The sequence below is a fragment of the Xenopus laevis genome, chromosome 7L (genome assembly GCF_017654675.1).
Source record: "Xenopus laevis strain J_2021 chromosome 7L, Xenopus_laevis_v10.1, whole genome shotgun sequence".
In the NCBI taxonomy this organism is placed as follows: domain Eukaryota; kingdom Metazoa; phylum Chordata; class Amphibia; order Anura; family Pipidae; genus Xenopus; species Xenopus laevis.
This window is the reverse complement of record NC_054383.1, coordinates 7,321,358-7,393,446: the sequence shown is the minus strand read 5'-3', so window position 1 is coordinate 7,393,446 and position 72,089 is coordinate 7,321,358. Positions and strand designations below refer to the sequence as shown.

At 37.3% G+C, this 72,089-nt stretch overlaps 6 protein-coding genes across 6 annotated transcripts; 5 read left to right on the top strand and 1 right to left on the bottom strand.

The window, feature by feature from the left end:
• The first annotated feature begins 2,932 nt into the window (after positions 1 to 2,932).
• Positions 2,933 to 3,898, top strand: LOC121395749 (olfactory receptor 1019-like). Its single transcript, XM_041570034.1, has one exon. The coding sequence runs from the start codon at positions 2,933 to 2,935 to the stop codon at positions 3,896 to 3,898; it is 966 nt and encodes a 321-aa protein (XP_041425968.1).
• Positions 3,899 to 17,025: 13,127 nt separating this feature from the next.
• On the top strand, positions 17,026 to 17,709 carry LOC108695736 (olfactory receptor 1019). Its single transcript, XM_018224707.1, has one exon. The coding sequence runs from the start codon at positions 17,026 to 17,028 to the stop codon at positions 17,707 to 17,709; it is 684 nt and encodes a 227-aa protein (XP_018080196.1).
• Positions 17,710 to 29,878: 12,169 nt separating this feature from the next.
• On the top strand, positions 29,879 to 30,889 carry LOC108695734 (olfactory receptor 1019). Its single transcript, XM_018224706.1, has one exon. It carries the CDS (start codon positions 29,879 to 29,881, stop codon positions 30,887 to 30,889), a length of 1,011 nt encoding a protein of 336 aa, XP_018080195.1.
• A 4,646-nt stretch (positions 30,890 to 35,535) lies between these two features.
• LOC108695733 (olfactory receptor 1019) lies at positions 35,536 to 36,546 on the top strand. The gene has a single exon (XM_018224705.1). The coding sequence runs from the start codon at positions 35,536 to 35,538 to the stop codon at positions 36,544 to 36,546; it is 1,011 nt and encodes a 336-aa protein (XP_018080194.1).
• A 7,409-nt stretch (positions 36,547 to 43,955) lies between these two features.
• Positions 43,956 to 44,945, top strand: LOC108695732 (olfactory receptor 1019). The gene has a single exon (XM_018224704.2). The coding sequence runs from the start codon at positions 43,956 to 43,958 to the stop codon at positions 44,943 to 44,945; it is 990 nt and encodes a 329-aa protein (XP_018080193.2).
• A 16,133-nt stretch (positions 44,946 to 61,078) lies between these two features.
• LOC108695731 (olfactory receptor 1019) lies at positions 61,079 to 62,068 on the bottom strand. The gene has a single exon (XM_018224703.1). The coding sequence runs from the start codon at positions 62,066 to 62,068 to the stop codon at positions 61,079 to 61,081; it is 990 nt and encodes a 329-aa protein (XP_018080192.1).
• Between the last annotated feature and the right edge of the window lie 10,021 nt (positions 62,069 to 72,089).

Below are 72,089 nucleotides of genomic sequence, written 5' to 3'. Positions count from 1 at the left end.
TTCAACCATTTGAGGGGCATGCCACATTTGCTTTAGGGTCTTCATTTTGCTTCCTAAGGCATTTATAATAATAAATGGCCGCTTCAAGCATTTACACCAGCATCTCTAATAAAGACATATATGCACCTATTACACGTTAGCGAAAGTTCACTATGAAATGCTCACGCTGACAAATTAACACTAGCGAAACTTCGCCAGCGTTCAGCTGCAGAGACGCAACTTTGCATTTTAGTGAATTATAGTAGTGGTAGCGAATTTGCACCTGGCGAAGTGGCGCGGAGTGTGGCAAAGCCTTCGCATGCAAAAATTCGCCCATTAGTGAATTTGACCCAATCACTTTTTACATAAATATATAGAATTTAAACCTCTAATGTGAAAATAATATAGAGCGTATGATGGGTCCACCACCCTCATGTCAACCGCTCCATCCTGACACGTTTCGCGCCACTGGGCGCTTCATCAGAGGAGTTAAATCGAATCTTCAAATTTTTTTTTGTAGTCAAAACTCACAAATTTGAATTTAAAAGCACCAACTCGAATGTAAATTTGAATGTGAGATTTATAACACCTCGACCATGGAAAAGGTTCTAAATTGAATATTCGCCACCTAAAACCTGCAGAATTCATGAACAAGTCAATGGAAGAGATCTGTTGAACCATTTGAAGATGTTAATAGCCTTCATGATGTTCGGGTTTCTTTCAGAGAGAAAAACTTTAAACGAGTTCCATTTAAATTCAATTTGAATGCGATTCAAGTTTTCGGGTCAGTAATATTTGTTCGAAAGTTTAGACTTTGGAGTTCTTTCTTAAAGAAGATAACTTTCGAGTTTTGGGTACATTCAAATTTATTAGAGTAAAAAAAAATCACATAACTTTGAAATTCAACCTTTGATAAATCTGCCCCTAAATCAATAACTTTGTCACAAATAGATGAACAGCCCTTGTAACATTATGCCCAGCCTGACCATAACACAACTCTGAACACCAGAGTCTTGAGGGTTTAATAAATATATTTGGTTGGCATTTTAATATATTCAGGAGAAACAGTTCCTTAAAGGGATACTGTCATGGGATCAGTTAATAGTGCTGCTCCAGCAGAATTCTGCACTGAAATCCATTTATCAAAAGAGCAAACAGATTTTTTTATATTCAATTTTGAAATCTGACATGGGGCTACACATATTGTCAATTTCCCAGCTGCCCCAAGTCAGCTACTGTATTCATTTTTAGAAGACTGAACAAAAGTGATGTAAGTAAATCTGGAGTTTGTACTGTATGTGAGCAGATTCTAAAAACATGACCAAACTTTAGAGGAAATACATTTTAAGAGGATTATTTGATGATTAAAAATTACATTTTGTAAATACATTATAAAATACACAAACACATTTTGCATAATGAAAGAAAATGCAATGTTAGGCAACTTTCCAATATATTTTTATTAAAATGTTTTCATATTTACTGACCATTGAATGTATATAGATATATATCAATTGAAACAATGTCTTCAATTCCCACAAAAGATTAATAATAGATAAATAAATAGTGATGGGCGAATTTATTTGGCAGGCTCGAATTCGTGACGAATTCCTGCAATTCGCGGCCGGCAAATAAATTCGCGAAACCGCCGGTGCATTTTCTCCAGCGAATTTGCGCCGGGGTAAAAAAAAATTTTTCACCGAATTTTTCGGTGAAGAGAAACTCCACCAATTCGCCCATCACTATAAATATAACATAAAGAAACTACACAACTAACAATATTCTTCAATGGGTTTTTTTTAGTTCACAATGAGGGGCCATCTGACCTATTTTTTCAACTTTTTTCTCTTCTATAGAAACCTACATATACAAAGCAAATGTTTAAGCCAAGGAGGGCTATATCAGGACCATTTTATTGCTTGTTTGTTGCTTAATTGGCTCTATGTTAGTACAGATGGATCTTCAGGGCCTAATAAATAATCACAGTAGGTAGAATAGATTTCCTATAGATGCTCATCTAGCCTTGATTATAAACTATCATGTTTATTTTCATTTAGCTACAATTGTTTAGAATACTAACAGAGGCACCACTCACGTTAAACATGGATCCATGTAAAATTCTCTTGTGAATTCGCTATAGAGGTTTGTACCAATAGAGCCAAAACACAGTGCAATTATTAGTGCCAAGGGAAATGCATTAAATGTTTAAATATCTGCGGATCTGCTAATATATGATTTCTCCTATCATGGAGCAGCCATTGCATCTGACATTTATTCTGGAAGGGACCCATTTAATTAAAAAAAATGCATCTCCATCCTAAAAGCAATAAAAGTAGATCTTGAATTAGTGAAGATATTGGGACTGGATGTGATAAGAATTCTGCAGCATTTTTAAAGCTTTGATAAAAATGAAAGAAAAAGGAAGGTAATTGTTTGACAAAGTAGGTATGCCTAAACATACTTTTCTTATTAAATTGTATTTCTGCGTGAATGGCCATGCAAAAAGTTATTTACTATTAGATATAGACTAGGGGCACCCCTAGCTACAAAGCAAGAACTATCTAGACAGGGAATGGAAGGAAAGACAACTGAAAATAAATCCTGATGACTTCAGAATTCACATACTATCTCCAAACAATAAAAGGACTGGATTGAATTATAAGATGATGCAGGATGTGCAGTCTACAGCCTTTAAAATAACAATAGTAATGATAGAAAATAATCTACCTTTGGGCCGCACTGGGTTATCATTTTTGATGTTGTTCTACTGGTAAGCCCTCATTTTCTGTAACAAACATTCTATTTTGTATAAATCTGGTTGCCGAGTCTCTATACTACAAGATTACAGACTGTATCAGCCCTAGAAAATAGCAAATTACCAAATTATTTCTTATTATTCCAGGATAATCAATATCAATATTGATAATTTTTATGTTTAGAATTTTCAGTGATCATGTCTGAGATTGTTCTTAATGGAAGCAGTTTTACGGAATTCATCATCCTGGGATTTTCTAATAATGAGAAGCAGAAGGTTCCAGTTGTCCTCTTGTTTCTATTGATGTATCTTTTCACCGTCTTGAGCAACACTCTCATCATTGTTCTAATCAGCCTGGACAGTAATTTGCATAAACCAATGTACTTCTTCCTCTGTAACATGTCCTTCCTGGATATATTCTTTACTTCTGTCACAGCTCCAACCCTGCTCCACATGCAGCTCTCAGAACACAAAAGAATTTCTTTTAGAGCTTGCATGACCCAACTCTACTTATTTAATTCTTTTGGTGCCATGGAGTATATGATGCTGACAGCCATGGCGTATGACCGTTACCAAGCTATCTGTAACCCATTAGGTTATCTTCAGTATATGAATAGAAACGTTTGTTGCATATTGGTTGCACTGGCTTGGGGAGGAGGTTTTATAGCTGCTGTTCCAATAAATATCCTAATTTCTGCTCTTTGTTATTGTTCTTCCAACCAGATCAACCACTTCTTCTGCGATATCACTCCATTGTTGAAGTTGGCTTGTGATGATACATCAGCCATTGAGTTCTTGATTTTTGCAGAGGGGGTTTTAATTGTTCTAAATTGTTTCATACTCACTGTAACTTCCTATGTCTTCATTGCTTTTGCCATTATTAGAATTAGTTCCAGTAAGGGCAGGTTCAAGGCTTTTTCTACATGTGCCTCTCACCTCACTGTGGTTATCCTTTTTTATTCCATGATTGTTTGCTTATATATGAAGCCTTCATCCTCTTATTCTCTTAATGATGGGAAAATTCTGTCTGTTTTCAGTGTGCATGTAGTTCCCATGCTAAATCCAGTTATATACACATTAAGAAACACAGATATAAAGGAAGCAGTGAAAAAATACATCATTTTATGTTGTCTTTATAATTTAGGAAACTACTGCATGTTATAACACCCTTTTATTTTATAAGAAACATCAGTTGTGACCACATCATCAATGTCTCCTCTGCATCAACTCTACAGTAATAACAGTTGGGTTATTCCATGTGTTCCGTGCCACAGCTCGATAGTACCTTTACTGTTAGGGGCTGATTCACTAACTTCGAGTGAAGGATTCGAAGTTAAAAAACTTCGAATTTCAAAGTTTTTTTTGGGCTACTTCGACCATCGAATGGGCTACTTCGACCTTCAACTTCGACTATCGAAGGATTCGAATTAAAACTCGTTCGACTATTCCACCATTCGATAGTCGAAGTACTGTCTCTTTAAAAAAAACTTCGACCCCCTAGTTCGCCATCTCAAAGCTACCGAAGTCAATGTTAGCCTATGGGGAAGGTCCCCAATGGCTTGGCTAACTTTTTTTGATCGAAGGATATTCCTTCGATCGTTGGATTTAAATCCTTTGAATCGTTCGATCGAACTATCTGTGCTAAATCCTTCGACTTCGATATTCGAAGTTGAAGGATTTTAGTTCCTAGTCGAATATCGAGGGTTAATTAACCCTCGATATTCGACCCTTAGTGAATCGGCCCCTTAATGTCAAGATGCAGCCAAAATTGTGTGAGATATTTTCCAGGGTCTCTGCCATAAAAAATGTCTTCACCATGCAGTCTTTTCTGCAATACTTTTCTGCTGAGGAAGGCAATGATTGCATTCTTTCATCTTCTAGCACTATACTCCGCTTTTTGTCCTGGATTCTTTTCTCAAAGAGTTGTATTTAATTTTTTTTACAATAAATTCAAAAATTACAAAAAGACTGTTGAAAAAAATGCTTATTTGAAATCAATACACAATAGCGACAGACAAGTAAAGAATTAAACAAACATAACAACAAAACTACACCCAATGAGTGAAATATGAAGAAGGAGATACAATAACAGAAAAGAGAAAGAACTATTGTTTTAAATATAATGGTTACATTAGAAAAACCTGTTATCCTGAATGCTCAGGAACTGGTGTTTTCTGGATAAGGGCTCTTTCCTTAATATGGATCAGCATACATGTAGGGGCCCATTTACTAACAATCAAACAATTTTCCATGAATCTCTAAAAATTCATGGTGTTTCCATTTTTTTGAAAAAGCTCTAAAAATTCGAGACTTATTAAGTATAAAAACCACAAAAACCTCTAATATATAACTTTGCCAAGTAAAAGTTGTTGAGATCCTTTAGAAGTCAGTGGGAGCAGCACTGATCTTATTGAACTGCTTTAAATTAATTTGGACTTTTAAAGGTTTACTAATTTTTTTTTTGCTAGGATTTTTCTGAAAAATTAGACTTTTTAGAGGTTTTAGAGCTATTTATATTTTTTTTCGGATCGTTCAACGTCATTTTCCAATCATACTTTATTGTTTTTTAGGATCTTTTAACAAATGTCATGACATTCATAGTTTTAGAGAAACTGAGTTTAGTCGTGGTTTCAAAAACATCTAAGACCACTAAAATCTGACCTTTGAAAATAGTCCGCCACATCTGCTAAAAATTATTTAAACATTAAATCCCCGATGGGATTGTTTTCCTACCAATAAGAATTAATTGTATCTTAGCTGTGATTAATTACAAGGCACTGTTTTATTATTAATGAGAAAAAAGAAATATGTTTTAAAACTTTTGAATTATTTGATTAAAATGAAGTCTATGGAAGATGACCTTCTAGTATCTTGAGTTTTCAGGATTATGGGGTTCCACATAACAGATGCTATACCTGTACCATTATTTTGGGGGCAGATTTATAAATGCCAGAGTCTCCAGGCTGCAAGCCAAGTTATTGGGATGTAGAAACCACATGTGAGTTTAGGAACTGAATGCCCGGGGGTCAAGCATTAATACATCGGCCCCACAAATTCGAAGCATGTTACAGATCTGTTGAGTCAATAACATTGACATAATATAGTAATAGTAATAACACAAATTTTTCATCACTTGTTTAGAATCCTGCCAATTCAACTGACTAAGGTAAGATAGGGTGCCTAAGGATTTGTGTAATGTATATTAGAAACAGTTTTTTAATTTATTTTTAATTATATTTAATTTAATTTATTAATTTTGTACTTTACTTCCACAGGATTATGTAATATCAGAAGCAAAGTTCGTTTCACCTCTTATCACTTTTAGCAACCAAGTAGTATATCCTGGTCACCTGCTTAAAAGGAAGCATCTAATTGGTTGCTATGGTGTACTGCTCCTGGGCAAACACCACAGGGATTGGATGGGTGAAGTTTGAACTTCCCCTCCAGTCTATCCAATCACCATGCAGACACCCAAGCTCCAGCCCTCCCTTCCAAAGTCTGCAGCTCCTAGACAGCAGGGGGGTAGCTAATCCATGTAAGTGCAGCACAGCTGGGTACCCCCTTAAGATCCATAACCCATAGCCTAGGGCAACAGTCACCCCCGATGGTGGCCCTGTTTTAACAGGTGCTTATAATTCAAAAACTTTTCTACCAAATACCAGACTCTTCTAATCTTAGAACAAGACCAAATAATGGAACAGGTGGATTAATATAAAGTGTCGAATCCTATAACACTCCGCTTGGATTGGCTCATTTAAATCCTGAATAGATTTAGCTAATAGGGTAGGGAGCACCAAATGATAGAAATAATTAAACCATTTTGCAGATACTGAAACTAATGGATGAATGTTGCTCTGAACTGTATACCAGAATTTACCAGATAATGGACCAGATTCAAAAGTAAGATCAGTAAGAAAAAGATTTATCACATAAAATTAAATTTGACATGCAATTCAATTCAGAAAAACTTGCTGCATGGTTTATCATGTGAAAACTCTACCGAAGTCTGTGGGAAAAATAAATGAATTAGGAGAAAAAAAAATTCTCCTTGAGTTGAATCTTGTCCATGACTTTTCATGTGATAAACTGTGTGATAATTTTTTTCTCACTGAATTGATTCTAGCCCTATAAATACATCTTTATATTATTTTGTTCTTCTATCAATTTTAAAATATAGTAGCCTCACTAAATAATGACCTGCAACTATAAAGTTGTTACTGGTTTGTAATGTTAATGATTTGCAGCCACACACCAAATAATATTTATCTTTTACCAGTAGTGATGGGCAAATCTGACCAGTTTAGCTTCACTGAAAAACATTGTAAAATTTGCCAAATGCATTGAAGTCAATGGACCACTTTTTCAATCATTGGAGTCTATGGGCATTTTTTTCAATGTGAAACCGGGCAAAAAAAAAAAAATAAATAAATAAAAAAAAAATAAATAAAATAAATATATATATATATATATATATATATATATATATATATATATATATATAGCACCATGGAAAGCCAGCACTCTCGAATAAGAAGTTAATATGCCTGGGTGCAGTATCAAAACTATTATCCACAGCCTTACGTTAGGCTGTAAGCTTTGTAATAAAATCTTTTTTTACGCATAAGACCTGTGAGTGCGGATCCTTTGGATTTCTATATATATATATATATATATATAAAATAAGTAACAAGACAAACAACTAAGAATACTTCTGATGGGTTTTTGGGGTCCATAGTGAGGTGTCATCTAATTTTTTTTTCTTTCAACAGGGCTCAACTGTAGAAACCTACGTATACCACTAAATATGGACTTTGCGGCACATTTACTTAGGGTCAAATATTGAGGGTTAATTAAACCTCGATATTTGACCGTCGAAGTTAAATCCTTCGACTTTGAATATTGAAGTCGAAGGATTTAGCGATATTCATTCGATCGAACAATCGAAGGAATAATCGTACGATTGAAGGATTTTAATCCATCGATCAAACGATTTTCCTTCGATCAGAAATTGGCTAGAATTCCTATGGGGACCTTCCCCATAGGCAAACATTGATGCTCGGCAGGTTTTAGGTGGCGAAGTAGGGGGGTCAAAGTTTTTTTTAAAGAGACAGTACTTCGACTATCGAATGGTCAAATAGTCGAAGGATTTTTAGTTCGAATCGTTCGATTCGAAGTCAAAGTCGTAGTCGAAGGTCAGTGTAGCCAATTCGATGGTCGAAGTAGCCAAAAAAATACTTCGAAATTCGTAGTATTTTTTATTCTATTCCTTCACTCGAGCTAAGAAATGTGCCCCAATGTGTTATACGAAGTAGGTATATGAATTAGGGACTGCTCATCCGGCCTTGGTTATAAAACAGTTTTTGTTAATTCATTTGGCTACAATTGTTCAGAATACCAAGAGAAACATGGAACTATGTGAATTTCTCTTGAGAATTCCCTCCAGGGAATATCTGTTCAAAAACACAGGGGAAACATGAACAGATATTAATATCTACAGAACCCATCATATGTGAATGCAAGAAGATTCCTCATATCAAGCAACATCCATTGTATCTTTTTCATTTATTCTGGAAAGAATCAATATTCTTCCAAAAGAAAAATATTTTTCTCTCCTATAGGTCTTGAATGAGTGACCATATTGCTGATCAGCAGAAAAAAATTGGCTAACTCAGGTTGAAGGAGAACAAAAATTAAAAGATTTAAGTAGGTATGTCTGAAAAATTCATATTAACAATTTTTACCAAATTGTGTCATTTCTGCACAACATCACAGATTAAGAAATGTCTAATACTCTGCAAGAGATACAAAAGAACGGGAAGGTCACACCAATGAAAAAAGTATTCTCCTGACATCATCATAAAGATGCTCTCTCCACACTTACAATAAAAGTACTGAAACTAGTAATAAGGTGTTTCATGGTGTGAAGCCTATAGATTTTAAAATATAATATTAGGGGCTGTTTTATTAAAATGTGAGACCATATTTTTATTGTGATTTATTTTTTTTTGAGATAAATGAAGGAAGGAATATTTTTCCCCGCTGAGGCAAATTGGAGAGGCTTCAAATGTTTTTTTTTTGCCTTCCTCTGGATCAACTGGCAGTTAGGCAGGTTATACATAGTGATGGGCGAATTTGTTCGTCAGGTGCGAAATTGCGAATTCCCGCGATTTTCCGGCGTAAAAAAAATGGACGCCGGCGCATTTTCGTCATCGAATTTGTGCCGGCATCAAAAATGAGACGCCGGAGCCGTTTCTCTAATTTTTCGTGCGAAATTCGTGAATTTTTCCGTGAATCGAAACGCCCTAAATTCCCTAGTTATACAGACTTAAGGTTGAACTTGATGACCGTGTGTCTTTTTTCAACCTAACTTACTATGTTACTTTGTAATGAATCAGACACCAGATTATTAGTATTGTAGGAACCACAGAGAAGCAGAGCAAACCAGTCAATTGCCTATCTATTAGCTTATAATGCTTGACTTTTTTCTATTGTTCATCCTTGATTTTCAGACATTCTACTTTATATTAAATGAATCTACAATATAATGTTACAGATGATGTGGTTCCCCAAATTGTTAAATGATCTCTTGTTTTCTAAATGGCGCTGTATAAAAACTCCAAGATGGTCAATTTGAAACAAAACTGATGGCAAAATCATTTGGAACTCTATAAAATTTCAATACACGTTTATGATTTTTTATGATCATGTCTAAAATTGTTCCCAATGAAAGCAGTTTTACTGAATTCCTCATACTGGGATTTTCTCATTCTGAGAAGGAGAAGGTTCCACTTTTCCTCTTGTTCCTACTGATTTATCTTTTCACTGTCTTGAGCAACATTGGCATCATTGGTCTAATCAGCCTGGATAGTAACTTGCACAAACCAATGTACTTCTTCCTCTGTAACATGTCCTTTCAGGATATATTTTTCACTTCTGTTACAGCTCCAAACTTGCTCATATTAGAATTATCAGAAGAAAAGAAAATTCCTTTTAGGGCTTGCATGACCCAACTCTACTTATTTAATTCTTTTTGTGGCGTGGAGTATATGATGTTGACGGCCATGGCATATGACCGTTACCAAGCTATCTGCAACCCATTAGGTTATCATCAGAATATGAATAAAAACATGTGTTGCATTTTAGCTGCAGTGGCTTGGGGTGGAGGTTTTATAGCTGCCCTGCCCATAAATATCTTAATTTCTGCTCTTTCTTATTGTTCTTCCAACCAAATCAACCACTTCTTCTGTGATCTCACTCCATTGTTGAAGTTGGCTTGTGATGATACATCAGTCATTGAGTTTTTGATTTTTGCAGAGGGGGTTTTAATTGTTCTAAATTCATTCCTGCTTACTATAATGTCATATGTCTTCATTGCTATTGCCATCATAAGAATCGGTTCCAGTAAGGGCAGGTTCAAGGCTTTTTCAACCTGTGCTTCACACCTCACTGTGGTCATCCTTTTTTATGCCATGATTGCTTGTTTATATATGAAGCCATCATCCTTGTTTTCACTTAATGATGGGAAAGTCTTGTCTGTCCTTAATGTGCATGTAATTCCTTTGCTAAATCCAGTTATATACACATTAAGAAACAGAGACATAATGGAAGCAGTTAAAAAAATATATAATTTCTGCTATGTTAAATGTCTGTCTTTATAATTTAGAATAATTATGTATGCTAGAGGGAGACACTTCTTTTTTATGAGAAAGTCATGTGTTTTGACATCAGTGCCACTTCCATGTCTTTCATTCTTGGTTATTCTTCCCACTAAATCTCATTTGCAGCTTCAGCATCTTCTAGGCTGAATCTTTTGATTTAAAAATAAAGTTCTCCATTAATCCTATGCACAGCTGTCATTACCTTCTGTAGATGTTTTTTAGGATATTGACAATAGAATCAGGAAACTCCTGCTCCTGGTCTATACTCCAGTATGTATTTTTCTACTGGCATCAAAATATATGGCAGAATTACGTGACACCAAGGGGCTGATTTACTAAAACTAAAATTTATCAAATTTTTTTCTGAAAACAAAGTCGACCTAACTCCCTTGCACAATTTTAACTCATTAATCAATACTTTTTCTCAAAGAATTGGAGCGACAAAACACCACAACAAAATTGAGCATCAATTTGTATTGTACAATTGTTGCCCGAAACCCAAATCAAAAAAACTTGACTTTTTTGGATTATTGGTCAAAAACACAGAATTTTCAGATTATCCAGCGCAGATCACGATGTCAAAAAACTGTAGGGACATCTGCCATTGACTTCTACATGACCTTGATAGGTTTGAGATGGATTGTTTTTGGATTCAGATTTTTAGCAGCTTTGGGGTATTATAAATCTCTAAAAATGTTAGGTTTTTTCCACCAAAAATTTGAGTTTTCCCCATAAAAGCCTGAACCAGAAAAAATCTAGGTTTAATAAATGGGCCCCTTAAACTAAAGGAAATTTGATGGGATTTGCTGAATGGAATACTGCCTAAGGAGGTCTGGGATCAGAGCAAAACACACACTTGGATATAACATGTATAGGTTGTCGAGATGATTTTAGTGCAGGATAGCTTTTAAAATGTCACAGCGGGACAAAAGCTATACTCTCATAATAAATCATCAACATAAAACAAGCAAGAACAGAACAAAACAAAAAAAAAAGTATATTCTACAAGGGAAAAAGAAAAAATGGAATATTAAAAAAAATATGCAGATATACACTCAGTAGTCCTCCTGGTAGACACTAATGTGGACGTTATTATGTTGTATGGAAAGCTTCTAGATTGTGTAATTACAGAGGAAGCAGACCCTGCTACAGGGGATGGGGGGGCAGGAGGTTTAGGGGCCCAATGACACCATAATTAATGAGCAATTTCAACATACAGGTATGTTAGGGGCCCTAAAATGTTTTCTGTGGGGCCTAGTAACATCAAGGGGGTTATTTATTAAAGTCCGAATAACAAAAACTCTAAAAATTCTAGTTTCTTTTAACTATAAAATATGAAATTGTAGTGGAAAAAAAACATTTTTGAAGATTTATTATACCCCGAGGATAGAAAAAGTCAGAATCTAAAAATCCGGCATCTCAGACCTAGGTTGTATAAAAGTCAATGGGAGAGGTCCCTATCCTATTTGGAGGTTTCTGTGGTTTGCGTTGAAATTAGCCGAAAATCCAAAAATCAGACTTTTTGGGCAAAAATTCAAAAATTCGGGCTTATTGATAAAAAGCCAGAGAAAATTGAGTGATTCTTGAAAAACTAAAAATTGTACGATTCGGATTTGACACCCCTTCTTTATATACTGAATAAGTGAAATGAAAACTAAATCTTGCCAAGTGCCTTGACCACAGCTCCAGTGAGGTGTGTCTCTTGGAGAAAGAGGACATCTGAATTTATTCTTTTTATTTAGTTTACAGTGGTGCATCTTTTTCATGGGCCATTCAATCTACCAGCATTCCAGGACACCTGTTTTAAATTGCCTGCCACTCAAAAATTATATATGAATAACATGAGTGTTCCCACTGCTGCCCGAAAATTTGGACTTTCGTCATCAAAAATGTAGCTCATTACTATTTATGGGTAATATGACAGAAAAACTTAAGTTTGCCCACATCTAGTAAACTCTAGCAACCAATTAGATCTTTGTTCTCAAACAGTTGACCAGTAAAATTTATTTGGTTGCTATAGGTTACTATACATGTAGAAAACTGAAGACCATTTCTTACATTACCACTGATAAGTCAATTATACATTACTATATAACAAATGGGAAAATGATCCCCTGATATGTTCATCAGGATGCAGTTATATACACATAGGAAACAAGGTGAAAAAATATATTAATCTAGAACTATGTCAGAACAAGCATTTATTTGTGAGTTGAGTTGAGTTGAGTTCACACAATGCCACATCTATGTTTTTCCTTCCTTCCTGATTTATACTATATGGTCAAACATATCTGAACACCCCTTTTAAAATCAAATGTTATTTTTAAATATTGTGTCCCAAAGCCTCAACTGCAAAATTCTTGGTCTTGGATTCTTTTTTTGGACATGTCCCATTTGGTGAGCACCCGGCACACCAAACATAACGAGAGGGGAAAAGATTGTATTGGCAAAATCAATATCTCCAATATTAATGAGAATATAATTGCCATCATTCACCACTCGTTTTTCATTCTGTGAGTTTCTCATGGGCCAACCCTGGCACCACTTATTCTTTGCTTACCCTATGGAAGGTTACAGATTGTAACTTGTCTTGTAACATATAATTAAGTGTTCTTAAGTGAACATTTATTATTTTTTTTCCCTGTGCAAACTAATGGTTTCCAATACCAACTCTATGCTGACAACTCTTAGATCTACGTGTATCTCTCCTCTACTGCTATCTCTACTTGGATCTCACAACGCTACCTTAAATGAGACCTCTCTAAAATGGAAATAGTTCTCTTTCCCCCAACTAACACCCGTAACATCACAGAAATATCTATCGTAGTTAACACTTCCACTATCACCCCATCTCCCCAGGTCTGGTGCCTTGGAGTTATACTGTCCTTCACTCCTAATATTCAGTCACTTATTAAATCATGTCACTTTCACCTAAGGAACATATCCAAAATACCATCATTTATCACCCAAGATACTGCCAAAATTCTTATTCCCTCTCTCGTCATATCACATCTAGACTACTGTAACTCTAGTTGGCCTTTCCCGCCAGAGACTGTCACCTTTCCAGTCCATAATGAACACTGCCACCAGACTTATACACCTCAGCAACTGCTCCTTCTCTGTCAATTCCTGCACTGGTTTCCACTACCTTTCAGAATTAATGACCCTGACATCAAAGCACTTCATAACTCTGCCCCACCCAACTCATCTCTAGATACTAACCCAACTGCTTACTACACTCCTCTACTGAACTGCTCCTCAACTCTTCTCCCATTACCTCCTTACACGCTCGCATTCAAGACTTTGTAAGGGCTGCACCCCTCCTCTTGAATTCTCTTCCATGGTCTGTCCGACTTTCTCCTAAACTTTCTGATTTCAAAAGATCTCTTAAACGACACTTATTTAGAGAAGCCTACCCTCGTTCTCTTTAGCTATTAAATGCAATACCATATGCTACATCTCTCACCTGCTTATTCCTGATCTTGCCCACTCCTACACCTTGTGTCTCATTTCCTTCTCCCGTTTGATTGTAAGCTCTTTTGCACAGGGCTTTTCTTACCTTTTGCACTGGTATTGGTAGCTATGTATGTAATTCTGTATTTTCTATGTATGTAATTCATGTGATTTCTTTGTATAGCCATTTATTTTACAGCTTTGTGCAATATGTTGGCACTCTAAAAATACATGTTAATAATAATAATAATAATAATAAAGTGAATTTTTCTGTGTGTTTAAAAATAAAAGTGCAGCTGTGACTGTTGATTTAGGTAGACAAATGTGTGCAGGTTCCCCAGTATCTAGCCTGCTTGGCAACTTACTAGATTTATACTTTGAAGGCAGCATATCAGATATAAGCTGATCCATTCTTTTCAGCAGGAAACAAGGGCAGCACCTATAGTGTAATTCTTATTTAGTAATAAATTAAGAAAAAAAGTATTGCAATTACATATTAAATCACTTGATCAGCTTAGAAACAGACATAGTCAATTGTCTGTTTTTTGCCCCAGTGTCCTGTGTTGTAGATGTGTAACTTAAGAAGTTAGTAGTTCAGCCTGTGCCTCTTGTAACCTTTTAATTTTACCCTTTCATGCCACGAGTCTCCCACACTGGAAGTAACATCGCGCCAGATGCGTTTTTTTACCATGATCAGTGACTTCCTTCCATTGCCTGATTCCTCTCTTTTATGGTATCTGTACATCTTCATCTCAATAGTCATGGGCTTGTTCCTCTCTCTTTTCTGTCATTCTACTTATAAAAATGGCTTGACCTTTGTCTAGAACTTCTACATGAATTCCAAGCTTTTAGATGCCAAAGTATTATATTTGAGTTTTTTTGTTTTTTTTTTCTACTTAATAAACACCAAACATTTGAGTTTTGGAAAATAAATTCTAAACTTGCTAATTCACCCCATTAGTTCTGCACCTTCTGCATCTCCAGCACGTTTATGTATTATGGTGTGGAAAGAGGCCAAGCCCATAATGGACCCTGTACTTACTGCCTGCCCTATGTCAGTTGTTAGGGACAGGGCTGGCCTGCTTCCTCTGTTGCTATTTTTTGCACCATGTGCAAATGTTTGGTAAGTGAGCACTAATGGGAGCACTTCCAAAATCTCTAAGGGGGTTATTTATCAAAGTACCAATTTATCTCAATATTTTCTGAAAAAAACTCGAACCAAATCCGCACAGGTTTTTTGGACTTATTTATTAATACACTTTTCCGAAAATTTTGTTTGCGGGAAAAAATCGTGAAAAATTCGATTTTCACAATTTTTTCTGATCTTACATCCAATTTTCATGATTTTTTCAGATTTTTCACCCGAAAACTCCGGTATTGCCAAAAACCCAGCGCACATCAAAAAATCTGACTTTTCCATCCTCTGGGTTTAATAAATTCCAAAAAAGTCATGATTTTTTTAAAAGTCTGATTTTATAAAAAAAAATCAAAATTTTTTCGTGATTTTTGCATTCGAAGTTTAGTAAATAACCCTCTAAAATAGGATAGGATAAGCACAGCTCCCATTGACTTCTATAGGACATTTACTGCTTTTTACTTGGAGAAGTTTTGTATTGGAGTTTTCATGGCTTTTACACTTAATAAATCTCAAGTTTTTAAAGTTTTAGAGAATTTTTTTTTTAAATTCACAATTCTGGATTATATTCTATGCTAACAGCTTCATTAACTGTATTTCCAGCATTATGGGCTCTTTTATTATTGATGGGTTTTTGATTATTTTTCCTCAGTATTTTAACACCTTCTGAAATTAAACCTGAAACCAAGTGCATTTCTGTAGTGAATTCCCTCTTAGTAGTTTCAAATTGATGTGAATTTTTTTTACTATAATAAATTCTAATGTAATTACAACTCGGATGGGAGGTTATTTATGAAAACATTTGAACATCTAAAATTCAATCAAATGAGAATGACCTAAAAATTCTACGAATCGAATACGAATGAAACTCGAATCGAATTTTCCTCAGAAAAAAACTAAAATGTCAGGAAGACTATTAACATCTTCAATGGGTCAACGGACCTCTGCCATTGACGCGTAAATTAATTCTATGGGTTTTAGGTGGCGAATATTCCAATTAGAACTGTTTCCATGGTTGAGGAGTGACAAATCTAACATTCGAATTTACATTAGAGTTGGTGCTTTTAAATTTGAATTTGTGAGTTTCGACACAAAAATAAAAAAATTTAAATTTGAATTCAAATTTACCATTTGAACTTTAATAAATCTGCCTCTGTAAGTATAAAATAATCAGGATTTGTTTTCCAGTTGTAGCTTTACTATTAGAACTGATGTACTGTTTTGGCCATTTCTCTTTCCTGTTCCCTTTACATTCTTCTTCAAGATTTCCAGCAATCATACCTATTTGCTCATTATTGCTTTATGAAAAGCCACAAGGGAACTGACCACAAAGGAGTTACAGTGAGTATTCAATGCCAGAGGGAGTTCACCAATCCTATATATATACAGTAAATATAGTACAACAGAACCGTACTTTCTTGGATTGTTGGTTTCATGTTTGTGCCAACTTTCCGTTGTCTTTATTAGTCTGCATTATATATTACTACTATAGGATCTATTATCCAGAATGCTAGGGACCTGGGCTTGGTTGGGATCAAGTACAAGAATTGGAGATGGCCTTCCCATAATTAGGGTCTGTCTGGATAATGGGTCCTATACCTGTACATGTATATTATTGACTGCTAAAAATTCACCTTTGCTGCTGATTTCTGATAAAATCTAATTTCAGAAGCTCTGTATAAAGCTCTATATAAAGACAAGGACATAAAACTATATATTAACAATGGATAAACATGTTCAGCCTTGGCAGTTCTTATTCTGAATCTCTATGGCACAATAACAGTGCAGATGGGTTCCTTATTCTGGGGTTTTCAGATTCCCCAGAGCTACAGGGGCCACTCTTTTTTATCTTCATACTCATCTACCTTATGACTGTGAGTGGAAATCTTCTTCTTATTTTATTAATCTCCACCGTCTCTCACTTACAAAAGCCCATGTATTTTTTCCTTTGTAATCTGTCGTGTTTGGACATCTCATATGTTTCCGTCACTGCCCCATTTTTGCTCCATATTTTTAGTACAGGAGATAATAACATCCCCTTTAGGATGTGCATGGTCCAACTTTACTTCTTCAGTTCTTTTACAACCATGGAATATTTGCTGCTCACCACTATGGCATATGATCGGTACATGGCAATCTGTAAACCATTATTTTATGCTCAGGTTATGAACCAAAGAGCATGCATATTATTGGCTGCTACTGCTTGGATAGCTGGGTTTTTAGCAGCAGCCCCAATATCAATCTTGTCTTCTGCTTTCACTTACTGTGAATCAAACATTATCAATCATTTCTTCTGTGACATCACTCCCTTGCTGAAATTATCCTGTGATGACACATCTACTGTTGAGTTTGTAATGTTTGCTCAAGGTGTCTCTTTCTTGTTTAGCTGTTTTGTTCTTACACTGATGTCCTACATATTCATAATATCAGCAGTCCTGAAAATAACCTCCACTGATGGAAAATACAAAACATTCTCCACTTGTGGCTCCCACCTCACTTCCGTTACCCTCTTCTATGTCCTACTTGTCTGTGTTTATATGAAACCATCCTCTTCTTATTCACTGGATGAAGGGAAAGTCCTCTCTGTTCTCTATGTAAATGTCATACCCATGTTAAATCCCATGATATACAGCTTGAGGAACAAAGACATGAAAAAGGCTTTGAAAGACTTGCTGAGAAGATGTGCCTTCTGCATGCTAAAGGGTATTCTAAAAGATTCCCTTATATAAAGTATCTAAATTTTGTGATTTTTCTGTTTCTTGACCAAACATCTAGACTGACTTTTTATGCTTCCATGATACACCAGCTGCTTTCAGAGGTTTGTTATGGAGCTCAGTAAGGAATGATCCAAACATCTAAAACATGGGCTGGAAATGACTTATTATTGATTTCATCCCTTTCACCCCATGCCATCACTTAGCACTTCAGGATATGATGGCAGTAGACCTACTGTAGTTGATAAGTGAGATAGTAGATTTACGCACACATACACAATGTAGAACCATATTGCTTGCCAGGCACAAGGTTAAGAGGTAGGATAAGTTTCTTGGCTACAATGGGGTAGTAATATCTTTATTACCATTATTAACCTATGTGACCCTAAATTAAAAGGACATTTGTGTCTAGTGAGCTCAATGAACAGGAAATCAGTTTAGTCCAATGTACGTCATGCCAATAACATAAACACTAATCACAGAATTGAATTATGGAAAAAATTGAAGACTTTTTCTTTGCACATTGTTTATTCATTGCTGTATAGTGTATATTACAGAATGTCTCATTGCGGTATATGCTTCGATTTCTGTGTGTGTAATATGTACTGTATGGTTTTGTCTCACTGTGCATGCCTTTTTTCTGTATGCAGAAGAGATGACAATAAATTGGACTTAACTTAACTTTATAGGACCAAGTATTTGGTCTACATTCAACCTAAGCTCCATGTGTTTGTAGTTCATGACAAGATCTTTACATTGCTCAACATGCTAAACCCCAACATCTACACATGTGACGTAAAATTTTCCTAAATAAAACTGTGACCCAGGGCAATTGTCACGTTTGGCACCCTAAATCCAGAACCAGTGCTAGGCTCCCTGGTCTCGGCTCTTGCTTCTGCCTTTAACAGCCGCCTTTCACTTCGGGAGGAGCCCTCGGCTAATTGGATGCCACCAGGTCTTATTAAGAGAGGAACAAAGCTAACGGTTCTGGATGAGCAAAGGGGCACAATCGTCTCACCAAGGATACTGGATGGAAGAAAACAACTTGGAAGGCCGGGCCAGCACAAGCAGAGTAGAATTAGTCAGACAGACCGCAATCAGGATTGGAGAGCGTAGAATAAACAGGCAGGCAATGGTCAGATAGGAGAGTTCAGAATAAACAGCCAGGCAAGGGTCAGGATACAGAGTTCAGAATAGTCAGGCAAAGCAAGGGTCAATAACCAGAAGATCAACAGGATACACAAAGGAAAAGCATCAGGAACAATCTAAATTGAACCTAACAACATGCAATGTGTTTAATTACAAAGCCCCCTTAAATAGTTTAAATCTCACGGCATTGTGCAATGAAGTCATCGCGCCGGCGCTAGTGATGGGCGAATGGGCGAAAAATTCACAAAACTGCGTCAGCGTCTCGCAGTTCCACAAATTTATTTGCTGGTGGCGAATCGTGGGAATTCGTGCCTGGCGAATAAATTCGCCCATCACTAGCCGGCGCATAAACCAGGAAGAATCCGGCACTGAAGAGAGCAGTCACAAAGGTGACTTTCATAAAGCGATGTCTTATTACAATGATTGTTATATAAACTGCAAGTCAGGATTTGACCATATGAAACAGGTATTGCCCTATTAGTATACAGTTTCGTGAAAAAATTTCAGATGGTGAAGTGCGGAATTCCGCTTCAGTTAATGCCCTTTTTATGCAAGACACCACTTTATTTGCTTTCCCATAAGATTGTCTTCTTAGTATTCAAATTGGTCCGATGTTGACATTATTGTGCAGTACTGTATTTGTACCATCCATTCTTCCTTCTATTTAGCAAGATACCGAGACCCTGCTGGTGAAAAGCAGCCACAGCATCATGCTACCACCACCCTACTTCACTGTAAGGGGCAGATTTATCAAGGGTCGAATATCGATGGTTAATTAACCCTCGATATTCGACTGGGAATTGAAATCCTTCGACTTCGAATATCGAAGTCGAAGGATTTAGCGCAAATAGTGCGATCGTGCGATCGTAGGATTATTCCTTCGATCGAACGATTAAATCCTTCGAATCGAACGATTCGAAGGATTTGAATCCAGCGATCGAAGGAATATCCTTCGATCAAAAAAACTTAGGCAAGCCTTCCCCATAGGCTAACATTGACTTCGGTAGCTTTTATCTGCCGAACTAGGGGGTCAAAGTTTTTTTTAAAGAGACAGTACTTCGACTATCGAATGGTCCAATAGTCTAACGATTTTTAGTTCGAATCCTTCGATAGTCGTAGTCGAAGGTCGAATTAGCCCATTCGATGGTCGAAGTAGCCCAAAAAACACTTCGAAATTCGAAGTTTTTTTACTTCGAATCCTTCACTCGAGCTTGATGAATCGGCCGCTAGGTGTTTAAGGTACGTGCATTTGTTTTAATGCACCAGACTAAAAGAAGAGAAGGCATTTAAAACATAGGGTGCAGTTTTAGTGAAGTCATCAAATTTATTAACAACAAGGATACAGATCCAAGATCATTAAAGGGAGCCAAAAATGTGAATTTAAAAAGCACTTACATCTGGTGTCTGGCTGATAAAGATTCAGTGTGAAGTGCAGAGTGATGTTTGGCGGATGCAAGATTATTATGACCGGATGCAAATTGTTAGGACCACCCTCTGGGGCTTACCTTGACATGGTATGGTGGCTTGCCAATTTTACGATCATAGACTTGTTGTTAAAACCCCCTGTTTTTGAAAATACATTCACTTGCACAAATACTAAATTACTAATGAGACCAGGAAAAGAGCATTGATCAATCCCCTCTCTTTAATATTCTTAAGCCCCAATACAGCTGGGCAGAATCATATTTAAAAGGCCCAAAAATGTTAAATGGTGACTGCTATTGCAATATTTTCTGTAAAAAAAGGGCCCAAAATGCAATTGCACTAGATCTTGTCACTGTATTTTTTGCTACTCTTTGGCCAACAGGAAGAAAAGGTATAAGTGACAGTAGCTGACCCCCATTAACCACATACTGTATTAGGAATGTAGGCAGAGGCCTAATACAAAGGCAAATAATTAATAAAGCACAAAAAACAAACTCCATATAAGGGCTTATTTATTATCCCATGCAAAAGCGCAACTTGCCTTTTGTGGGCCTACTTGACAACATGTCTACAGTGGTCCTATGCAGAGGTCCTGATTAATTCTGTCCAGGGCATTATTATTTTTTGCAACTTGTGCCATATAAAAAAATCCAGAGCAAAGTTCAGAGTTTTTTCAGGAGTACAAATGGACATGTGGCATAATAATAACTTTTGAATTGAAGTTTGCAAAAGAAATAAAACTATGAGGATCTGTCCTCTTCAATTTGCTCTGTTTATTTTTCAAACCACTTGGGACATCTAAGTTAAAGCTCCTTGCGGTTCTCCGGTGAATTACATCATATTTCAAAAACAAATTACGTTGCTGTTATTCACGTCAGGGGTGAAGAGCTATATATATATATCTATCGGTCCCATATATATATAAATATATATTAAGTGGGATCAACTGATTCTGCATATGGATGAACATTTTGTGTTCCTTCTTAATTTTGAAAAGGATAAATTTCTCACCTACATATCCCAGATCTTATAATGACAAGTAGGTATTTAATGAATGAAGTAGGTATCGTATGAGTAAATATATATAGTCACATCGAGTATCGGCACTCACCCAATATCCAGCCAAGTCCCGGGTGCATCTCCCAAAACGTATCTCAATAATTGTAGAGAGTGGAGGCACTCACGTATCTAAATGTTGATGAATTTATTACATTTTTCACATGTTCCCCCTGACAACGGTTTTAAAGGAACTGAAAAGCATTTATGTGGGGGATCATGTGAAAATTTTTATAAATTCATCAATATTTAGATCCTTGAGTGCCTCCACTCTCTACAATAATATAAATATATATATATATATATAACTAGCCTCCCAGTACTCAAAATTCAATGCTGTGGTGCAGTATTGTTCTCTTTGAACACCAATGCTCCACCACGTTTACTGGCAAAGTGCTAATAGACAAGATCAAAAAGAAACAGATCTTAAGTGTAAAATAAAGATCCCACATTCATCATGATGATTTCTTTTTATATCAATGGTGGGGTGATATAATGAAGAAATATGTGGTCTAACGCTCCACTGCCATGATTTACACACCACCAACCATTTCCTACATTTTGGATCTCACTATGTAGATTGATTTGAACTGAAAACTGGTAAATTAACTGTTTTTCTATTATCCTGTAGGGACGCCACAATAAAAAAAAAAACTCAAAAAACAATTGACAATCTGTTCTAGGGAATTTTTGAATTTGTTTAGTTTTGAGTGATTATGCCTGAGATTGTTTCCAATAGAAGCAGTTTTATGGAGTTTGTCATCCTGGGAATTTTTCGTTCTGAGAAGCAGAAGGATCCTCTCTTCAACTTGTTCCTACTGATTTACCTGTTCACTGTCTCAAGCAACACTCTCATCATTGTTCTAATCAGTCTGAACAGTAAACTGCATAAACCAATGTACTTTTTCCTCTGTAACATGTCCTTTGTGGATATATTTTTCACTTTTTGTCACAGCTCCAAAAATGCTCCACATGCAGCTCTCGAAGGACAGGAGAATTTCTTTCAAGGCTTGTATGACCCAACTCTTCTTGTATAATGCTTTTGGTGCCATGGAGTACATTGGCGTATTGGTATATTTCTGATTAAGTGCTTGGGATGTGACGATGTAGCTCGTAACAGAGTGTTGGCTGCACATTCTTTTCGATATAGAGAGGTAATGACATTATTTCTTTCACTTGTCAGGCTTATATCTAGAAAATTAATCTTGGTGTCTTGATATTCGTGCGTGAAACTTAGATTTAAATCATTAGAATTGATGTATTTAAGGAATTCATTAAAAGTTGTTATATCGCTTTTCCTTATAATGAGCAAATCTTCAATATAGCGTCCATAAAAATGTATAGATTTCTTAAACGGATTATAGTCACCGTATATATACATATATTCCCACCATCCCATGTACAGATTGGCATATGATGGGGTGAATTTTGCTCCCATCGCTGTGCCCTGCTTCTGTAGGTAGTAATTTTCTAGATATAAGCCTGACAAGTGAAAGAAATAATGTCATTACCTCTCTATATCGAAAAGAATGCGCAGCCAACACTCTGTTACGAGCTACATCCTCACATCCCAAGCACTTAATAAGAAGTATACCAATAGGCCAATTCCTGCGTCTTAGAAGACTATGCTCCAATTTTGACACCTTTGTGAAAGAGGCATGTCAACTAAGAGACAGGTTATTACAGAGGGGATATTCCATCAGCTTGTTGATAGTAGCTTTCAAAAAAGCACTCATGACTCCAAGAAATTCTCTTCTTCACAAAGAAACATCCAAATTTCGAAAGTATTTAAAAACACCTTTAAATAGACCTTTATGCACACAATATCCTATGATAAAAAGAATAATTGAAAAAATATTCCCATTTTGAAAACAGGTGACAAGCTTAATAAAATTTTAGACTTTGGTTGTAAATTTGTAACTAGAAAAAATCTTACTTTAAGTAATATACTATCACCAAGCATGATAAATACTCAAAAAAAATCCCATCCCTCCTGGCTAACGTCAAAAGGAAATTTCATATGTGGCGAAAAGAGATGTGTAGTATGCCCATACATGAAAAAAAGTAATACCTTTTCGGATAATACAAAAAGTAGAATACATAAAATTAAGCATTATATCAACTGTAATACGAAAAATGTGGTTTATTTGATTACATGTACAATATGTCAAAGTCAATATGTAGGAAAAACTTCACGCAAATTAAAAGAGAGAATTCGAGAACACATGTCTGACATTAAAACTTAAAAAGAAACCAATGTCTCTAAACATTTTCATTCATACAGTTCTGGAGATCTGAATTTTTTTAGTATTCAGGGTATAGAAAAGGTAAATCTTAATTGTTGGGGAGGTGATTTATCTAAAATTCTGTCTAAGAGAGAGGTTTACTGGATTTTTTACTTAAAAACTAGAATACCTTTTGGAATGAATTCTGAATTTGATGTAACTTGTTATTACTCGTGAGAAACTGTCTATGGTGTCCCCATTTAATCCTGTCTGATGCATCTCTTGAGAATATAATGTGCTGTATGTCAATATAAATATATATATATATATATATATATATAAACAATAATTGATTTTAAATATATCTCTGTAATACTCTACCTCTTTAAGAAATAAAGAGGTACTGTCTCTTTAATGTTTTTTGTTCTGTTTTTTCTTTCAATTTTCTGATTGGTTGTGCTATGTATAAATGCTCACATCCTGTGATTGTCATTTGAGCCCATGACTAAGCACCCCAAAATGTGCGAAACGCGTAGGGTGGATGGAGATGCAAATATATTTTTAATTTTTCTACTAATAAAAATATCTTTTAACTGAATATCTCTGGTCCTGTGGATCCGTTTGAGTGCCGGACAGCTCTGCTTCCTTATCTTCTGCTGTACCGCTCCCTAAAGCTGGGGGTCTGGGGCTGGTGCACCCGGACCACTTTCACTGTATGGTGAGTTACTTTACATTTAATTCTGGAGCACCTTGTTCTCCTCTTAAGATTAAATAACAGCCTATGATTGAGTGTCTAAGTGCATTAAATGAGTAAGGCTTTTTATATTATTTGACTAATAAAGTCTGCATTTCCTTTAATTGTCCTCTCCATGGGATCTGTGAGTACCTGCCATTTTTTCCCGTTGGTATGATGCCTCCTCCTTGAGCTGTAGGTGTGGGGCAAGTGCACCCAGACCCCACAAATAAACTGGTGAGATTTTCTACTTATACAGCTATATACCAAGAAGTTTTTGTTTAAATTGAGACTTAAATAGCCCCTTAATTGGGCCATTGCCTGCAGTTAGATAGTGGATGTTAGACAGGGAATACTGACGGGAATAAGTCTAGGGATAACCTGACCAGCTACAACCACAGTCAGGGTCTAAAAAGACCCCTTTGCCCTCCATCCACAATCCCCCTCTGGCCACCCAATCCCAGCCGCAACACCCGTCAACCCCCCCACAAGTACCTTTTTCTGTGCGTCTGCAGTGAGGGCCAGGGAAGGAGGTTGTGGCAGTGACCGGGGTCAGGGAGGGAGGTAAGAAGAGCGGTAGTACACATTTTAGCTGCACCCAGGGATGCTGTGTTTTTGTTTGGCGAGTGCTCCTTCATTTTCCATGAAAAGGGCCCAGTTGCAGAGGGAGGCCATATTTTACATATTTTTAACTCATTTTGCATTATTTGCTTCCTCTACTGACTCTTCAGCTTCTAATTTGGATGGTGGTGAGGCCAATGATATTGAAGATCACCTCCTATCATTAACCTCTTTTGTGCCTTTTGTCCGAATTCTCAAGAGAAAGGACAATATGTGGTAATTTACATAGTGGAAAGGCAGGGTGCAGAGTGCAGAAAATTCTACCGTGTGTTCTGTACTTTAAACCTTGATCTGTACACTGAAAAATTGCTGCAGGTGGAGCACATACATATGTTTTCCCCTCTTGTATAAAGTGCTGCTAGCGCTCAGTAGTGCCTAACTGTATTCAAAAGAGGTAATAGGACTTGTTGCACCCACCAAAGCTGCACATTGAGGCAGATATTTTATAGGGTGTGAGTGAGGTTCAGAAGACAGCCAGACCCCAGATACAAGTGCTTTTTGAATGAGGGCCATGTTTTTGTACAAGAATTCCCATAGGGAGGAAGCACACCAGACATTTGGCTTTGCCTTTTAGAACATTTATTCAGCAGAGTTGGCACAAGCTTTCGGGGTCAACCCCTTCCTCAGGTGCAATAAATTTGCTTCCTCCCTATGGGAATTCTTGTATGAAAATCGGGCTTGGAAGTAGCTGGAGGAGTTGAATGCACCCTAAGGAGAAAAAGCAAGAAAAGTAAGTGGTGTGCCGAAGAAAATGTATGCGGGCCATGTTTTTGTGCCTTTTGGTGCACTTGCATTCTTGTCCACTATTTCACTAAATGACCCCTTATGTTTACAAGTATTTGTGCTTGTTTAATAATTCCAATTCATGTGATTAAAGAACAAGAGAAGTTCCTATAACCAAAAGTTATGTAGAGCAGTCCACTGACTCAGGATGTTTTTTGCTTTCTGCCATCAGTGATTAATGAATCTGTCCCGTTTTGCTTCGCCCAAAAATTTGCAAAACTGACAAATACTGACTAAACGCTGAAAAATTTGTTGAAACTTTTTTGTTTCAAATACTTTGTCATGCAACGTTTTTGAATCAAACTACATTAGAATCTATAGAAGCAATCACCCATACTGATCATGTAATGAGGAAGCCTAGTGGGCGAATAAATTCACCAGGCGCGAATTCGCAGCGAATTTCCGAATTTTGAGACCGGTAAATAAATTCACGAAACTGTGACAAAAAAATTGTCACTTATCAGAATAGTCGTGGCATAAAATTGTCACGCGTCAAAATTATTCGGACACCCATTGACTTTAATGCATTTGAACAAAATAGTCGTGCGTGTCAAAATTGTCGCGCGTCTAAATAATTTTGATGCCCATTGACTTCAATGTGTTTCGTGAATTTTGCGGTAAATTCACCGATTTTAAAATTCTCCCATCACTATTGGAGCCAGATCCGGAACTGGCAAAAGAAGAATAAGTATGAGATGTTGCCAAATAATCTACTACACTACTTAAGCTTTTTTGGAACAGGGCTGAATTTGGGGGAGCAGAGTGGCGCCGTTCTGGAGGGGACTCCATTTCTGGATCATGGGTTTCCGGATAATGGATCCCAAATCTGTACTCTGATCTTGCACACTGAAGTAATGAACACAAATGTGGTAGATGCAAAAATAATAATTTCCATAAATTATAACAGCACATTCCACTAAAATAGTGACGACAGGACAAAAGCATCACTAACAGAAAGATACATACCGGTACTCTACCACCCAGGGTACATTTCAAAAGTGTCAGAAAGCAGATCATTTGGCCAGAGAATCATCCCGTTTCAGCACAAAAACCTTTGTCAAGGGGAATTTTAGTGCGCTTACACTACCCTATGGGAGATGGCCTTTCCAGAATTTGCTTCTCTAAATGACTTGCAAGTTAACGGGGATAGAGGATGCCTACATCCAGCTTACCATCTTTATATATAAAGTGTCACCAAACTGCCAGTGCTGCAGATAGGGAGCAAGATGGGCATAAGCTAGAGGCAAGGTACAAAATAAATGACCTGACTATGCCATAATGTTGATGGTGATGGTGGCATAGTCAGATATTGGAGTAGCAGTAGCCCAATGGGGATTTAAAAGCGACAGTGATGGCTGTAACGAAAAAGTACAAGCAACTAGAGTCAAGGGGCTGCTCTACATAACTATGGTATAAAATATCCAGCTTGAGGTGCAAATCAAAGCTTTGGCTGGTGCAACTTGTGCATTTAGGGGTTTAGTAGGGGCCTGTGATGGGGCATGGTTACATCCAGCCTGCCACCTTTATATATTCAGTGTCATCAATCACTGCCAGTGCTAGAGCTAAGGCACAAGATGAGCATATATTAGGGGCAAAATACAAAATATAAGAGTTGTGCCTACATTTAGCACTTTGCATCTTTCACATTCATAACAATGAAGACCTTAAATTTAGAATCTAGGTGAATATAAGACCATTGCTAAAAATATTGCATAAAAAAAAAAGGAAAAATAATACCATCTAAAGCCAATAAAAGAACAACAAAAACATTTACAGATGGTGACTGGGGAATAACAATTGTGGGTCGAATTCTACTTCATGGCCTTTACAACTCTGGGAACCTACAGAGTAAAAAATTTGAAGGTGGAAGTTTGAGCCTTGTTTTATTGCAGGTAGTCCGTGTATAGTAACTCCCGACTACACTCTTGGATTCGTTGATCTTATATCAGCATGTACCTGCCCATCATCTACAGTTTTACAGTACAGATGGACATCTAGCAGGGTAGTTATCTATTAACTGTTGAATTAAGGTTGCAAAAGAAATAAAGCTATGAGAAACTGCCCTTTCTATTTCCCTTTGCTCATTCAACAAACCAGTGGGGACATCTAAGTTAAAATCATGTACAATTCTCCAATGAATTTCATCATATAAAAAAAAAGAAACAAAGTAAAGGTATTCTCATCAGGGGAAGGAGGAGAAGCTATATATATCTATGGGTCCCATACTGATTCTTCATATGGAAGAACATTCATTTTGTGTACGTATTCTGAAAAGGATCCCCCTACATTTTCCAGAACGTTTAAGAAGTAGGTATTGAAGTTGTTATATTGTATGAGTAAATACTTTGAGGAATATTTCACAGATGGAATTTAGCAGTGGCCAAGTCAAAACTTTGTCGGACTATACAGGGACATGGTTTTTAAGGGCAAGATGATTTGTGTAACAATTATACAGTGTTTTACCATTGCCCTGGGCTGCCCATCAGGATCCTGGTCTTCTGTTCCTATTGCAATGCCCCTGGTATAAGATACTGGTGTAAAATTCACATAGACAAGGTGCTATTTAAAATATTACGATGCTCTGCAGCAATTGCTTTTAGATGTTTCTGGGTGAAAGTTGTCATTAAGGTCTGTATAGAAACACTGTATATTAAATATCTTTCTAGCAGTCACCTTGCTGAAGTCCTAGGGGTAGATTCACTAAAGGGCGAAGTGGCCGTCACTAGTGAAAATTCGCTAGAAATCCAATGGGCAGGGACATCGCCATTTCACAGGCACAGACGACATTTCGCTATTGAACGGGACCGTCTCTAGTGTTCATTCACACTCTATTGCCAGGCGACTTTTTGTTCAGGCGAATGGTGGTTGATCAGCAAATTCAGTGCAGTGCAGATTTTACTGAACATTGCTTCTTTTGCCAGAGTTGACTTCGCCACCTCAGACCAGGCAAACTGCTAAAATTAAGCTAGATCTTCCTCAACCTTATGCCAGTTACAGCATATCCTGTCTGCCGAAAATGCATTAAAGTATAAAAAACGCTGGCGACTTTTCCTTTTTTTTAAGCAGGATTGCCTTCAAAGTCCTAATGACTTAGGGGCCGATTCACTAAGGGTCGAATATCGAGGGTTAATTAACCCTCGATATTCGACTAGGAATTAAAATTCTTCGACTTCGAATATCGAAGTCGAAGGATTTAGCGCAGATAGTTCGATCGAACGATCGAAGGATAATTCCTTCGATCGAATGATTAAATCCTTCGAATCGAACGATTCGAAGGATTTTAATCCAACGATCGAAGGAATATCCTTCGATCAAAAAAAGTTAGCCAAGCCTATGGGGACCTTCCCAATAGGCTAATATTGACTTCGGTAGCTTTTAGATGGCGAACTAGGGAGTCGAAGTTTTTTTTAAAGAGACAGTACTTCGACTATCGAATGGTCGAACGATTTTTACTACGAATCCTTCGATTCGAAGTCGTAGTCGTAGTCGAAGTAGCCCATTCGATGGTCGAAGTAGCCCAAAAAAAACTTCTAAATTCGAAGTTTTTTTACTTTGAATCCTTCACTCAAAGTTAGTGAATCAGCCCCTTAACATTTTCCCCCAGACATTTGAGAACATATGGAACATTCATTTTACAGTGGGCTCATGTGTAGGGCATAATATTAACTCTTTTGTCTTTATTAAAGTTCCCTGGATATTTGTAATAAATATAAATTAAATATAAATGTTCCGCGGCCAGGACGCAACTTCGTGTATTAGTGAAATAGAGTAATGGTAGCCAAATTGCTCCTGGAGAAGTGGTGCGAGGTGTGCATAGCGGTCACTGGCGACAATTTGCCCTTTAGTGACTCTACCCCCTAGACTGTTCAGAACTTCAGGATAATGTTCAATCCAAATCTTTAAATACCTGATGGCTGTATTGTCCATGGCTTTATAATGGGTGTCGACAATTTTGTGGTCAAAGCCTCATTGCACCCCCGCCTAATGGTTTTAAAAATTAGTGGTGATCACAACTTTCCCTTGTTTGTTATAGTATATTTATAATGGGTGTCTTCACTGAATTTTGCAACTGCCCCTCTAATGTTTTGATGTTTATTTTGGCAGTTACCTATTTCTAAGATATGTCACAATATTCACAGAGTTGGAATAATTGATATTTTGCATATAATTACATCTTTTTTCTGTTATTGTTATGCATTCATCATTATCATCATCACCACCTCAATGGCAATCGGAATCAACCAAAAACAAGAGCAGTGCTACTGGATTCCTTATTTTGGCATTTTCAGACTCCCCAGAGCTACAGGGGCCACTCTTTCTTTTCTTCCTCCTCATCTACCTTGTGACCGTGTGGGGAAATCTTCTCATTATTTCATTAATATTCGCTGACTCTCGCTTACAAAAGCCCATGTATTTTTTCCTATGTAACTTATCATGTTTAGATATTTCATATAGTTCAGTCACTGGTCCATATTTGCTGCAGATTTTCAGTACAGGCAATAATACCATTCCTTTTATGATGTGCATGGTCCAACTTTACTTCTTCACCTCCTTTACAACCATGGAATATTTGCTGCTCACCTCTATGGCATATGATCGGTACATGGCAATCTGTAAACCGTTATTTTATGCCCAGGTATTAAACCAAAGAGCATGCATATTATTGGCTGCTACTGCTTGGATAGCTGGGTTTTTAGCAGCAGCCCCAATATCAATCTTAATTTCTGCTCTCACCTACTGTGAATCAAACATTATCAATCATTTCTTCTGTGATATCACTCCCTTGCTGAAAATATCCTGTGATGATACATCTACTGTTGAGTTTGTAATGTTTGCTCAAGGTGTAGTTCTCCTACTTAGCTGTTTTAGTCTCACAATGATGTCCTACCTATACATAATATCTGCAATCCTCAAGATAAGGTCTGCTGAGCGAAGATTCAAAACATTCTCCACTTGTGGATCCCACCTCACTGCAGTTACCCTCTTTTATGTCCTGATTGTCTGTGTTTATATGAAACCAGCTTCTTCATATTCATTGGATGAAGGGAAAGTAGTCTCGGTTCTTTATGTGAATTTCATACCCATGTTAAATCCAATTATATACAGCTTGAGGAACAAGGATGTAAAAACATCTTTAAAAGAACTGCGAAGGAGATGGTTCTGTTGTATGTCATGGTCTGTGGCACTTTCTAATATAAAATAAATGAGAGTAGTAAGGTTGTAGGATGCTCTGCTGGGTAATGTTGCGATGGCAGATTTGGTTAAGGCCTTTAAAAGTGACTTATTGTACTCATTGTACAAGCATAATTGTAACGGTTGGCACCCTGAATCTAGAACCAATGCCAAGCACCCTAGTTTCAGCACGTGCTTCTGCCTGTAGCAGCCGCCTTTGTCCTCGGGAGGAACCCTCAGCTACTCAGATACCGCCAGGTCTTAAAACGAGAGGTGCAAGGTGAAAGGTTCTAAACAAGCGACGGGGCACAACTATAGGTAAAGTGTTTGGGCAGAAGGTCATGGTACAAGACGTTAGGCAAATAGAGTAGTCAGATCAGGCCGGGTCAGGGCAGGCAGAGAATAAACGTAGTCAGGCAGGCAAGGGTCAAACCAGGAAGTCAATCAGAGGGTTAAGCAGAAGAGGTAGTCGGTATTCAGGCCAGTGTCAGAATCCAGAGGTCAGAATAGTCAAAAGCCAGGCAGGGGTCACAACAGGGATCAAAACAGGTTCAAACAGATTAGCAAAAGCTCAACTAGCACCAGGAACAAACTCCTATAACGGGCAAGGTCTGGAAGCCTTATTAGTGCGCCCTTGCGCACTGATGTCATCACGCCAGTGCACCTGCGCCTTTAAGTGAGTCATCAGCGCGTCCCTGCCGTCCCCCCACTAAACCACCAGGTAAGATCACTACAATAATATAGGTAGTTAGGTATTGGTATATATAGTTTATATATATGAGTATGAAGAAAGGTCTGTATGACTGCATATATATGCAATAGGGTTTGTTTGGAAAGGTTGAACCTGAAGAACTCTTGTCTTTTTCCAACCAAATTAGCTACCTTCTGACCATCTGACCGGCTGCTCTTCTACTTCACAGAAACCCTGCTAGAGAATATAACAGTGGAATATAGTTAGTTACAATGCTAGGGGGTAGATGGTCAAAACACTGAAATGCAGGCTGTCTATGGTTTAAGATGCATGAATTTTCCTCAACCCTATGACAATGCCAACCACTTAAGGCTATAGTGGGTGAGTAGACACACAGATAAACACCTATAATGAATATGTAGAGCAATATTGCATCTAACACCAATAACCGATACCTTGATCAAAACTCATGGGGCTAAGGAATCAAAAACTATGGTATGGAACACACTAAGGCAGATTTATGAAATTCAAGTTTTCGAAGTTTCTTGTTTTTTTCAATAATAAAAAATTCTAAAATCTGAAAACGTTGAAGTTCAAAAACAAAATTACTTAGAATCATACATATATAAAAACTCGACCACACCAAAGAAATTCCTACTCTTTAATTTTAATGCATCTGCAAAGTATGAATTAATTAAGGAACTCAAATTTTAAAATAGCATGAATTTGGTACAGATAAAGCCACTTGGATTTGTGTGTTAAAGGCTTCATGACTAAAGTCATCTAAACTCATTTAATGCATTTAATCTTTTCATTAGCATCCCAAAGAACCATTGTTCACAATGGTCAACGCTTTAATTATATGGGATGCTGTGATGCAATTTTCTTTGTTAAATGGGATAAGTGGGTTACATGTGTTAAGATATTCTGTGTTAAACACACAAACCAAAGTGGCTTCATACGCATCTTATATTCATTTCTATCTAAAAATCTATAGCTAAACTATTTAAAGAACTAAAGCTTAACAAGAATTATTGTAGTTATGTGACACGTTATGATTTGGGGTCCTGTACCAGCCCAAGGCAACCAACTCTTTAGCAGTGCCTCTGAAGATGCCCAAGTAGCTTCCCTTCTTTTTTGCAGAGTTCCAGAACATCTTCTGGCTGCTGTCACTTACCTAAGCTTAGGCACAAATTATTATTAATAAGCAGCTCAGAAAACCTTTTTCACATTATGGAATGTCCATTGTCAATGCTTGACAATGGAAATGAGCGTTTCACAGGAACCAAAAGTAAAGACAATGAGATCCTTTTTCTTGGAGTACTTCTTGTGGGCCTTGGATTTCTAGTGGGCCCATGCACAAAGTGGAATTATCTTTTAACATAATACATTGTCATTTGTCAGTTTAACAATGAACTTTGGTACAACTGAATTTAGTCTATTAGGCAGTGAAACAGATTTATGGCATATAAATAGTTACAGACAGCCAACAGTTGGCACCAAACCTTAGATTTGGCCTTCAAATACCCGTAAAGTTGCCTGTTTAAGAAAGTGCAAGAATTAAAGCTTTCCTCTTCAGCCTAAAAACATCTACAGTCAGGAAAGACTTCAGAAGCCTTATCAACAGTAGCTTCAGGAGAGGGAATGCGAGGTGAGTGTGGATCCCAGAAGAAGTGTTTTTATTTGTGTAACTGAAACATCGGTCTTCCTGTACTCAAGACTGTACGTTGCCTCTCCATGAATGCTGTCTGTGCCGTGGTTCATCACATTACACTGTGGGATGTCTAACTTTTACAGCAAGACCTATTCAACCACTTTCTTAGTGTTGCAAAATTATTTTCTGTGAAATAAGGGCCAAAAATATTCTTGCAGTTGTTTCTCCACTGTAGGAATGGGCGAATTTTTTCGCCGAAAAAATGACGCCTATAGACTTGTATGGTGTTGTGCGACAAAATAAAAAGACGCACGTCAAAAAAAAGCGTGCAACAAGATTTTTTTGACGCCCATAGACTTCAATGGGCGTCAGCGTCATTTCACTGGCGGCTAATTTTTGGCGAAACGAAATGGGTCAAATTCGCCCATCACTACTCCACTGTATTTTTGTCACGGTTTAAATGGCCAAATTCAGGCAAGAGACTGAAAGGTAGAATTGCTGGGGGTGGGGTGCTGTGCCAAGTTGTTAGGCACCCCCAGTTGCTTGCAAAAGAAAGTTCATTCAAAATTCTGTAGTGCAAAAAATAGTGATGGGCGAATTTGCGCCGTTTCGCTTCGCTGAAAAATTCGAGAATTTTGCGCGAAACGGCGAAAAATTCGCAAAACGGCACCGGCATCTCGTTTTTGACGCCGGCGCCCGTTTTTGACGCCGGCGTCCGTTTTTTCGAGAAAAAAAAATTTTGACACCGCGAATTCGCGCCTGGCGAATAAATTCGCCCATCACTAGCAAAAAACAAACTACCGGTGCAATACCTTAATTAAAGTGCATATGTGCCAGTATTATTGCTTTGTTTCTTTAAAAATATAAGTGCAAGTGCAAGCCTGTACTAAATGCTATAGACAGAAGGTAAGTATAGGGCTCTACTGTTCCTGCACCTTGTACCGACTAGTGTTCTCTAACTGCCGCATGTAAATTACATTACAAAGAGATAGGGAATGCCTATGTTCATATATATATATATATATATATATATATATATATATATATATATATATACTGTATATATATATATATATCTATATCTATCTATATCTATCTATATCTATCTATCTATCTATATCTATATATATATATATATATATCTATATATATCTATATATATCTATATATATATATATATATATATATATATATATATATATATATATATATATATATATATATATATATATATATATATATATATATATATATATATATATATATATATATATATATATATATATAGGGAATGAGGAATGTTAATTTGAGGGGTGCTGTCAAAATGTTGCTTCATGTCATGTAGAACTCTTGATAACAAGTTGAGAATTTGGGCCTTATTTTATACCAATTAGTCCATGCAGGGTGTCCCTGATTATATTAACTGTATTAACTGTACCTGCCTTATTTACAGTTTTTCACGAGTATAGATGGACATGTGGCAGGGAAGATTTTTCACAACTGTTGCATTGCGCCTTGTAAAACAGATAAAAGGAAAAAGTGTCCTTTACCTCTGCTCATCCTGCAAACCAGTTGGGAAATCCAAATGAAAGACATGTACACATCTCCAGTGAATTACAATATATTTTAAGTACAAAGCTCAGTGGGATAATTCTCATCAGGGAAGGGCGAACAGTGGTATATATATGACTGGAACTTACATAACAGAAATATAAACTGATTTTCCATATCAAAGAATGTATTTTGTGTTGCACATTGCACATTGGTCTGGACCCTCTATTCAGGATCCTGGTCTCCAGTCCCTATTGTTGTACCCTTGGCATGGAATATTTTAGTAAAAAGTGAACTGGAAGGTGCCAATTGCAATCTTATGTCATTTTACGATTGTTTTTATATTTTTTGGTTGGAAGTCACATTTATGGTTAGTAGAGAGACTGTCAAGAACAAGAACAGCAAGAAAGTGTCCACCCCAACTCTTTCCATAACTAATCTTAAGATGGGGCATCATATGCATAGTATTTTAAGTAGTAAAGTGTTGTACCATGTTAGCCATAGCTCCATAAAAGAAAAAAAGTACTTATTTACTTACTAACTGATAGATTTAACAATGCAGGCGTTCGAGAAAAAAATGTCATCTCTTCATCAGGCATGATGTTTAATTAATGCAGTTCTGCGCCCCAATTCTGTAACTGAGCCCTCTGTTTTTTGCTACTTTTTTTATTTGGCTGGTGACCGATCTCTCTCATGTCATGCTGAATATGGTCACAGTATTTATAGAGGCACAACAACGTATATTCTGGTGGATTCAATGTTTTTAAAAAATCATATCATTATGAATTCATCGTCCTCACTCCTAGGGCAAGGAGAATCAGACATATTGATCAAAAACAAGAGCAGTGCCACTGGTTTCCTTATTTTGGGATTTTCAGATTCTCCAGAGCTACAGGGGCCGCTCTTTTTTTTCTTCCTACTCATCTACCTTGTGACTGTGAGTGGAAATCTTCTACTTATTTCATTAATCGCCACTGTCTCTCACTTACAAAAGCCCATGTATTTTTTCCTTTGTAATCTGTCATGTTTGGACATCTCCTATAGTTCTGTAACTTCTCCATATTTGCTGCGCATTTTCAGCACAGGCAATAATAACATCCCCTTTAAGATGTGCATGGTCCAACTTTACTTCTTCAGCTCTTTTGCAACCATGGAATATTTAATGCTCACCACTATGGCATATGACCGGTACGTGGCCATTTGTAAACCGTTATTTTATCCCCAGGTTTTGAACAAAATTACATGTATATTATTGGCTGCTGCTGCTTGGATAGCTGGTTTTTTAGCAGGAGCCCCAATATCAATTTTAATTTCTGCTTTCACTTATTGTAAATCAAACATTATCAATCATTTCTTTTGTGATATCACTCCCTTGCTGAAGTTATCCTGTGATGACACATCTACTGTTGAGTTTGTAATGTTTGCTCAAGGTGTCTCTTTCTTGTCTAGCTGCTTTGTTCTTACAATGATGTCCTACATATACATAATATCTGCAGTCCTGAAAATAACCTCCACTGAGGGAAGATACAAAACATTCTCCACTTGTGGCTCCCACCTCACAGGAGTTACCCTCTTCTATGTCCTACTTGTCTGTGTTTACATAAAGCCAGTTTCTTCATACTCATTGGATGAAGGGAAAGTCCTATCTGTTCTTTACGTAAATGTCATACCCATGTTAAACCCAATCATATACAGCCTGAGAAACAAAGATGTGAAAAAAGCTTTGAAGGTACTGACAAAGAGATGGCTCTACTGTATACTGGGACTCTCTAATATAAGGAAACTGAAATGATTGTTTGTTCTGTGACATTATTAAGCATCCTGACCAGGGGCCACGTGAGCCACATTCAAATGTAAAATAAGTTGGGGAGCAACACAATCATGCAAAATGTTCTTGGGGGTGCTAAATGCAGGCTGTGATTGGCTATTGGTAGCCCCTATGTGCACTGGCTGCCTACAGGAGGCTCAGTTTGGCAGTACACATCGTTTTTATTCAGCCAAAATTTGCCTTTAAGCCAGGAATTCAAAAATAAGCACCTGCTTTAAGGCCACTGAGAGCAACATCCAACGGGTTGGTGAGCAACATGCTGCTTGCGAGCCACTAGTTGGGGATCACTGACTTAGACTGACTGTGCTTCTGTTTGTGCTGCTTTCATAATGTGATATACTGTATTAGTTATGGTGCTGGGTGTGGACTTGGGTTGGCTTATGATTGATTTCTTCCCCTCAACCTTCTGACAACTATTTCAGGCTATGGTAGCAGTTGTTCTGGGTTCTAAGAGACAGAGCAGACACACAGACACTCATCAAAGCCAATGTATAGAAGCAAATTGCTTACAACTTACAAGCTTATTCTTCAGGGTCAGGGCTACCATGGGTTGATAATAATGTGATTCTCTCTATTAACATTATCCATCATTTGAGTCCCCCCCTAGCCGTGGTTGCAAATTGACTCAAACTTAGATGCTGCATAACATATTGATAATCAGTGTAGATGCATGCTGCAGATTCCAATGGCTTCCAAACATAGGTCTAAAATCGGAACGCAATGCAGCATGCAGATTGTGCATAGGTTCTGATGATACCATCCTTGACAGTGCTTCTGCAAATGTTTCCTCTGTGTTGTATTTTGCCCGTGTTGCCCTTTAAAATGAGATCTCTATGAAATCATTATACCCAATTACTGATTAGTAATGAGGTTAGACAGCTTGACAACTTAAATATAATACTATTTTAAAACATAAATATTCAGGCTTGTTATCAACTCATTTAGATGCATGCTACAGCCAACATTGGAGTCTCTGCAGCCATGCAGTAAGTATGCAAGTTAATAACTAATAAACCATGCAATTTTGGCTTTTTGCTTCCTCATCACTTTCAAACTGGGGCTATATAACATTTACATGATGTAGTGTTCATTAGTACTCAGTTCAGATGAACTGAGTTTTTCTGACATTTAATTCTTTAGTTCCCACATTGTTGGCCAGCTACATTTGGGAGTGGGAACGGGATCCCTGGCATTATTTAACTAACCAGAGGTTTCAGGTTTCCCTGGGTTATAAAAAGTGAAACACCAATGGGCTCAGTATCTTTAAGTTACTCCACTTACTGGAGGAGGTGTGGTGTGCTCCATGGTTTCAGTATAGGAGAAGTAAGTGCCAAGATAAATTTGTATTAGTAACTCTAGGAGTGAGGCAGGGTAGTAAGTAGAGCAGTCAAGGGCTCCAACAAGGAGACTAGTAAGATTTGGTACCCTGTGTTATCAATGCTGCTAATACACGGACTCAAGTGGTTAGGCCCAGGATTAAAGAGATTCCTGGAGTAAAACACCATCGTGACCTTTGCCTAGCACTGTGGATTGTTTACCAAGGTAGGCACTGTTACCACTGAGTATTGTGAACTCTTCAGCTCTTCAGCATTAACTCAAGGGATGAAAACATAATTCTGCCTCTTTATAGGTCCCTGGTGAGGCCTCATCTGGAGTATGCAGTTCAGTTTTGGACTCCAGTCCTTAAGAGGGATATAAATGAGCTGGAGAGAGTGCAGAGACTAAGTGCAACTAAACTGGTTAGAGGGAGGGAAGAGTTAAATTATGAGGGGAGACTGACAAGGTTGGGTTTGTTTTCTCTGGAAAAAAGGCGCTTGCGAGGGGACATGATTAGACTTTACAAGTACATTAGAGGAAATTATAGACAAATGGCAGGGGACCTTTTTACCCATAAAGTGGATCACTGTACCAGAGGCCTCCCCTTTAGACTAGAAGAAAAGAACTTTCATTTGAAGCAACGTAGAGGGTTCTTCACAGTCAGGACAGTGAGGTTGTGGAATGCACTGCCGGGTGATGTTGTGATGCTGATTCAGTTAATGCCTTTAAGAATGGCTTGGATGATTTTTTGGACAGACATAATACAAAGGCTACTGTGATACTAAACTCTATAGTTAATATAGATATGGGGATATAGAATTTAATTAAAAGTAGGGAGGGGTGTGTGTATGGATGGTTTTCATTTGGAGGGGTTGAACTTGATGGACTTTGTCTTTTTTCAACCCAATTTAACTATGTAACTATGTAACTATGTAACTATGTAACTGTGTGAGAAAGTATCTAACGTATTTACTGATTAGATCCTGTTTGATCTGTATCATCACCCACCAAAGACAATTTATGTAATATTCACGAATAAAGGGTTTCATCCATTTGAGGAATCTGGTTTATGGCAAAAATGCAGTGTAGATATCCCTTCATCAGGCAAAGCTCCCATTCCAATTGTTATATACAAATAACCAAAAATATATACGACGAAAGAAAACAATTATACAAAGGAAACCTAAATAAATACTAATAGAAAAACAAAAACATATAAGAAATCACAAAACAATTTAAAGGAACAGTTCAGTATAAAATTAAAAAGTGGGTAAATAGATAGGCTGTGCAAAATAAAAAATGTTTCTAATATAGTTAGTTAGGCAAAAATGTAATGTATAAAGGCTGGAGTGACTGGATGTCTACCATAACAGAACAGAACCCAACTCCAGCCTTTATACATTACATTTTTTGGCTAACTAACTCTATTAGAAACATTTTTTATTTTGCACAGTCTATCTATTTGAAGGATGAAGGCTTTATGAAGGATAGGTCATGTCAGACGAATTTGATTGCATTTTATGATGTGGTATGTAAGATTCTGGAAAGTGGGGGGGGCAGTAGATGTGATCTATTTTGATTTTGCCAAAGCGTTTGATACTGTGCCCCACAAATGACTGCTTTCTAAATTAAGGTCTGTTGGGCTTAATGAAGTCGTTTGCACGTGGATAGAAAACTGGCTGCAGGATCAGGTACAGAGGATGGTTGTTAATGGGACATTCTCTACTTGGAGTAAGGTTCTTAGTGGGGTCTCTCAGGGCTCAGTATTGGGTCCACTTTTATTTAACTTGTTCATTAATGACTTAGGGGAGAGTGTTGTAAGTAATGTATCAGTGTTTGCAGATGACACAAAACTATCAGCCCAATTAATTCCATCCAGGATGTGACACTTGCAACATGATCTTGACTAACTGGCAATCTGGGCAGCTAAGTGGCAAATGAGATTCAATGTTGGTAAATGTAAAGTCATGCACCTGGGATGTAAAAATATCCACTTATACCCTTAATGGGACTGCACTAGGCAAATCCATAATGGAGACGGAGCTTGGAGTCCTTGTAGATAATAAACTTGGCTGTAGCAAGCAATGCCAGTCAGCAGCATCAAGGGCAAATAAGGTCTTGAGCTGTATTAAAAGGGGCATAGAGTCACGGGAGGAGGGGGTCATTCTTCCACTGTATAGAGCACTGGTAAGGCCCCATCTAGAATATGCCGTACAGTTTTGGTCTCCATCACTCAAACAGGACATTATTGTATTAGAGAGGGTACAGAGAAGGGCAACTAAGCTGGTAAAGGGAAAATCTTAGCTATGAGGAAAGACTGGCCAAGTTGGGGATGTTCACGCTGGAGAAGAGGCGCTTAAGGGGTGATATGATAACTATGTATAAATATATAAGGGGATCATATAATAATCTCTCTAATGCTTTATTTACCAGTAGGTCTTTCCAGCTGACACGAGGTAACCCATTCCGATTAGAAGAAAAGAGGTTCCGGCTAAATATTGGGAAGGGGTTTGTTACAGTGAGAGCTGTGAAGATGTGGAATTGTCTTCCTGAATCAGATGTACAGGCTGATACATTAGATAGCTTTAAGAAGGGGTTGGATGGCTTTTTAGCAAGTGAGGGAATACAGGGTTATGGGAAATAGCTCATAGTCCAAGTTGATCCAGGGACTAGTCCGATTGCCATTTTGGAGTCAGGAAGGAATTTTTCCTCTAAGGCAAATTGGAGAGGCTTCAGATGGGTTTTTTGCCTTCCTCTGGATCAACTGGCAGATAGGTAGTTAATAAAAAATAAAAAAAAAAGGTTGAACTCGATGGACATGTGTCTTTTTTCAACCTTACTTACTATGTTACTATTTACCCACTTTTTATTTTTATACTGAACAATTCCTTTAAAGCGATCTGTTTTAAGGCAAGCTTAACAAATGGTTAAGCAAAGAACTAGAAGAGGATATGGCTACGAAATTGCACGTGGGTTTCATGTGTCTTATGTCAAAGAGACAAGATGTCTCATTTACAGGGAGTAGTACAGGGTGCAAAATACAGGTCCTTTACTGAGTAGCCATGGGTCTTTTCATTCCAAAATGGAGACCAGTGTCTGCCTTATGAATACAGCATTCAGCAGCACTGTATTCATGAAGGGCAGCAATGGAGAGGCACATAGATGTCCCCAGTCCCATAACTTCATTCAGACACAAAAGCATTGCTGTGTTAGGTGAGTGCTCAGGTGGCCATTGCTTTTTATGAGTGCATACTACAAATTGCAGACTGAGATGTATTTATTAAATAATTACGCTATAGTGGAGAGTCAGGTAATTTTTGGCAAACATGGAAGCTTGACATAAATCTTTTGACTCAGAATGGTGTGAGGTCATGATGCAGAAGTGATCAGAAGCATCAATAGTTCAGAATTAGAAGCAGAAATTTGCAAGAATCCCATTAGTCCCTTATCCATGTATGAAAAGTCATAAGAGATCTACTCGTAGGGTTGCAATGGATGCCACTGGGAATATACACATCATATATATTTATTACAACATCATATATATATTACAACAAAATCTTACTCTCTTGCTCCTGTAGCCAGGATTGCTGAAACAATATAATGTGTTTGGTGTCAGACAAAGAGAGGCTCTGCATAAAGTTAAACACAGGTGAGATTTTAGCAGGAGGAATAAAAAGGAAAGCATCATGTTTTGCCACAATGACCACTTTGAATGTTTCCAATACAGTATTTTCAATGTTTATAGCTGTGACAAGCACAGGACTTTCAAAATGGGCTTAGCAGTAAAGCTTAATACATATTTACATAAACTACTTTTTAAGGTCCTTTTAAGTTGGGAGACCCACTGCCTTACAAAAAGGAGGCCATGTCACATTTTTGTTCTGAAGTGGTATTTGGTTTTCCTGAAATATTGCCTTTACTACCTAAAAACCGAATAATGTATCATTTATGTCTAGTAGTTCGGGCACTTCTTATGTTTATTGTATTTTTTATTATTATTGTTCTATATACAAAAAAATACAATGTTTTAGTCTGGGGGAGAAACGGTACAGAAAAAAGCATCATCTGTTTTGTATTAGTCTTTAGTATAGAACTGTAGTATAAAACTTAGAAAAAAACATTTGTAGTTGTTTATTGAGGACTGAAGATGCTGCATCAAACAGTAACTGAAGTGCTGAATAATAAAGGAATCAAAGACTATTTATTAAATTATGAAAAGACAATTTTCCCTTTATATTCGCTGAAAAAACTTGAAATCTCTAAAGCTAAAAGCTGCCCACTTACTATATAACCAAAGAGGCCATTGATTGCTTAAAACTCACAATTTATTTTCCAAAGTTAAAAACATGTTAACATTAGTGATGGGCGAATTTATTTGCCAGGCGCGAATTCCAGCGAAACCGCCGCGAAAATTCGCCAGCGTAAAAAAAATGGATGCGGTGTCTGTTTTTTGGACGCCAGTGCAATTTCCACAAAAAACAAACGCCGGCGTCCAAAAAAACCTTTTCGCTGGGAAATTCGCAAATTTTTAGGCGAAGCGAAACGCCCCAAATTCGCCCATCACTAGTTAACATACATGATTGGGCCATAACCCCCAGAAATGTGTTCAAACTTTCCATAACCTGCCAAATTTTGAAAAATACACATTGTATTTAGAGGCTGTGGCTGCAAAATGGGCGTGGTAGAACTTTTTGTCTGATTTTCAAATGTTGGGAGGTATCCGTCAATGGGAAGTATATTTCAAAATTCAGATTTTTTAGGATTATTCAAACTTTGTAGGATTATTGAAAATGAATGTGTTTGTAGTGTGTTTTTTTAGTATGGTTTTTTCTACGTCATTTTAAGATAAACTTTTTTTCATAAATACATGTTCAATTGAGATTTTTTTTAGTTTTTTCAAAAAGGAAAAGATAACACACATTTTGGAATAAAGTACAGACTTTGCAGAATTATTGAAAATGAATATGTTTTTAGTATTTATGTGTTTTGTACATCATTTTAAGATCCAGTTTTTGAGATTCATATTGCTTTATAAATATGTGTGCAATTGAGATTTTTTTAATTTTTCAAAAAAGTAAATTTGAATCTTGATAAATCTGCCTTTCTACCCTTTCACCATCCTTCCACTGTTACAATTTAAAATTTTAATTTCAAAACTACAAGGAACCCAAATATTCCCAAGTGAAATATAAAGTGAACAGAAGTATGAAATACATGAAACAAGTTTATACACAGTTATATGTTATTAGGGATGCACGGAATACAGGATTCGGTGTAGGATTCAGCCAGGATTCGGCCTTTTTCAGCAGGATTTGGATTCTGCCGAATCCTTCTGCCCAGCCAAACTGAATCGGAATCCTAATTTGCATATGCAAATTAGGGGCGGGGAGAGAAATCACGTGGCTTTTTGTCACAAAACAAGGAAGTAAAAAATGTTCTCCCCTTCCCACCCCCAATTTGCATATGCAGATTAGGATTCGGTTCGGTATTTGACAAATCTTTCGCGAAGGATTCTGGGGTTCAGCCGAATCCAATATAGTCCAATAGTGAATTCAGTGCATCCCTATATATTATATAGTATAATGCTAATTTTTTTCTTTTTTCTAGAACGTTTGCCAGGAGGATCTGGTAACTGTTTTTGTTCAATGCCAAGTTTCAATACATGTTTCTGTAAGATAAAATTCAAGCATCACTTTTTTGCAGCATGTCCCAATCCCTGGGAATCTAAAATATATTTTACCACATGAACAGTGATGTACATCCAGTTGTTCAACAAGTAAGTCAAAAAAGTGAACAGATAATCAGGTACCTACAATCACCCATTTAAGTCATGAGCAGCCAGGGCCATCACATATAGTCCAATAGTCTTCAGTTATACTTTGGCCAAGTCCCACAATATTTTTTCTTTTACTTTGGTAGTGACAATACATGTTGCCCTGCTGTATGTAATTCTGTAAATGGAACATGAGGTCACACAAGTCATAGGTTTCACTTAACTGCTGTACTAAATATTTTGTTCTTTTTTCTTTCTTTAAAGTATGTCTTCCAGAACAATGTCTTCATCATCACCATTTCTAAGTCATGTAAAATCAGACAGGTTGACTGTTAACCACAGCATTTCTGATGGATTTATTATCTTGGGATTTTCAGATTCCCCGGAGCTACAGGGGCCACTCTTTTTTATTTTCCTGCTCATCTACCTTCTGACTGTGTGGGAAAATCTTCTGATTATATCATTAATCTTCACTGAGTCTCACTTACAAAAGCCTATGTATTTTTTCCTTTGTAATATGTCATTTTTGGACATCTCATATAGTTCTGTCACTGCCCCGTATTTACTGCACATTTTGAGTACAGGAAATAATAACATCCCCTTTATGATGTGCATGGTCCAACTTTACTTCTTTAATTCCTTTGCAAGCATGGAATATTTGTTGCTCACCACTATGGCATATGATCGGTACATGGCAATCTGTAAACCATTATTTTATCCCCAGGTTATGAACCAAAGAGCATGCAGAATGTTAGCTGCTGCTGCTTGGATAGCTGGGTTTTTAGCAGGAACTCCAGTAACAATATTAATTTCTGCTCTCACTTACTGTGCATCAAACATTATCAATCATTTCTTTTGTGACGTCACTCCCTTACTGAAGTTATCATGTGATGACACATCTACTGTTGAGTTTGTAATGTTTGCTCAAGGTGTCTTTCTCCTCTTTAGCTGTTTTGTTCTCACAGTGATGTCCTACATATACATAATATCTGCAATCCTCAAGATATCCTCCACTGAGGGCAGATACAAAACTTTCTCCACATGTGGATCCCACCTCACTGTAGTTACCCTCTTCTATGTTTTAGTTGTCTGTGTTTACATGAAACCAACCTCTTCGTATTCATTGGATGAAGGAAAATGTCTTTCTGTTCTCTATGTGAATTTCATGCCCATGTTGAATCCAGTCATATACAGCTTAAGGAATAAAGATGTGAAAAAGGTATTGCAGAAGAAATTTAGGGGAAATATAAAGAAAAGGAATTATTCATAATTAGGAATTTTACCATTTAGAATAATTTTTTTTCTGCATAAATCAAAGTTCGATAAGCTAAGTCGGTATCTTGTTTAGTCATGAAAATTACAAGTGATTCAATATTTAGTACTTTTTTAACTCCATGAAATCGTTCTATACTGTGCCTATAATTTGCTGCATACACTACTGTACAGGGTCAGACTGGGCTACCGGAAACCGGAAAAAAGCCCGGTGGGTCCAGCCAACCCAGACCCATCTGATACCAAGGGTGCATCCCCTCCCTGACCTCCCCTCCTGATCATGGCCTCAACTGTGAATATGGACACTCTAGGGAGGGAGCAGGTATTCATCAAGCTTGAGTAAAGGATTCGAAGTAAAAAAACTTCGAATTTCGAAGTGTTTTTGGGCTACTTCGACCATCGAATGGGCTACTTCGACCTTCGACTACGACTATCGAAGGATTGAAACTAAAAATCGTTCGACTATTCGACCATTCGATAGTCGAAGTACTGTCTCTTTAAAAAAAACTTCGACCCCCTAGTTCGGCAGATAAAAGCTACCGAAGTCAATGTTAGCCTATGGGGAAGGTCCCCATAGGCTTGCCTAAGTTTTTTTGATCGAAGGATATTCCTTCGATCGTTGGATTCAAATCCTTCGAATCGTTTGATTCGAAGGATTTAATCGTTCGATCGAAGGAATAATCCTTCGATCGTACGATCGAATTTTCTGCGCTAAATCCTTCGACTTCGATATTCGAAGTCGAAGGATTTCAATTCCTAGTCGAATATCGAGGGTTAATTAACCCTCGATATTCGACCCTTGATAAATCTGCCCCTAAGTGTAGGTGTGTATGGGACAGGGCCATGTTAAATCTTTGTGTACTATAGAAAAAATACACACTTTATAATGTCCAATGTTCCCAATTATCAGATATGCAAAGATATGCCCCTCTATCCAGTAAAACCCTGCCCAACCTTAAAGAAGACCCTACCATTTGGGGCCCATCATTTTTCACTATTCTGGTTTGGGACACTAGGAACATATAATAGTGTCTAAAATCTACACTTGGAGAACAAAAATTTTTTAAAATCAATATTTTTTGACTTCTCCCGCTGGGAGCCAATAGGCCCCCTGACAGGGACTATGGAGAGACTTGTGTACTTTAAGAAGGTGGTGGAAGATGGGGGTGAAAGGGATATCAGGTACCAAGAGTCCCTACCATCATCCACTACCAACCCAATGCCAAAGTCCACATCTTGGATAATAATTAGTGATGGGCGAAATTTTTGACGCCGGCGAATTTTTGCCGCAAATTTTCACGGGCGTTTCGTGAATTTATTCACTGGCGGCGAATCGCGCAAATTCGCCGCAAATTCGCGCCTGGCAAATAAATTCGCCCATCACTAATAATAATGTCCCATTAATAAGCTTTACACTCAGCTTAGAGAAGTCAAGATCTTTGAAGATCCTGGAAACCAATGTAGTTGTAGACAAAGCAGAACTGTAAAGGTCAGGCTTTTGACAAAGTAAAAGAGTCTAATTGCAGCATATAGAGGAGTTTACAGTAGTTTTAAACCAAAGTAAAAAAAAGCTGATTGCAAATGAAAATCGTATGGTTCCATATATGTCAATTATGATGAAAATGATAATATCTTTAAATTAATTCCAAAATAATGTTGCAAAGTTAATGAAGTTTTCAGTTCGACTTTCAGTTTGACTTCCCCAGAAACTCAGCAACTTTAATTTGTAAAGATCTATCAAAATCAAGATTTTGTTGAAAATTTGATTTTGGATATCTTGAGTATGTTCCAGATCACAATCTAGAATGTTAATCTGTTATATTTTTTATTGTCAATGTTATGCATGAACACTAATGGTATTAAAAAAGTGCTCTCTAATTAGATCAATATAAATATATACTAATGTTACTGGTTGTAGACTGTATGTAGACACTTTATAAACAAACCATAATTATTAAAATTCTATGCTTTCTGGTAGTTTCTTTTTCTGGTAGTAATTGTAATTTAATATTCAATTAAATAAAAATTTTGCTTTCAAACTGTATCACTTGTGTAGAGCATGAAACACTACTAAAGAATGAATATAAAAATTGTTGGAGAAGTGTATATATTAGTGGATCTGAATATGATGAAAGCATCTAATGTAAATCTAGTATAGTAATTTACTATAAACGTGAATAACTCTGAGTGAATTGAGCAAAAAATCTCGTCTTGTAACAAAGTAAAAATATAGCACCTAAAGGTTGCTGAATAGTCTTCTGTGTGTATATTAAAATTCAAGCTCACAATTAGTGATGGGCGAATTTGCGCGATTCGCCGCCAGCGAATAAATCCGCGAAACTCCCGTTATATTCGCGGAAAAAATTCGGCGTCAAAAACGGGCGCCGGCGTCGGAAAAACGGGTGCCGGCGTCAAAAACGGGCGCCGGCGTCAAAAACGAGACGCCGGCGCCGTTTCGCTAATTTTTCGCCGTTTCGCGAATTTCACGCGAAATTCGCAAATTTTTCGGCGAATTGAAACGGCGCAAATTCGCCCATCACTACTCACAATGTGTTTAAATAGAGAGTATTCATACTGACAATATCCAATTAAAGGCAATATTCCAGTTTCCAGTTTAATTAAAACACTTTCCTAACTGTCAAAAAAAGTTCTATCAGGATTCCAAATTTGGTATTTTGAGTAAATCAGTATACCACTTATTTGTATTGCATATGTATAATATATTGTGTGGCTAGAACGGGTGGGAATTTTATGATCAACTTGAAAACAAAATGGGAAATGATGGAATCAAATTCCAGATGACAGGCTAAGCTAAGTGGTACTTCAGAAATATACTTTAGTAAGTATGAAACATTATAGGAATATTTATGGAAAAATTTGTTTAAAATGTTTTCTTAAAGCTAGTTTGTGTTCATCATGAACTAGGGAATAACCTTCTAAATGTGCATAGGGCTTCATTGTCTGTAGACTACTGCAGATAATTTAGGGGCACATTTACCTAGGGGCTGATTCATTAAGGGTCGAATATCGAGGGTTAATTAACCCTCGATATTCGACTAGGAATTGAAATCCTTTGACTTCGAATATCGAAGTCGAAGGATTTAGCGCAGAAAATTCGATCGAACGATCGAAGGATTATTCCTTTGATCGAACGATTAAATCCTTCGAATCGAACGATTCAAAGGATTTTAATCGAACGATTCGAAGGATTTTAATCCAACGATCGAAGGAATATCCTTCGATCAAAAAAACATAGGCAAGCCTATGGGGACCTTCCCCATAGGCTAACATTGACTTCGGTAGCTTTTATCTGCCGAAGTAGGGGGTCGAAGTTTTTTTTAAAGAGACAGTACTTCGTCTATCGAATGGTCGAATAGTCGAACGATTTTTACTTTGAATCCTTCGTTAGTCGTAGTTGAAGGTCGAAGTAGCCTATTCGATGGTCGAAGTAGCCCCAAAAAAACTTCGAAATTCGAAGTTTTTTTACTTCGAATCCTTCACTCGAATTTAGTGAATCGGCCCCCTAAGGGTCGAAGTGAATTTTCTAATTTAAAAACTTTGAATTTTGAACTAATTTTTGGGTACTTCGGCCATCGATTCTGCCTAAATTCGACTTTCGAAGTAAAAAAGTTCGACTTCGAAAATCGAAGTACTGTCTCTTTAAAAAAGTTCGACTTCGACACTTCGCCACCTTAAACCTGCCGAATTGCTATGTTAGCCTATGGGGACCTCCTAGAACCTATAGCCAATATTTGGCTAAGTTTTTAGAAGTCGAAGTACAATCGTTTGATCGATCGATTAAATCGTTTGACTTGTTCGATTTGAAGGCTTTCATCGTACGATCGAACGATTTTACTTTGACCGAATATGGCCAAATTCGATAAAAAAAACTTCGACTTCACATACCGAAGTAATGCAATTCGATGGTCGAATTTTGAAGTCTTTTACACTTCGAAATTCGACCCTTGATAAATCTGCTCCCTAGTGTGGCTTTTACAAGTTGAGTAACACATCAGCTAAAATATATCTGTTTTTATTATACAACCTATTCTGTGCTTAACTAGTAAACACTAGGGATGTAGCGAACTGTTCGCCGGCGAACTAGTTCGCGCGAACTTCGACTGTTCGCGTCCGCCGAATGTTCGCGAACGTCGCGCAACGTTCGCCAATATGTGTTCGCGTTCGATTCGAACAAAAATCGTTCGACCATTCGACCATTCGATTCCTTCGACCGCTAAAATCGAAGGATTTTCGTTCGAATCGAACGATCAAAGCCATTCGATTGAATGAAATCATTCGATCGAATGGTTTCGATCGTTCGATTCGAACGAAAATCCTTCGATCGAACGATTAAAATCCTTCGATCGTTCGAATCGAACGATTTTGCGGATGTTCGAAGTTCGCGAACTGTTCACGAACTGTTCGCATTTTTGCCGGTGTTCGCGAACGGCGTTCGCGAACACATAAACGGCAGTTCGCTACATCCCTAGTAAACACAAGTGTTGATATTAAGTTTGATTACTGGTTACTTTAGCCAATGCAAATATACCATACCAGTTGAATAGAATGACATAATTATTGTGCTATAGCCTTACAAACATGAACTGCAGAACCTCCCTAGTGGTTCTTATAACACTGATTACAGTCCTAAGATAGATCTGAGGGTTATACGTAATAATGTGCAAGCATTTAATCACAAAGGTTCTGAAGGTCTTTGGCGAATATTAGCGGCCATGAGCCTCAGGAGGAGCTTGCAATGAACATTGATCATGTCATCAGAGTGCCACCAGGACTAATTATTGAAAGTTATCAGTACATTATTTTGGAAGGCAATAAAGAAATGTGTTAGAAAAATTAAAGTACAAACACTGACCATAAACAATTCACAAATTGGGAAAACTTAGCATTTTTAAGTAAATTGAAAAAGAAACATATATCAAAAATGACTATAGATATAATACAGCCAACTGATCCCACTTAAAGGAAAACTATACCCCCCGAACAATGTAGGTCTCTATAAAAAGATATTGCACAAAATAGCTCATATGTAAATCCCTGTTTCATGTAAATAAACCATTTTCATAATAATATACTTTTCTAGTAGTATGTGCCATTGGGTAATCATAAATAGAAAATAGCCATTTTAAAAAATAAGGGCTCCCCGCTGGGATTGTATGATTCACGGTGCACACAAACATACCAATAAACCATACATGTTAGGTCACATGAGCCAATTAACAGACAGAGTTGTGTCTTTTGCTTCCACACTTCTTCCTGTTACAGTAAGGGGCAGATTTATCAAGGGTCGAATATCGAGGGTTAATTAACCCTCGATATTCGACTAGGAATTGAAATCCTTCGACTTCGAATATCGAAGTCGAAGGATTTAGCGCAGAAAATTCGATCGTACGATCGAAGGATTATTCCTTCGATCGAACGATTAAATCCTTCGAATCGAACGATTCGAAGGATTTGAATCGAACGATTCGAAGGATTTGAATCCAATGATCGAAGGAATATCCTTCGATCAAAAAAACTTAGGCAAGCCTATGGGGACCTTCCCCATAGGCTAACATTGACTTCGGTAGCTTTTATCTGCCGAAGTAGGGAGTCGAAGTTTTTTTTAAAGAGACAGTACTTCGACTATCGAATGGTCGAATAGTCGAACGATTTTTAGTTCGAATCCTTCGATAGTCGAAGGTCGAAGTAGCCCATTCGATGGTCGAAGTAGCCCAAAAACACTTCGAAATTCGAAGTTTTTTAACTTCGAATCCTTCACTCGAGCTTGATGAATCGGCCCCTAAGAGTTGTAGTATTTCTGGTCAGGTGATCTCTGAGGCAGCACACAGACCATCACTAAATGGTGGTTCAAGGCAAGAGATGTAAAAGGGCAATATTTGCTTAAATATATATACCAGTTTGGTAAGATTCTTTAATATTTCACATAATTTGATATCAACTATCTGTTGCTTAAATATTAATTGTCGGGGTAAAATTTTCCTTTAAGTTATTGTAAGTTACACTACTTACACTTATATATATAGGTAAACTGACCATTAGTTCAGTTTTAGAACAATTAGCACTTGTCTCTTTAGTTCCCCATTCTGTTTTTTTTTAATCTCACTTTTATATTTCTGCTTCCATTGCTTCTGATCTGGTCACCAAGTTTAATTTTCTAAGGTCAATGTACCTAGTCAATGGCAGGTGTAAAATATATGGTTCCTTGGCAACCCCAAATGGACGCAAAGACAACATTTTTATTTATTTTTTTTTTTTAAAAAACAAGACTAAACTCCCATCCACAATTTTACCTTATTTATCATTCAAAAAATTTGAAAAATGTGAATTAAAAAAAAATTGAAGAATTAGCAGAAAAATTTGAAAAACTACAATTTTTTGAGTTTATTGCCTGGAACAGTCAACTTTTTCATGGTATCAAAACCTTGAATTTTTTACTGTCCGAAACCCATAATATCTTCAAATTGGAAATTGGGCCTCTGCCATTGCCTTTTACAAGATCTCGTCAGGTTGGAAAATGGAGTGTTTTTGGATTTAGACTTTTAGCCGCCTTGCGGTCTAATAAATCTTTCCCTTGAAATATTCGAGTTTCATATTGAAAAAAACTTGAGGTTTTTCTTTTTTGTACGATTTTACTTCGACTTCAAAAAACTTTAGAAGGTCCCCATAGGCTAACATAGCACTTCGGTAGGTTTAATTTAGCGAAGTATTGAAGTCAAAGGTTTTTTTAAAGAGACAGTACATCGATTATCGAATGGTCGAATATTCAATTTTACTTCAAATCAAATTCGACGTTGAAGTCGTAGTATCGAAGTATCCAAAAAAATTACTTCGAATTTTGAATTTTTTTACTTCGAAAATTCCCTCATATTCACTTTGACTCTTGATAAATCTGCCCCTTAGTATTAGTAGAATATGATCTGAGTAAACTGTTGGGGGTTATCTAGTCTTAAAAAAACTGTACATATTCAGTAAGTTGGGGAGTAATTAATAGCAACTTATCTATACTTTTTAAGTGGAAAGTCATTGGGCTGGGTGATTTCTTATTGGGAAGTGATTGTAATGCTGCTACAATCTCTTGAGATTTTTATGAAAGGACATTTAGGGGCACATTTACCTAGGGTCGAATATCGAGGGTTAATTAACCCTCGATATTCGACTGCCGAATTAAAATGCTTCAACTTCGAATATCGAAGTCGAAGGATTTTGCGCAATTCGTTCTATCGAACGATTCGAAGGATTTTAATCCATCGATCGAAGGATTATCCTTCGATCCGGAAAGTGTTAGCAAGCCTTAGGGACCTTCCCCATAGGCTAACATTGGTTTTAGGTGGCGAACTAGGGGGTCGAAGAAATTTTTAAAGAGACAGTACTTCAATTATCGAATAGTCGAAAAGTCAAACGATTTTTAGTTCGAATCGTAGTCCAAGGTCGAAGTAGCCAATTCCATGGTCGAAGTAGCCAAAAAAAACATTCGAAAATCAAACTATTTTTCCTCTATTTTCCTCTATTGCTTCACTCGAGCTTGGTGAATGGGCCCCCTAATGCTGATTAATTTTGGGAAAGAGAAGATTTGCTAAATACCTGCAGCCTGCATATATGTAGCATACATGCAGCAGATATCACCATAGGGATTACAGCACAATCTACTGCGAATGACAAATAATCTCCTCTCTTTCCCCAGCTGCAGCCTGTTAGGCCTTCAGATAACAAGCAGCTCTTAATAAAATGTCAACATCGTGGATTTCTTCCGATGTGCACTCCTGATTACAGCACTTAGGGTAATAGAAGTGGCTAAGTAGGCTGGTGTCCTGATAACTTTCCCCTTCATCAAACAGATGTTGGGTATCTTATAATACATTCTTTTTAGTTTGACTAGTATGACATATTCCATTAGCTTTTGGGTGTTGAGGTAATTTTTGTAAATGGTATTAGTTGGGTCATTTACAACTTGTTTAAAATCAAAATTTCAAGTGTGTGATTCTTATGGTGTAAATCTTTTGATCTGAGCCCACTATGGGCTTCATGAACTACTGTCACATTCAGGATGGCAATAGTTCCAGGGTTCAGATTGTAGGCTGAATGTTAACAGAGAATTTATTTATTAGATTTCATACCACATTGATTTTCTTGGTAACAATTACTGGGTGTTTAACCAGTAAACAAAAGTGATGATTTTGGGTTATTTTACTGGCTACTATAGCCATTGCAGAGCTACTGAAAGAATTAAAGATTGTTAAATGTGATTACATCATTCATTTTCTATATCTCTGAATTTCCTTGCAACAAACAACTTCTGAACCTCTAGTGATTTCTTTAACATTGATTAGATCCCTCAGATAGACTTGAGGGTTATACGTAATAGTGTACAAGTCTTTAATCACAAAGATGCTAAGCGCCAGCTCTCTGGCGAATATTATTAATGAGTAGAATTTTTATTTAGCTGCCTATGGTGGCCTTGAACCTCTTGGGGAACTTACAATCCATGTTAAACATTTCATCATAGTGCCACAAGGATTAATTATTAAAAGTAATCAGCACATTATTTTCAATGACAATAAAGAAATATTACAAGAATTAAAGTACAAAACTGACCATGCATAGTTCAAAGACTGGAAAAATCACAAGTGAATATATAATAGATATTAAAGTGGACCCGTCACCCAGACATAAAAATCTGTATAATAAAAGTCCTTTTCAAATTAAATATGAAATCCAATTTCTTTTTTTTATCAAAGCATTCATAGCTGTTGTAAACTCATTTAAAAATATCAGCTGTCAATCAAATATTGCCTGCCCCTCCTCTATGCCTAGGCATAGAGGCGGGGCAAGCAATTACTTTCACTTTCCATTCAGCACTTCCTACATGTCACTGCTCTCCCCACATTCCCCCAGTTCTCTTCACCATTTAATTGTGTAACCAGGGCATGAGGATGGACATCGGGTCCCCCATTCTGGTGCACAAACAAGACTCTGAGATGATGCAAGGCTTTCCTTGAAAACAGTGTCCACAAAATGGCTCCTTCCTGCTTGATATAATTATGAATTCCCAGACTGATGGAAACAAGATTCAAATAATTTATACAGTGTAATTAAAGTTCATTTTGCTTGACTAACATGATAAAATTGGATTTGAAATATTTTTTTTGGGTGATGGGTCCCCTTTAATAAAAACTACATATTTTAAGATGGCTTTGATTATTTTGTTTTATGTGAAGTAAAACATGAAATGGAAAGAAAGGAAAAAAAGGGCAGAAAAATAGAGGGAGGGGGTTTAGAATACTGGATTTTCCAAAAAGTACAAGAGTCCAGACTGGAACTTTGAGGTGTTCTTAGGTATCATACACATAAAACAAAATGAAATAATTTATGGACATTTATGGACAATTAGGGTTATTCACTAAACCTCGATTTTTTTTGATCAGGGTTTTTGGGGCAAAAACTAGAATTTTACATAGAATCTTTTTTTTAAGATTCATTATAACCCGATGCTGCAAAAAGCCTGAATCTGAAAATCCAGCATCTAAAACCTGTCAAGGTCATGTATAAGTCAATGGCAGATGTCCCTATCCCAACTTGAAGATATTTTGGTCTGCATTGGGTTTAGCCGAATAATTTGTAAAATTTGAGGTTTTTGGGCGATAACCTGAAAGAATCGATCGATTTGGGAGTAAAGTCAGAAAAATTGTAGTTTGGACACCAAATGTGGTCTGCAGTGAGCCCTGGGTGAAAAGCCTTTATCTGAATTTTATTAGTAATCTGATTTTGTTTTTATTGCCCAATAGGGTTTCAGTGCTTAAAAGGGAGAGCACACAGGCTAAAGGTTCTTGTCCTGGATCCCACCTTGCGGGGAGGTGAGTACAGGACTGGGTCTGTGCCAGTGACTGTCAGGAGTAACTGTTGCTGTTGACGCTCCCGTCTCCAGCGACGTCCTCTCCAAGATGGCGGCACCCATGTTCCACATGGACCGACGCTGGCGTTATGATGTCACGCACACCGGCCCGAACTTTGGAAATAAAAGGACTACCAGGTCACGGGTTCGATGCCCAATTATAGGAATTCCTGTCTTGTGTTCCTAGGTTCCCTAAATTCTTATTCTACCATTTTCTGGATTCCTGACCTCTGCCTATACCCTGATTCTAATTCTTGCTGCCTGCCTTTTCAAGCATTGCCTGGATTCGATGACGATTACTCCTGATCCCTTATTGATACCATAAACTCAGACTTTAACCCCTAAGCTTCCTCCTTGGTCCAGACTTCTCCCGCTGGGAGCCGATAGGCCCTCTGACATTATAATCAGGCCATGGACCGTACTGAAGAAGCTACGCCTGATGTCAGAAGAGCTCTCCAGTAGTGATGGGCGAATTGGCAGGCGCAAATTCACGGCAAATTTGCCTGTTTCGCCACCAGCGAATAAATTCCAGAATCTGCTGCAAAAATTTGCCAGCGGCAAAAAACTCTTGATGCCGGCGACTGTTTCGAAGCTGTTTTTAAAAGTTTTTTGACGCAGGCGACGGTTCCGACGCCGGCAAAATTTTTGCCGATAAAAGGACGCTCATTAACTTTAATGGGTGCCGGCGTCAACTTTGACACCGGCGCCCATTTTGATGTCGATTAATTGTCGCAGGCGCCGTTTCGCAAATTTTTCGCCAATTTCTCTAATTTTGCGGGACATTTTCGAAAATTTGTGGCGAAGCAAAACGGGACAAATTCGCCCATCACTAATCTTCAGGGATTGGCGTCCCGCATGGAACCTTATGAAACTCAGCAGGTCCGCATTGGGCAAGTACTGGATACTCTCCTTTCTCGGATGCCATCCGCCTCTTCGGACGCGGGAAATCCTCCCACTGCAGTAGCTCCCCCCGATATAATGGGGATGTTCAAGCCTGCAGAGGTTTCGTTATTCAGTGTCTGATCCAGTTTGTGTTTCAACCCTTGCAGTACTCCAGCGAACGCGCCAAGGTGGGGTATGTGATGTCACGTTTGGAAGGGAAACTGCTCGAGTGGGCAAAACCACTTTAGGAGAAGGATTCTCCTCTGACGTTCAATGCCAAGGCCTTCATGCCAAGGCCTTCCTTAGCCAAGCTAATGCCTCTTCCAGACTGCTACAGATCCAGCGAGGGAACTGCAGTGCCAGTGAGTACGCCATTGATTTCAGAACTTTGATGGCTGAAACTAACTGGAACAATGAGGCTTATGAAGCAGTCTTCTATCAAGGCCTGTCCACTAGACTCAAAGACGACTTAGTCTCCAGGGATCGTCCTGAACTTTTGGAAGACCTGATTGCTCTCACCATCAAGGTAGACACTCTGCTCAGGGAACACAAGTCCCATAAGGAGCAAAGCGATTCCTGCCTGGGCTGGCACCAGGGTTTCAGAGACCCCTCTTTCCCAATCCTGTCAATCCTCCTCCTGTAACTCCCTCGGAGGAACCGATGCAGATCAGTCGGATGCGTCTCTCTGAACAAGAGAAGATCTGGAGACGTTTGGCTGGACTATTCCTATATTGTGGCGGTAAAGCCCATTTTGCCAATCATTGTCCCCTGAAGTTAGGAGGATCTCCGAGCTAGAACTGGGGAATGTTACTTGGGTGGCATTGAGCCTGCACACCAAAATAACTCTCATTGATTCCCTTTGCCATTGCAGATTCGGCTGCCTGATAGGACTATTGATATCAGAAGAACTGTTAACCTGTGAAGTCCATTGACCATGTGTTCCTTGCTGCAGCAGACCATCAGTTTTTGCCCGCAGTTTACAAGGACTTTGCGGATGTCTTCTGCAAGAAGTCTGCTGGGACTCTCCTTCCTCATCGTCCTTACGATTGTCCCATTGAACTTCTTCCTGGTACCATGCCCCCCAGAGGCCGTACCTACCAGTTGGCGAGACTTCTGCAATGAAAGGAATATATTCAGGATAACCTCCAGTAAGGATTCATTCAACTTTCATCTTCTTTGTGGAGAAGAAGGATGGCAGATTGCGTCCCTGTATTGATTACAGGGGCTTGAACAAACTCACGATTAAAAATCGATACCCTCTATCCCTCATTTCTGAACTCTTCGATCAACTCAAAGGGTATAAGATCTTCACTAAGTTGGATCTTCGAGGAGCATACAACCTTATCCGCATCCGAGAGGGGATGAATGGAAGACTGCCTTCAACACCAGAGATGGGCATTACGAGTACCTGGTAATGCCCTTCGGCCTTTGCAACACCCCTGCCATCTTCCAAGAATTTGTTAATGACATCTTCAGAGATTGATTGGGGCAAATCCGTGGTCGTGTACTTGGATGACATTTTGATCTTCTCCAAAGACTTTGAAAGTCACCGAACCAGGATGAAAGTAGTTCTCTCCCGTCTGAGAGAAAACTCTATTTTTGCCAAGCTGGAGAAGTGTGTCTTCGAGGTGCCTAAGATTCCCTTCCTGGGTTATATTATCTCTTGTGAGGGATTTGAGATGGATCCTTCTAAAGTCACGGCAATCCAAGACTGGCCTCTCCCCATGAGCACAAAGGCCATACAAAGATGTGTTGGTTGTCTTGACGCCGACATGATGGCGTCATGCGCCCAGCGCGAACTTTGGGAATAAAAGGACACGGGTTCGATGCCGATTATAGGAATTCCTGTCTTGTGTTCCTAGGTTCCCTAAATTCCTATTCTACTGTTTCCTGGATTTCTGACCTCTGCCTTGACCCCAATTCTGATTCTTGCTGCCTGCCTTTTGAACCTTTGCGATTCGAATATGAAAAAAAATAGAAAATTCGAATTTAGAAATGTACTGTCTCTTTAAAAATTCAACTTCAACCATTCGCCATCTAAAACCTGCCGAATTGCTGTTTTAGCCTATGGGGGACCTTTTTTGGACTTTGAAAAATCAAAGGGTTTTTTTGGAAAAACTTTGAATCGAATTCGATCGAATGCGCTGTTACTTCGAATCGTATGATTCTAATTTGATCAAAAACTGACATATTTGATCGTAAACTGACCTATTCGGCCAAAAACAATTTCGGTTGGTCTTTTTGAATTCAAATTTTGAAGTGTTTCAAATTCGAAATTCGACCCTTGATAAATCTGCCCCCAAGTGTGGTTTAATTCACTTTTTTGTAAATTAGTACATTTATAATCACAAGTATTTAACCTATTTTTGGTGATATTAAAGAATATATGAATGCATTTGTAGGGAGCCCTCCAGCTGTTAACCCCTTACAGGAACAATAGTGAGACGTAGTCGTTTTTTTAAAATAAAAATATTTCTGATTTATTTGGAATAACAAAGATTTCGTACAGTCACACTTGCTGATTACAAGCATTCATGTAACATTAACTTCTGTGTCACAATTGTTCTTAGTTTCCACCACAGGTTCCTAGGGCCTATCCCAGATCTCAGGCAGGGTTAACTCTTACCATTCCGGACTCGTCCACTGCTTGGTTTGGTAATCCGGTACACCTTAGCACCCATTTACCATTCCGCCAAGCCTTCCCGTCTCAGTAATCCGGTGCTCGACCAGCACCCCTTTACTATTCCGACCGGACCACTCACAGTCCTACTTCTTGCCCCAGGCCTCTTTAACCCTATCCTGTGTCTTCCCTATATTCTGGGTCCCTAACTTGTGGGATGTCCACGGAAAACTCATTTCCACTACACTCCTAGGTGGGGCAAGAAACTACCCATGCTAACTTCCCTATCTCAGACACCTAGTGCCTGCTAACTACAAACTACTATGCTAGGTTCTACCTTTCTTTTCTTCCTGCCGTAGATCTTCTTCAGGACCGCTCCTCCTTCTCTGACAGCATCCTCCCATTAAAAAGACCTCAACTCTAGGGTGTGGCCTCCTTTTATACCTTCCCAGGTCTCCTGTCACTGCTGTATCACTTCCTCTGCATGTGCTGGTCCTCAGTCTGTCCATGTGCCTCCCATCTGCTGATGGGGAATAACTTACACTTTTTTTTACCCTTGAGCACCACCTGTTGGCCACTTACCCAAATAACACTCTCAACAATTTTAACACATACAGTACTCTCCCCATGAGCACAAAGGCCATACAAAGATGTGTTGGTTGTCTTGACGCCGACATGATGGCGTCATGCGCCCAGCGTGAACTTTGGGAATAAAAGGATACGGGTTCGATGCCGATTATAGGAATTCCTGTCTTGTGTTCCTAGGTTCCCTAAATTCCTATTCTACTGTTTCCTGGATTTCTGACCTCTGCCTTGACCCCAATTCTGATTCTTGCTGCCTGCCTTTTGAACCTTTGCGATTCGAATATGAAAAAAAATAGAAAATTCGAATTTAGAAATGTACTGTCTCTTTAAAAATTCAACTTCAACCATTCGCCATCTAAAACCTGCTGAATTGCTGTTTTAGCCTATGGGGGACCTTTTTTGGACTTTGAAAAATCAAAGGGTTTTTTTGGAAAAACTTTGAATCGAATTCGATCGAATGCGCTGTTACTTCGAACCGTATGATTCTAATTTGATCAAAAACTGACCTATTTGATCATAAACTGACCTATTCGGCCAAAAACAATTTCGGTTGGTCTTTTTGAATTCAAATTTTGAAGTGTTTCAAATTCGAAATTCGACCCTTGATAAATCTGCCCCCAAGTGTGGTTTAATTCACTTTTTTGTAAATTAGTACATTTATAATCACAAGTATTTAACCTATTTTTGGTGATATTAAAGAATATATGAATGCATTTGTAGGGAGCCCTCCAGCTGTTAACCCCTTACAGGAACAATAGTGAGACGTAGTCGTTTTTTTAAAATAAAAATATTTCTGATTTATTTGGAATAACAAAGATTTCGTACAGTCACACTTGCTGATTACAAGCATTCATGTAACATTAACTTCTGTGTCACAATTGTTCTTAGTTTCCACCACAGGTTCCTAGGGCCTATCCCAGATCTCAGGCAGGGTTAACTCTTACCATTCCGGACTCGTCCACTGCTTGGTTTGGTAATCCGGTACACCTTAGCACCCATTTACCATTCCGCCAAGCCTTCCCGTCTCAGTAATCCGGTGCTCGACCAGCACCCCTTTACTATTCCGACCGGACCACTCACAGTCCTACTTCTTGCCCCAGGCCTCTTTAACCCTATCCTGTGTCTTCCCTATATTCTGGGTCCCTAACTTGTGGGATGTCCACGGAAAACTCATTTCCACTACACTCCTAGGTGGGGCAAGAAACTACCCGTGCTAACTTCCCTATCTCAGACACCTAGTGCCTGCTAACTACAAACTACTATGCTAGGTTCTACCTTTCTTTTCTTCCTGCCGTAGATCTTCTTCAGGACCGCTCCTCCTTCTCTGACAGCATCCTCCCATTAAAAAGACCTCAACTCTAGGGTGTGGCCTCCTTTTATACCTTCCCAGGTCTCCTGTCACTGCTGTATCACTTCCTCTGCATGTGCTGGTCCTCAGTCTGTCCATGTGCCTCCCATCTGCTGATGGGGAATAACTTACACTTTTTTTTACCCTTGAGCACCACCTGTTGGCCACTTACCCAAATAACACTCTCAACAATTTTAACACATACTCACACACATTATTCAATCAACTTTCAACCACAATTCAATTACAACATTTGGTTCACCCTCTTACACATTTAAAGTTTTTAAAAAATATTTCAAGCATTTTAAAAATGTGTTGACTTGCACAAAGACAAAAACTTCTAAAATGGTAAACCCATACAAAATGAATTCTTCTTGTAAGTAGCAATCATTGAAAGAACGTGTTTTCTCCAAATATCTGCTTTTCACTGCTGGCAAATAAATATATGGATGGGGAGAGGAGTTCTGTCTTGGCTACTTTTCATATTCATGTCATGTCAGAGAGAGATAACTCACAGGAAATATGTACTTTACATTTTCATTTAATGTGTAAATATACCATAGCACATAAAATTGATTTTTTTAAAAGAGAAATCTAGAAATGAGCAAAATAAAAATGAAAAGCAGCCTGAGACATACAATATTATCAATTTACAATAATGACCATCTGAGCAATTCAGCTGGCTCTGTGTATTTCTTTTCATTATATTGAGAACTGTATGCATTTGATCCTAATCTACTGGTTTAGCTTTGTACTAAATAGAGAGACAACATATAATTACTTCCATCAACGGTAAAAAGACAACCTGCTTCTTCTAAGTTTCCTCACAGCTGCCTGAAATTCTTTGTTCTTTAATGTGTAAATAAAAGGATTTAGTAAAGGGATTAGTACAATGTACAAAAGAGCAAAAAATTGGTCCTGTTTAGGAGCATATGTTGATATTGGCCTGATATATAAAGAAATAATTGTAGAATAGAATATGATAACACAGGTGAGGTGGGAGGTGCAGGTGGAAAAGGCTTTATGCCGACCTTCAGCGGATTTAATATTCAGGATAGCAGAGATAATAAAGATATATGAGATAACAGTTAGTACAAATGAGTTCAATGTCACTAGTGCACTTTCAACATAGTTTAATACCTCAATTTGGAAAGTATCACTACAAGAAAGTTTTAGGAGCGGGGCAAGATCACAGAAAAAATGGTCAATGATGTTGGAGGTGCAGAAGGAAAATTTAGATATAAGGACAACATATGATGTAGGGTCCAAAAAGCCAATGATCCAAGCTGCAGATACAAAGAAAGTGCAGCGTTTTTGGCTCATATGAAATACATACAGAAGGGGGTGACAGACTGCAACATATCTGTCATATGCCATTGATGCTAACAGAATGAAATCAGTGCAAAAAAATGAGAGAAGAAAGTACATCTGAATCATGCAGTCCATAAACGAGATATACCACTGCTGGGTGATGAGAGAATATAACAGATGAGGTACAATATTTGATGTAAATGAGATGTCAAGGAATGAAAGGTTGATAAGAAACATATACATTGGGGTATGCAGGTGAGAATCCACTAAAATCACAACTAAAACGGTCAAATTACTCATCAAAATAATGAAATAAACCATCAGTAGCACCGTAAAGATAGGAATCTGCATTTGATCGAAATCAGAAAAACCTTGGATCATAAAATAAGATATATTGCCATCATTTTGTTTATCCATGAAACACCCTGTATCTTCTTCTCTGTATGCTGGAGAAAAGAATGACATAACATAACTTTAAGTTTTTTTAAATTATTTCTTTCCATGTAATTTATGGGGTTTTTACACATATTTTTCTGGAAATTGTGTGTGTGCTCTGCCTCATCTGTTAGCAACAGTTAGGGGCAGATTTACAAAGCTCGAGTGAAGGATTCGAATTAAAAAAACTTCGAATTTCGAAGTGTTTTTTGGGCTACTTTGACCATCGAATGGGTTACTTCGACCTTCGACTACTACTTCGACTTCGAATCGAAGGATTCGAACTAAAAATCGTTCGACTATTCGACCATTCGATAGTCGAAGTACTGTCTCTTTAAGAAAAACTTCGACCCCCTACTTCGGCAGCTAAAAGCTACCGAAGTCAATGTTATCCTATGGGGAAGGTCCCCATAGGCTTGCCTGTGATTTTTTGATCGAAGGATATTCCTTCGATCGTTGTATTAAAATCCTTCGATCGTTCGATCGCAGGATTTGCGCTAAATCGTTCGACTTCGATATTCGAAGTCGAACGATTTTAGTTCCTGGTCGAATATCGAGGGTTAATTAACCCTCGATATTCGACCCTTCTTAAATCTGCCCCTTAAAGTGGGTATATTAGAACCAACCTACCATCTATCAAAGCAAAATGAGCTTCTAGTGGTGCTGGTCTGTTTGCAGTATATATTTACCAAAAATAAATGGAGAACTCAAGAAACTTTATGAATGGTGAAAAAATGAAAAGGTTTATTTGGTCAACATTTCAGTACCTGAACTAGACCTTTGTCAGGACAAATCAAAGTTGCTTTGAGTGACAGCACAGTACCACCCACACATACAGTAAATAGATAAGAAAGTGCCTGCTTCAAAGGGAAATCCACATTCAGACACATCCAGAATTATAGACAAGGAGCAAAACTCTTATTTGAAAATAAAAATGTTTCAAAAGTATTCACACTTCTCTTCTACTGTGGACTTTGCCAGTTTCTTTCAGTTATCATACTGAACATGTAGAAATATCTATTACACATTTCTATATTATTAGCAAGATTGCTCAGAATCTTCTTTTAAGTTAAAAAAAGTTGTTAAGACTTACAAAACATATTGGAAAATAGATGTTTCCCTACTACTTTGGTAGTTAGAATGGAGAACTGACTAATATGAAGAGAAGTCCTCCAAAGTGTCCATACATGACTTGAGGAGGCTAGTATATGTCACTGGTTATAATGGAGCTAGTCAAAACATTAATCATAGCATAACAAAACAATAATACATATTCCTTCAGGCAAATCCAGAAATACAAGTGCTCCAAGTTCTATTGGAGGTCTATTTATTAAATGTTGAATTTTAATGGTTTTAGAGGTTTTTGAAACCATGACTAAATGCACTTTCTCTAAAACCACAAAATCTGTATTTAAAAAGCACAAATAAAAATAAAATTCCTCTGAATTCCTAGCAAAAAAAATCTGTAAACCTCTATAAGTCTGAATCAATTAAAGACAGTCCAATAGGATCAGCACAGCTCCCACTGACTTCTATATGACCTCGACAACTTATACCTGGCAAATTTTTGTAGTTTTTACACTTAAAGAATAAGTAAACCTTAAAAAAAAGTGAATGTAAAATTGATGAGGGTGCTATGCTAAGCACTTTTGCAATGTACATTCATTATTTATTTATTTTTAATTCCAAGATATTAAGGGATACATGTACTGTTAATATGAATGAATTTTGTTACCACACCGCCACCTTCTGGCCATTTTCCCACCAGTCTGACCACCAAGTAGTCAAGGAAGTTGTCCGGAGAAAGAAAGAGGCTGCTCTGATGTTCTTCTGCTTAGGAAAGATTTGAGAAAGGTTTTTAATTTTTTCCTAAGCAGAAGAACATCAGAGCAGCCTCTTTCTTTCTCCTGACAACTTCCTTGACTACTTGCTGGTCAGACTGGTGGGAAACTGACCAGCAGGTGGTGTTGTTATAACAATATGCATCCATATTAACAGTACATGTATCCCTTAATATCGGAATTAAAAATAAAGAAATAATTAATGTACATTGCAAAAGTGCTTAGAATAGCCCCTCATCAATTTCACATCATTATTTCACAACTTCTTTTTAAGGTTTACTTATCCTTTAAGAAATCTCGAATTTTTAGAGCTTTTAAAAAAAATAGGAAAACAATAGAAATCAGATTATTAGTAAACCTGCCCCATATAAGGTTATTTATGAATGAATAGGTGATGCCCCCAATCTAGTTAGTATAACAAATGTTACAGCACTGTGAATTTAATTTATTTTGTGTTGGCTTAATAACAAAAATTGCAATATATGTACTTAAATTTGTATAGGCAGCTTTTTAACTGCATACTGTATGTGGGTGAACTTTTTTGACCTCAACATGTTCCTTGACTACAACTCTCATTATACTTAGATGGTCCATTAGACCTGGATTAAAATGCAGAAATATAGTAAATCATCATGAATTAATCACACAATACAAACACACATGATGTAAGTCTGCAAGACTACAGAACTTAATTTCCTACTGAAAATAACCAGTATCAAGAATATTCTTTCAGAAACTACCATATCTAGTATTTCTGATACAGTTATGAAACTTTGTGTTGAAGAATCAAAATAAATTCTGAGGCTTCTGTCAACACTAAAACCCTAAAACCACACTTTATTTAGCAAACCTATTTTTACATTTTTAAAAGCACAAGAGGACTTTTGTTAAAAACATATGGATTCAGCTTTTCTATTGAAAAGGTTTTTCCGGATAAAAATGACTTACCTTTCTTAAGAAGGAAAAGATGTCATTTCTGACACGGGAAATTATATTTGAAGAATAAATTAGCTACAAATATATATACAAATATATTTGCCGAGTATAACATAAGCTGTTACATATGAATTAAATCAAAACACAATAGTGAATGAATTTAAATTTTTCTTTGAATTTCTTTAAATTTTAAATAGTGGCCCCTCATTACTACATTGTATACCATGGTAATTCTAAATACAGAGCTGGTTATTTCTTATTGTAGTGTATTGTAGTGTGACTTGTTAGTCAAATGTTCCTGCCATTCAGAAACATTGTTCTTCCATGCTGCGATGCAAAGTCTGTGGCTTTCTTTAGGAATTTTCCCCAGCTTTTAAGTGTGATAGAGAGTATTCTTTAGAGACTGCAAGATGATCATCTAATTTGCTTTATGTATAAACCACTCATCTTGTGTAGCAGTAATATATTAAATGTGCTATCATAATAACAACTAAATACCTCTCTAGGGAAGGCTCTCTATAATTATATTATATATAAACTATATACAATTTTAAGAAAGCCTCAATCCATGTATTTAAACGTAAGGGCTGATTCATTAAGGGTCGAATATCGAGGGTTAATTAACCCTCGATATTCGACTAGGAATTGAAATCCTTCGACTTCGAATATCGAAGTCGAAGAATTTAGCGCAAATTCTGCGATCGTACGATCGAAGGATTATTCCTTCGATCGAACGATAAAATCCTTCGAATCGAACGATTCGAAGGATTTTAATCCAACGATCGAAGGAATATCCTTCGATCAAAAAAACTTAGGCAAGCCTATGGGGACCTTCCCCATAGGCTAACATTGATTTCGGTAGCTTTTATCTGCCGAACTAGGGGGTCGAAGTTTTTTTTAAAGAGACAGTACTTCGACTATCGAATGGTCGAATAGTCGAATGATTTTTACTTCGAATCCTTCGATTCGACGTCGTAGTCGTAGTCGAAGGTCGAAGTAGCCCATTCGATGGTCGAAGTAGCCCAAAAAATTCTTCGAAATTCAAAGTTTTTTTACTTCGAATCCTTCACTCGAATTTAGTGAATCGGCCCCTTAGTTTCACAAGAGGTCACCCAGCATTTTCTACCTTACATGTTAGTCTCACCAACATTTTCCATGTTTCTATGTCTAGTGTTATGTAAACCTGACTCTTGTATGTGCTTTCCTCCTGTCATTTCCTGCTTGGTGTGACCATGGAGTCTCATCTCATTTAAAACTGCCATTCTATCTGGCCATCTGCCATGTGCTTAAATTACCGTATGCCTGTTTTGATCCTGCAGCTTACAGTGTAGCAATGAAACCTTTATATTGTATGTTATAGATCTATAGACCTGTCTTGGAATTTCAGTTACCAGAGAACACTATAGGGGCAGATTTATCAAAGGTTGAGGTGAAGTTTCGAAATGAAAAACTTTGAATTTCTAGCTATTTTTTGTGTACTTCGACTAGGGAATAGTAATACTTCGATTCGTACTGTCTCTTTAAAACTTCGACTTCGACCATTCGCCACCTAAAAGCTGCGGAAGTGCTGTTTTAGCCTATGGGGGACCTCCGTACGATCGTACAATCGTACTTAGATCAAAGTTTTTTTTAACTTCGACCTTCGATCTCCCAAACTCCCCCAATTGCCTCCATACAGGTTCTAGGAGGTCCCCCACAGGCTAAAACAGCCTAAAGAGACAGTACTTCAAAAAAATTCGACCTTAGAGTTTTTTCAAACTTGAATCGAAGTATGACTCTTCTCTAGTCGAAGTACACAAAAAATAACTAGAAATTCGAAGTTTTTCAATTCGAAACTTCACCTTAAGGGGCAGATTTATCAAGGGTCAAGTGTTGAATTTATGGAAGTTTCTAAAAACTCCAATAAACTCGAAATTCAAAACAGAAAAAATGACCAATCGCAATTTGTTAAAAAAATTAAATTTTTTTAAATTCAGGTGAATAGGATTGACCTGCAAACTCGAATCAAATTTGAATCTAATTCGATCTAATTCAATTCGCGTTTTCTTGCAAATTTTTTTTGGTCCACCAAACATCCCCCATAGGCTAAAACACCAATTCGGCAGATTTTAGTTGGGGAATAGTCAAATTCTTAAAGGGACAGTACATGATAAATTCAAATTTCGATTTTTTTTTTTTTAACTCAAATCGAATTTGGACTATTCCCTAGTTGAATTACACTAACATAAACTCAAAATTTGAATTTTTAATTCAATACTTGATAAAGCTGCCCCTTGAGGTAAAAAAGTTTATTTAACAAGTGAAATCACAAAGCTTCAAAGCCCTGAACAAAGAAATCACCAAGTTTTTATACTCTTGTAGAGCATAGCCAAACTGGTGGCTCTGCTTTAAGGCCAGGGTAGTAGTAACCAAGGCTAGCATAATCCATTCATTTTAGAGGGGCTGCCGGGGAATCTTCAAACATAGAATTATTTTTATCTTTCAGAACTATTCTTTAGTTTCTAGTTTTTTTTTTTTAAAGTCTATTGTTTATTTTGTATGGTATGGTAACCTATCTGGAAACCTGTCATCCAGAAAGCTCAAAATTATGAGAAAACCATCTCCCATTGAGTATATTTTATACAAATAATTTTTTTAAAGGATTTTTTTTTTCCAATGAGTTTGTATAATGTCTGTGTGAGTTTCCTTTAGGTGCTCCTGTTTCCTCCCACACTCCAGCAGCTTAACTTGCACCTGATACAATTAACCCTTGTAAGTGTGTATGTGACAGGGACCTTACAATGTTAGCACCATTAAGGCAGTGACTAATGTATAATCTCTGTAAAACTCAGTGGTTATGCAAATAAGCAAGATGTCCCTGGAAGAGCCTTGTAGGTAATCAGCCCAAGTGATGGTTCTGATCATTTTTTGAGCAGAAGAACCATCTTGATGCAGGTAAATTTGATACAATTTACTAATCATAACTTTTATTAATATTCAATTAAAGAACTATTTCAATAAAAACACAAACATGAGGGACAATTTAAAAACATTTTTTATATTAATGTTTTGTTATTTCTTTACATATATATCAAGCAACCATTTACAAATACTTTGTGTATTTCCTACTAACAGCAGTGCTTGATTCCTGGCACTTTCTAAACTATTGGACAACCCCCCATAAGTTGACAAGCACTGCCTCCCTAGGCATAACAGAAATGGTCCTCCTTTCTTGAATAAGCACTAGCCACATGGAAGATGCTCTTCTTCATCTTTCTTTATCTTTCATAGGGGTGTATGAATGGATTATCAGTGTGTTACAATCTTTGCCCCAAATTGGAACAAAGATATCAATAGTTACAATAGATCTGATTAATATAATTGAAACATGAAACTGGCCAAACAGGTCAGGGGGTCCAAGTGCACATGCCTCAGACATTCAGCTTAGGGGAGGTTCAAGAAACTTTGCACAATTTGTAGATGGCTGGCACCAACCGGACCAATGTGTTCAAAATGGTGCAGATAAAAAAGTAATTTAAAATATGTTAAAAGAAAGCAAGCCTTATGCGTTTTGTGTAGGGATGGGCGAATTTTTTCACCTTGTTTTGCTGTGGAAATGCCGCCCATAGACTTGTACGGCGTTGTGCTTCCAAAAATAAAAGACGTGCGTCAAAAAAAGACTTTAGTGGGCGTCGGCGACCTTTTGCCGGCGGCGAATTTTTGCCGAAACGAAATGGGTCAAATTTGCCCATCCCTAGTTTTGTGCCTAATAGGCACTTATTATGACTAAGGACAGCCTAAACCCACCAGACCTTACCAGAGAAAGGTCCTCCTCAAAGACTTCCTGTGTTTGATTTGATCTGCATCTCAAGACTCAAGAACTACTCCTCTGCTAGAAACGCAGAGAAAAATCTGAATAATGCTCAAACTTAGGAGCTGCTATCTTGCTGTGGTTGATCACATAACCATAAAGTTATATTGAAATAAGGTAACTCCTTACCCAAACACTTCATCAGTATGTACTGCACAGTAATGTATCGTAAAATAATTTGTAGAGCGGTGCTTTGCATTACAAACCTAAAAAAGGAAATCTATTTGCACCATGTAATGATACACTTCCAACACATCCCTATTATGTGCAATATGAGTAGTGATGTTACATGTTATAAGATACAATTTTATGATTCCATAAAGTAGTTACGGATAATTAATTATACTGTACCAATGTAAACTTGATATCCTATAATATTTCTATAGTTCTACATAGATCAAGGTCAGGATACCTTTAACTAAGTTCATTATCATCAAAAGAATTAAATAAAAAATCTTCTTTTCAGTTTTCTTAATGATAAGTGAAATTCCTTGTTCTTCAGAGTATAAATATAAGGATTCAGCAAGGGTATTAATATAATATAAAACAGAGCAAAATATTTACCCTGTTTGGGAGAATATGTTGATATTGGCCTGATATACAAAGATATAATTGTGAAATAAAATATAATAACACAGGTAAGGTGGGACGTGCAGGTGGAGAAGGCTTTATACTGACCTTCTTTAGATTTAATATTCAGAATAGCGGAGATAATAAAAATATATGAAATCACAGTGAGAATAAAAGTGTTTAATGTTACTAGCGCACCTTCAAAGTAATTTAAAATCTCAACATATAAAGTATCACTACAAGAAAGCTTCAGGAGTGTTTCAAAATCACAATAAAAATGGTCAATACTAATGGAAGAGCAAAATGAGAATTTAGATATAAGGAAAAAATAGGATGTAGGGTCCAAAAAACCAATGGTATAAGCTACAGATAATAAGTAAATACAGTGTGTTTGACTCATGCGAAAAACATATACAAGGGGTTGACAGATTGCAACATAGCGGTCATAAGCCATGATGGCCAAGAGAATGAATTCAGTGCAGAACAATGAGAGGCAAAAATACATCTGAATCATACAGCCCATAAATGTAATGTCCCTGTGCTGCGTGAAGAGAGAATATAACAGATAAGGTACAATATTTGAAGTGAATGAGATGTCAATGAATGAAAGGTTCATTAGAAATATATACATGGGGGTATGCAAGTGAGAATCCATTGAAATCACAAGTAAAACTGTCAAATTACTTATCAGGATCATTAAATAAACTCCTAGCAGCACCACAAAAATAGGAATCTGCAGTCCATCATAATTTGAAAATCCTTGGATTATGAAATAAGATTTATTGCTATCCATTTTCTTATCTCCTTCTCAATTCCCTAATAAATAACAATAGAAGACCACTTAACACACCAGGGCAAATGTGATGATGAAAAAAGTACTTTTGCTGTGAAGGCAATTTTTTCTAAACCACTACAATATTTATGAAACATTTTTAATCAGAAAAACTTAATTTTATTTGTTTATTAATTAGTGAAAAATATCATTGATTGCTTCAATAATCACACCGTCCCATTTATTGTTATAAAAGTGTTGAAAAAACACCTCCCTTTGACTTCTACAGAAGTTCACCAGGTGTTAGCTGCTACATTTTTTTTATTCAAATTTTCCCGATTCATTCTATTGATAAATTTCAGATTTGAATTTGAAAATATTTTAAATTTTTCCTCCAAATAGAGTTGAATTTTATTACAGCCTTAACCAGATCATACTTTTTAAGTGTATTAGGATGCCAAGAGGCATAATGGTCACAGATTGTTTTTCAAATGGGCTTATAGAAACTATAAATAAGCAAATTCAGATTTGTTTCTGCATTGAGTTTTCAGCTTTCATTCAGATTTTTGGTGAGTGTTTATTTGTACCCTGGGTACCCCTGGAACTATAGCAGGATGACTGTTGCCCTAATGTTTCTATATATCTGTAACCTGTCATTTTTATTAGCAAAACAAGGGAAGTCCTCAGGATGACCTCAAAGTTGTAGTCTGAATAAAAAGAAAGAAAACTCTGTTTTGATGCGTTTTGATGCATTTTGATGATTTCCTTTTTTAAATGTATTTTGAAGAAACAAATTCAAACCTTACAGAATTCTGTAATCTATTGGTAATTTACTATGAAACTAGTTCATAGGGAAATCAGTGTCAGTGGAAAATGCCTGATTTGTCACATTAGAGACAGTTACTGTATTTTGAACAGTCACTTTCCTTTATAATTAAAACATTTTATAACCACTTTTTTGCTCATGAAGCTGTGTTGTATGGCTTCCCAATCCTTGCTTTGTATATTTGGGTTTCTACAAAGCATTGCTGGGAAGTATTTATGACACTTAAGTCAAGGTTTCAGCTCTCTTGAACGGATATTATTGAATTAGAGAGAGTCCAAAGTAGGGCAACTACACTGGTAAAGGGTATGGAAAGTCTCAGTTATAAAAAAAATACTGACCAAGCTGGGGGTCGTTTATGCTGGCAAAGAGGGCTTATATTTAGATGGAACTGTGTATAAATATGTAAGGGGCAATATTATAAACACTCTTATGCTTTATTTACCAGTAGGTTCTTCCAACTGACACAAGGACATCCACTTTGATTAGGAGAAAGGAATTTCCATCTTAATATTTGAAGAGGTTTAATTACAGTGAGAGCTGTTGTGGAATTCTCTGGCAGATACGTTAGATTGTTCCAAGAAGGCGTTGGATGGCTTGTTGGCAAGTGATAAAACACAGAGCTACTGAGAATAGCTCCCAGTACAAATTGATCCAGGAACTGATTCAATCTTGGAGCCAGGAAGGATTTTCTTTCTCATTTGAGGCATATTGGAGAGACGTTAGATCAGGTTTTTCTGCCTCCCTTTGGGTCAGCTAGCTTTTAGGCAGGTTTCATTTACACATAAATATTGAACTCAATGGACGTGTCTTTTTTTTCAACCTATTTACTATGTTATTATTTTTTATTATGCCTTCTAATTAGTGGTAGGACCACATGTATCAACCCCTGAGTGATGAAGAGTCTATCAGCAACTTTTGCCATTTTATAGAATGTGTGACAGAAGGTAATCTTGAGAGAATTTAAGATGATCTGTATATTCTCTAAATCATTTTGTATAATCATTGTAATAAATGAACTGGTGGATTGTCATGGGAAAGTAATAGGTCTCTAGGGAACATGAAACATAATTATGCTAAAACAATATCTTATTTTGAATTGTTCCCCGCCCTAGATTTTTTTATTCACTAAATGTGTTTCTCGCTGTTATTTGACAGTGTTATAACTAAAAACCCAGCAGTATCTTTTAACTATCTTAAGCTATCTTAAGAAAATGTAGCCATTTACAGATCATTCAACCCAAAAGACGGTTCCCATA

Coding starts and splice junctions, on each gene's coding strand:
- LOC108695734 (XM_018224706.1), top strand. CDS start 29,879: ATGCATTCATCATTATCATCATCACCACCTCAATGGCAATCGGAATCA.
- LOC121395749 (XM_041570034.1), top strand. CDS start 2,933: ATGTCTGAGATTGTTCTTAATGGAAGCAGTTTTACGGAATTCATCATC.
- LOC108695736 (XM_018224707.1), top strand. CDS start 17,026: ATGTGCATGGTCCAACTTTACTTCTTCAGTTCTTTTACAACCATGGAA.
- LOC108695733 (XM_018224705.1), top strand. CDS start 35,536: ATGAATTCATCGTCCTCACTCCTAGGGCAAGGAGAATCAGACATATTG.
- LOC108695731 (XM_018224703.1), bottom strand. CDS start 62,068: ATGTCATTCTTTTCTCCAGCATACAGAGAAGAAGATACAGGGTGTTTC.
- LOC108695732 (XM_018224704.2), top strand. CDS start 43,956: ATGTCTTCATCATCACCATTTCTAAGTCATGTAAAATCAGACAGGTTG.